This window comes from Pinus tabuliformis, chromosome X, assembly GCF_031772625.1.
Source record: "Pinus tabuliformis cultivar Carrire ecotype Pingquan chromosome X, CPIR1, whole genome shotgun sequence".
NCBI classification, from domain to species: Eukaryota; Viridiplantae; Streptophyta; class Pinopsida; order Pinales; family Pinaceae; genus Pinus; species Pinus tabuliformis.
Window position 1 is genome coordinate 210,617,018 of NC_142308.1, and position 72,089 is coordinate 210,689,106.

Genomic DNA, 72,089 nt, shown 5'->3' on the forward strand with positions numbered 1-72,089 from the left:
AAGTCTGTAGGCCTTTGAATTCTCACTATAGCCTACAAAAATACATCTTTCACTCCTATCGTCAAGCTTCTTTCTTAGCTGCTCAGGAACATGTGAAAATGCTACTGATCAAAAACTTCTAAAGTGAGATACATTTACCCTTTTACCATCCCATGCTTCTTGAGGTACTATATCTTGGAGACTGGTTGTTGGAGAACCGTTGAGAACATACACTGCTGTCGAAACTGCTCCAACCCAGTAATTATTTTACAACTTCCTCTCATGAAGCATACATGTGGCCATGTTCATGATTGATTGATTTTTCTTTTCTGCTACTCATTATTCTATGGAGTATATCTTGTTGAATTATACTTTATGATTCCTTGCTATTGACAAAAAGCTTTGAAGTCATTAGAGTTGTAGTCTCCTCCTCTGTCGGATCTTAGTACTTTCAAATACTTTCCACTTTTGTTTTCTGATTTTGCTTTAAATTCTTTGAACCTTGAGAATGTATTTGATTTATTTTTAAGAAAATACACCCATGTCTTCCTGCTATAATCATGAATAAATGTCAGAAAATAAAGACTACCGCCAATGGACTGTGTCTGTATTGGAGCACATAAATCTGTATGAACAAGCTCTAAAGGCTCTTTTGCTCTATAGGAGTATGTGGGAAAGATATCTATTTCATGCTTGGAGATAACAAAAATTTCACAATTACAGTCGTTTTCATTCATAGTAGGGAGACCAATGACGATTGATTGTTTCTAAAGTTGACTTAGAGCCTTGAATGGGATATGTCCATATCTAGAAAGCCATAGCTAAGATTCATATATTCTTGACACATTGTAGACTAAAGACTATGAGAGATCAAAGGAAACATCCTATTCTTGGTGTTTTGAACCTTTTCTATCAATATTCTATTTGGAGGTTTGTCATAGATATAATATCTCTTCCCTTGAAATATTATATCATAACCATGTTCCATCAGTTCTCATACACTAATGAGGTTATGCTTCATATTTGGAACATAATAAACATGAGGAATGTACTTCTGCTGATTTTGTTTAGTAAGAATATGGATTGTACCTTTTCCTTCAACTTTAATGCAAGAACGATCTCCAAGAGTAAATTTTTATGTTATGGAAGTGTCAACTTAAGAAAGAATATTTTTGTTACGCGTCATATGATTGCTGCAGCCACTGTCCAACAACCAAAGATCCTTGCTGTTAGCGTCTTCAGAAATATGGCAGGAAATAAACATCATTCCAGAGGATTCTCCTTCATTGTTGGAGAGATGGAAATTTACTCCTTCTGATCCGACTGTTTCTTTGTACATTCATGTTCATAATGCCCAAATTTCTTGCAGTAATAACATTGGACATTAGATTTTCTTCATAGTCAGCTTCTCCGAGTTTGGTTTGTGGACGTCTCCAGTGCTCTGTTGCATGATGATGTTCTGATCTCCCTCTACTTTGACCTCTGTCTCACTTGTTTCCGCCTTTATATCATCTGCCTCTACCTCTGCCAAAAGAGAGTTGTGCTTTAAAAGCTTGTTTCATGGAATCTTATGCCAAGTTGAGTCTTGTTTCGTGTGCCAGAAGTGATCCAGTCAACTATTGTACTGAGAAAGTTTTGGATTCCAGAATGGCTGTTACAATCATTTCATATTTATTGGGCAAAATTCGAAGGACTTTTTGAACAATTTTCTAATCTGAAATGGTTTCACTGATGAGCTTGATTTGATTGACTATTCCCATGACTCTAGTCATGTACTGATCCACTTTTTATGTGTCAGTCATCTTTATAGTTTTGAACTGCAATCTCAATGTCTGTAATGTCACTGCCTTCATTGTATCATTACCTTGATACACAACTTTCAATAGTTCCCAAGCTTCATGTGATGTGTATGCGCCAGTTACCTTGTCGAAAATACAGTCATCGACTGAGTTTTGTATCCAACATTTGGCTCTGTGTTCTTTCTTTCTGAGTTCAGTAGCTGCATTCCTCTAATTATTGGACATGACTGCCAATGCTTCTTAGGTTGGCTCTACATGAGCTTGCTGGAGTGTCTTCATTCTCAAATACCAAAACTTTGTATTGTTGTGAACATTTTTTTGGAGATTCCGAAAACAACAAATATCTTTGAGATTGGAAGAAAAACAACAAATAATTCCGTGGCTTCGTGAATTTAAAAAAATTGAACCTTTGAACGGATTTTTTTGTTAGGTTAATTCATGAGAAAAAAAAAGTGGATTTCTTATTATTCAAAATGCTTAAATAAATTACATTATAAATATCAACAATAAATAATTGAAGTAGAAATTTATAAATAATTTATATTTATAAAGTAGAACTAAAATAAAATTGAACGGTTTATAACACTTAGCAAACAACAAAATCAACTGAAATAATACCTAACCTATAGTGAAATTATCTCAATAAAAGTGAAATTATCTCAATAAAACCACATAAGGATAAAACCATCAATATGAACCTGAGCTACGCAAAAACAGCCCTACATAGTACAAAGGTCTGCATACACAGTAGTACTTAAAGAAGTCAAAACAATTAAAAGAATCGGTGCTCCAGGAATGGTTCTCTACGTGTGATAGTTCGACGAGGAGGATTCCAAAACTGTAAAATATTTTTCGAGGAGGAGGAATCCTGAATTTGCACTCTTTGAAGGGACATACCTCAAATTTCCAGTACAACAACAAAATATAAAATCATTGTTTCAACCTCCTGCTGTCTTCCAAACTACATAATCAGGAAACACTGAATTACTGATTATCCTTATTGTACATAAACGAATAAAGGATAATTACCACTGTAGAATTATTACGATAAACGAGTAAAAGGATAATTACCACTGTAGAATTAAGTATTAAAAGAAAAACTAGAAATTACCTCAAAAGTGCAAAGAAACGTTTATAAGATTGTTAAATTGAAAAAGTTATATTTTTTTATAATATTTGATATATTAAATTTAAATTTTGTTCACCTTATTATATATTGTAATATAGAAATATATTTAAATTTTCTCTACCTTATTATATATTGTAATATAAAAATATATTTAAATTTTCCATACCTTATTATATATTGTAATATAAAAATGACAGGTACTAAGTAGTGTGCATTGTACGTTGCAAGCTGAGAATATTCATATCTGAAAGCTGCTCAAATTTGTGTGAAGAATGCCTTATAAATTGTTGATTTATGGTTAGTTTTAATTCTTCAAAGATTTATGGTTAGTTTTAATGCTTCAAAGATGGCCGCCCTTCCAATCATTTCATAATCTTTATGCCGGCTTATCTAGCACATTTCAAGTATGATCTCATTTAAATCATGGCCATCACTTTAATTTATGGTATTGTTTCCCTGCTATCTTTGAATGACAGGTTCGTTTATGACATAATTATTTCTTATTATAGTTATGTATGTTGGAATCTTCATGTTTTAAGGGGTCTGTGGGAGAAGGACACTTTGATGATAGGAAATGTCTACTTGTGTCTCAAAGGCTTTCCTTGCCTTTAAGAAATTGTCTGGTCGAAGAAGAGCAAACTTCTATCAATTTTCCTTGCGTAGAAGCGAAAGGAACTTTGTATTTTGAAAAGGAACACTATAAGTTCCTCCAAGTTTTGTAGATGTGATTTCTAAAAGAAAAGTAGGTGTATTCCTGTCTCTACGCTCATAAATATGGAGTTCAATGTATATTTTCATCTTAAAGGAACCAGTAACATTTTACCACTCGGAATCAGTAATTATGTATACTAGTAGATTATGATTTAGTTGGATTATCCTAATTGCTAATTTTACAATACCAAGTTTTGGGTGACTCGTAATGGCTATGGAAAGTTCTGATAGAAAAATATGTTGATGTGAACTCCTTTTGATTGTTATTTTAATAATCTGTTATCCTCGAACCAAATGTACTGATAATGACGGATGTAGTTTATATGGTTGGAATGTCGTAGATACTAATAAAAGAACATGTTACATAAGTTACATGAGGGACAAATAATTGATTACCGAGAGAAATGAAATAACATGTGTTGTGTTTTTAGAAGGTCGACAAAAAAATTATGATTGACTTCATAATTTTTGTATACTTTTCCTATGCGATTTCGTTGCTTGGTTCCTAGAGAAAAAGACAAAAAAAATGCTAGGAAAGATCGAAATCGTTGGATATATTTCCTAGTTTTAACGAGTATTTGTTTTTCTTCCTAGTTTTAACGAGTATTTGTCTATATGGTTGGCATGTCATAGATATCATTCTTAAACTAAGTTGACATACACAATAGCAATAAAAAAACATGTTACATAAGTTACAGAAGGGACCAATAATTTATTACAGAGAAAAATGAAATTACATTTGTTGTGTTTTTAAAAAGATATACAAAAAAATTATGATTGACTTAATAAATTTTGTGTACTTTTCCTTAGAAATAAGACAAGAAAAAACGCTAGGAAAGATCGAAATCATTGGATATATTTCGTTTTAACGAGTATAAGTGATCATTGTTTAGTTGGCCAGATGTGGTTTGCTATCTTTCCCACATTTAGGGCCAGAACAAAACCACCCCCATTAACTGAAAATGTAAATCAATAGGAACAAATAATTTGATTACAACTCAACCATATGATAGAACTATAATTTGGAATAAATTAATGGAGGTGAAATGCATCTTATATTGCTTCCTAGAACAAACAATTCCATTTTTAAACAAAGTTACGCCAGTTGAATAGTAATATAAGGAATTCCTAAAAAAAAAAAGCCCAAAAAAGATAACATTTGAGAATGTGCCCATAATTAAAAAAAAAACGCTTTCCTTATAGTAACCATAAAAAAATAATGATTTTCCAAGTTTCCTTCGAGGTATCTTGAAAGATAATATTTTATTCTACTCTACAATACTATATTGTATTGTTATTATTGTCCACAACAAACTATGTTGTTTCCCATAATTAGTAGGAAATTATTAAAGTCTATTGTGGCGTGGCCGCAAGGATTTCTTCAGTAAGCTTACTACTGTTGCCAATTTTATAACCTGTAATTTTCTTAAAATTGCTTTGAAACAGACTTGCAAACTTTCGCAGGGTTTCCTAATAAGTTGTCTTGTCGAACCACTACAAAAGAGAGCGTGCCTATATTTAGCCCATTTTAAATCTTGAATATTTGGGACTCAAGAAAAGAAAATTATAGATTTTGTGACCATAGTAATATCTAAATATTGATAAAGGTAAAAAATAATGGAGAGTGTAGAGATGTACTTCAAATGCCATCATCGTGACATATCATGTCCTCATGCTGCAATACTTTTGAGGGAATACCCTCGATAGCATCTAGAATATGCAGGCTAAATATGGGAATTTATGTATAGTTTACATTATGCAAACTGCCATTTTTTATAACATCTATGATTTTGTGGGTATAAGCAAGATTGAATCTCTATCCCACACCATAGTAGCATCATAATTTATAAAAGTAGCCGTGATTGATTGTATATTAGAGTAAAAGATAATGTAAACCAAAGAAGTTAGTTACATATAATTATGTTCATATAAGTTTGGTTAGAATGTATCATAATAACTCCCACTAGATCACCCAATGTTAACCAACCAAGTCGTTGTACCATGCTTTTTCATCTTCTTTTCTCACATTTCTACATATTTGGATGGATACAGCATAAGAAACGTTGCTCCAAAACAAGCAGAAAATGTTGCACGTGGCTCCTTGATTCGTAAATTGTTGTGGATATTCCACTCGATAGTTTGTCACAACAAATCTGATAATATTGCCCTAAAAATTTGAGATTCTACATTATTACAGTTTTATTTAATTTCTAGATCGGTAAAATTACATGGAATTAGTGCATGCATGTAAGAGTAAATCAATTAGAAAAGTAGAGACCAACAAAATAAGCTCTCGCACACATAATACACAAGATATGCTCTCTGGGAAACCCTTTTTAGAGAAAACCCAGCTGGAAGGTGAGGCCGCTTCGCTGTCTTTCTCTATCTGGAAATATGGCTACAGATACAAAGAAGTAATGTTTGTGGCCCGTGGGTTGCTACAGTGCACATATCCTCTCTGTGTGCTTTATCTCCCATCTTTCCTAGTTATCTTTGCTCAACTACGGAAGAAAATTCTCTCAAAAGAATGGAATGCCTGTACCTCCTAGTGGTCGGGTTATAACACAACTCGGCAGCCTACTAGTGGTTAAGTTTGACTACATCAGTGCTTAACTAGAGTTACAAAATAGAATCTTCTAGAGTCTTCTACATCAAAAACATGTGGCTATCCCCTTTTCCATGAATAATGGGAGCTAACGCGACATCCTCCTGAACTATAGGTGGGAAAATAGGAAGGTCATCTTTTGAGTGACATAACATTTGCACATGGACTCCAATTGGTGCAATTCTTACACCGTTGGAAAAGTTTCTGTGTAGAATAGCATGAAAGGGTGCTATGAAAATGTGGAAAAATTTTACCCCTAAAAAACATCGTTTGATGCCTCAAAACGCTCTTGAAAGCTTTCAGACCCTGTTTCGCCAAACTGGGTCCTGCCGGTAAAAACAGTCCCACGATCTGATTCCTCCACCTTTTCCACTCCAAATACATTGAGATGGATAAAAAACAATATAATGATCCAATTCGGATCACTACTTAACTCCTTCTTCAGTGCCCACTACCTGAAATCATGAAAACATTCAAGAACACAGGCAATCTAAAAGAGACTGAAAAATATATCATATGTATAAAATCAGTCAATATTACCAAGGCAGTGTAATCATTGATGAAGTGGTACATTGTTTGGGCTAATACCAACTTGCTAACTGGTTGAAGAACATCAAAAGCATCATATGCTAGTAGAATGACATTCTTAGGGTGAGGCCCCACACATGGAATCTTTGCATTTGGAATGAACTCTATGGGGTATGATGCTTTGGTATAATCTGAAAGTTAAAGAAATCTCACGGAGAGATTACTATACAAAACATACGAAAACATAAGTATTAGCTTTAGTAGTTCGAGAACGATAACAATTTGGAAATTATGAATTTCGCACCAAAAACTGTTTAGAATTTATATTAGATTATAGAGCCAATTGAAGAGATCCCAAGCCTGATTTTCATGTGTATTGATAATCAAGTCAAAATGGTTCATGATTGATTGTCATGTTTTAGTTGCATTTATGACCACATTAATCAAGAAGTTCAAGTTGATAAAATGATACTAGTGATGGATTTGGTGAGTAATCCAACTCTCTTGTATACATATAAAACAAAATTCTCCAATAATACCAAAAAACAACAAAAAACTTATTTTGTAGATGAATATTCATCTAATAAGCTATGTATGTACAATGAAATCAACTACGCTTCTCTTGAAATGCAACCAATATCACTGGGCTTAAATTAGCAAATAGATAATAGCAAACCCACTGGTTCCAAAATTTTTTGAATTCCATTTCTCAGGTTCTTTCTCCTTTGAAAGGTCAATAAATTTTTCATAACACCCTCCTTCAATATTTGATATACCATTGTCACTCCAGCCATGCTCGTCATCTCCAATCAAATACCAGTTTGGGTTTGCTGATAGTGTAGTATTTCCATTTCCTTCATGCATACAACCTTTTTTATTCCTGAGTTCTACAAAACGTCAAATATAAAACAAGAATCCATAAAAGAAACATCAAATTGTCATTAGAATTTGAAATCAACAATTCCTGATAGTCCAAAGAGTAGATTCACATATCCTTCCTTTCCCATATTGTAGCCAGAGTGAAGACATAAAATAACTTTCTTGTGAATTATGTGATGCATCACAATAAATAAGCCCTTCTTCATTTCCCTAGCATATTGGGTTCCAAGAATTACAATTTCCATTTGGGTAAGGTTTAAATCAACGGTCATGCTGTAATTCATATAATGAGTGAATCAAATGCATAGAAATTTCCCAACATTATAAATGGTGAAGTATAGAGTACCAAAGTTCCCTAGCTCTTGAGAAATAGGACGTATGCACCTATTCAAAACCAAAGAAAAATGTTACTACAAAAGAACATTTTTGAGGTATGCCTTGCTTGAAGGTAATGGGGCCACATGTAATATATATGAACTTGAAAGTTGAAGCACTTTTTCAACAACTAAAAAAAATGATGCCACCTATCTTAAGCACCCAAGTGGAAAACAAGGGACCGAGAAAAGGAAAATCAACACACATACTAAAGAATAAGTAGACACTATTGAAAAATGGAGTTGACTTACATGTTATGCATGAATACAAAATGATATGCTCATGCTAAAATGATGCACACTTTTAGGTGATGGTCTGAATCATAGTTCAAACATCGATCATTCACAAAAACCTGCATACGAGGAAAATATTAATATGATCACAATTTATTGTACAAAGTTGCTGAAATTATATTGGTTTCTTGAAAGCTATATAAAACAAGGGAAGCTGCGAGGCAGCAAGTCCCTGCATCAAGTTGAACTTTAGGTCTTTTCCAAAACTTAAAGGCAACTACATAGGATAGGGAACCCTCAAGCACTTGGGTGAATGAAGCTAGCTTTTTTGAACATCCGAACACTTTTGCACAGAACACGTGAAAACTGTTTGCAAACTAGTTAACGGCGGATAGCTATGATGCCGATGGGCGTGGTGCTCCTACCTTCGCTTTTCTCTTCTGTATGAGAAGAACTGGTTGAGAAACGACAGAGTAATTCCCTGAATGTAAACACTGGAAGAGAACGATCATCGGTTGTGGGTACTGTGAGGGCAACTTGCTCAATTGGTGAATTAGCTTCTTCACCATTTTCAGCTTCCTCGTGATCCTCTTGACCATTAGAATAATATGGTCCTTGATCTTGTTTACAAGTAGATAGATACTCCGAATGCTTTCGGCAACTGAACAATGTACTCTGTTCAGATTCCAGAACTGCACCACAGCCAATAGAAGTTGCATCACATGCCTTAACAAGCAGCAATAGATTAAGTTGTTGATGACGCATAAGTGGATTCTGTTGAAATGTACTCTGTTCAGATTCCAGAACTGCACCACAGCCAATAGAAGTTGCATCACATGCCTTAACAAGCAGCAATAGATTAAGTTGTTGATGACGCATAAGTGGATTCTATTGATTGAGTAGTTGATTATTCTTATGATTATGTAGTATAAAAAGGCCTTATTTATTTGAAGCCTTCATCCCTGCCTGACGTGAGGGCCTTTCAATTCATGCCTGATTGCCCATTGATGCTTTTTATGTGTGTCCGCTGGTGATGGACGTACGTCTGCTAGAGTTGGTGTTGTTGGCACTATGACTATGTCTGATGAGGGTGGGTGGGAGCTATGGTTTCTTCAGATGAGGTTGCTTTTCTTCGAGATAATATGTCTAAACTAGATGGCTCAACTAGAAATAATGGTCTGAATCCTAACCAGACTAAGTATGTCAGAATGTGTGGGCATACTTCCAAAGCTAATGTAATCTTCAAGCTCAAGGTTCAGGTTCTCATGAAGTCTGGTAAGCAGGGACTAATCCTAAGATGGTTCTATGGTTTGATGATTTGATGAGACTAACTAAGCCAAGGTGTGTTGGCATACTTCCAAGGCTTCTGTCTCCTCAAGCTCAAGCTCTTCGTGAGTTTGTTTGTTTGATGGGCAGACTGAACAATGTACTCTGTTCAGATTCCAGAACTGCACCACAGCCAATAGAAGTTGCATCACATGCCTTAACAAGCGTGTCTAATACAGTCATAAGTTGCAACTGAGGCCAAGTTTTGTTCTCATTACCGTCTCTAAATTCACTAGGCTGTTCCAGGACCGTATTTGAGTTCATTCTCGGATGCATGATGAAATGTTTGTGTTGCCTCTCATTCTCAGAGTTCAGTCCCATTCTGTTTCTTGGTTGCCATACATATATACAGTAAAGTATAAACCATAGACTAAAAGGATAAACTGACTGAAGCAAAAGACAACAGACTGCACAAGAATGAATTTGAAATCCACAGTCAATGCACACTTAAGCAGGAATAGAAGAATGGAAGCCAACCAGCTGTCGAGCTTGAAGCAAATTTAGCCTAATCTTAACACCGTAAGAGTGTGATGCTTGGTAGTTAATGACATTTGAAAACCTCATTTTTGACATTTGTTTAATATTGCATGAAAGCCAAAATGGAGTAATAGCTACCTTGTAACTTCTCCAAATGCCCATTATTGCATGATCAAACTAATGAAAAGAATGCACGAGACCATGGAAAATTTAAGAAGTACCCCTGTAGTCCATGCTTCAGGTAGGTAGGCATAAATGGTACACCACACAACTGATGACTATATTGGGGCAAAGAATTTGTGTTTACATAAAGCGTAATCGATGCTTAATGCTAGCATATCATCAATTCAAGACACCAGTAACATGAAAACTGCCTTGAAGCTTACATTTGACCTTGAAAATAAGCATTTCTTATGACAGACTGTAACATGTGAAGAATACAAGACAAGCACGAATGCTAACAATTAAGACATTAGACCTATCAAGCAGGCTGATACTCTTTTCAGAAAGTTTTCATATATATACAAAACTGTCTCAAACAATTGATAACTGCAACTGCTGCCAAACAAAACTGGAAACTTGTATACGGTAGTTCCCCTGAAAGGAATACTGGCATCAATGATACATTTATCAGTCCTCAGTTTAGATTCTTTAGATTCAACGATCTTAAAATCATCTTTAACTGTGTGATCCTATGTGACATTTTTACTCTCAAGCTTTGTCTACAGTGCCTCTCCTTTGTCAGCTTGATATTCTAGTTTTGTAATCATCGGCATCCCAGCAGAGACGACAGAAGCATAAAAAATGAGAGTTGCACCACCATGGCAGATCCAAATGCATATTTGAAGCATCCGTCGTAGACCTGTAACAGAGAAGGAAGCGGGGAATTAAGACAACGCGTAAAATAATGCAAAAATAGGCCTGAGATTCAGAATTTTGACTATCTGTTGTAGATTCATATGCTCTTCGTTCGAGATGTTATTGTTTTCTTGGTTTCTTTTTTCTTTGTGTTTCGACTTTTACGATGTCAATAATCATAAGAGCCATGAGAACAAGTGCTAAGAGAAACAATGCCACAAGTTGAGTAAGTTGGCTTATGCTAATGGATTCCATGTTATGTGAAGCGGGGAGATGTATGTCAATATCTAGGTGCAGAAGGTGGTTTTGTTTTGTAAGCGAGAAATTAGGCATTGCTTTTGCCAATTTATAAAAGAGTTCAACGTGTTTGCAAGATGGTTTTAAGTGTGAATGGAACTGGGTTTTTGAGAATATTTTACTGTACAACCAAATAAGGAAAGGCGTGCTAGATCACGAGAGTTGAATGCGGGGTAGATTCCTGACACGTGCAGAAGTAAGTACATATACGGATTGATTTGGAATGGAGCTGAAATACTTGAAGATCAGATTGGAGGGGATATAATCCAATATGAGGAGCATTTATTGGAGCAGGCCAGTATTTAATGATCGGCATAAAACGAAAAGCTTACGTTAAGTGAGCAATCAGTGCAATTAAGTGATCTATCTGACATGGGAGGCAGATGGCATATGAAATGATGTATGTGACGGCAGAAGTAAATGCGAAATTAGGTGATGTATCTGACATCAGGGGCAGATCTCAAATGAAATCTTGGTGGTAGATTGGGTCCAAGCTATTCTAATAAACAATTGGCTAGACAGGACAAGTAATGAGTGTATGAAAGACATGTTAAGACAACAGGTGTAACTAAAGCCCTTTCTTATAAAGCACACTACGTAATACTAGATATATTCTATTTTATTGTGCCTCCATGTATAAGACTCTAATGCAGATGACTGAACTACTTACTTATGCAGGTAGCATGGTTTCTAATATACAGAAGGTCACCTTTGCAGCTACAATCATAGCTGCCCCATGTATTTTTGCAACTGCTCTCTGAGCAGTGGCAAGCTAAGAGACAGATTGATATGTGCTTCACATAAGCGTCAGTAAGAGCACTAACATGTGCTATCACATTGGCTTGTATACAGAAGGTCACCTTTGCAGCTACAATCATAGCTGCCCCATGTATTTTTGCAACTGCTCTCTGAGCAGTGGCAAGCTAAGAGACAGATTGATATGTGGTTCACATAAGCGTCAGTAAGAGCACTAACATGTGCTATCACATTGGCTTGTGCTTCACAATCTAATTTTGGCCCTTGTGCCCACAAGAACAGCATTTTAACCAGCCAAATTTGTTGAAGATAGGATATCTACCTGAGGGTGAACACTACAGAAAGGTTGGGGCTAAATTAGTCACTGGATTCAGTGATTTCAAGCTTGAAATTTGAAATTTGCAGACCTTGATGTAGCTAGAAATCTCTGAAAACAAATGATGTCCCCATCTTCAAGCTGCATGAGGGTGAGCAGCAGTCAGTGCACCCCTCAAGCCTATTTACTTCCCAAATGGACTCAGTTATCGAATAAACTTGTTCACGACTTACCAAAGTTTCACCATCTGCTATTTTACCTACTGCCCACGGGTAGATATTAAACCTGTTCCCATAACAACCTGCTTTTATCGAAGAAGCTATGGGCTGCTCACAGGTATCTTTTAGACTCAGAAACATAAGCCTAAACGCAATGTTGGGTCATGATTTTCTTTTTTAATTGCTGACACAAAGTGGAAAGGTTAGAGAATGAAGTGCAAGCAAACAATCTGCCAGAAGATGGTACAACTAGTGTGAGTAATTATTTTAGCAATATAAAAATCGATTTATATCTATTGTGACTAACTCTTTTAGCAATATAAAAATTGATTTATATCTATATATAAAAGCATGAGTACCTGAATGTTGTGGCCATTACAAATTGAGAACCGTGACTGCACAAGTAAATAATGTCAATGTCGAGGAAGAATATACGAGGCTTGCAAAGTCGAATTTCTAAAACAGAGTTGTGCTGCATTTATATTTAAGGCAATGGGTATTCCAAGATTAGTGAGATGATCAAGCAACATTCTGCAAGAACAACAATCTGCCAGAAGATACCCACGAAGTGCAAGAACAACAATCTGCCACGAAATGTAGAAGTCATTACCAGTTGTTTGTTTCTGTGAGACATTGTGAGACATTAGAAACACATGAATTACATTTTGCAAAAATTTAAACAGCAGTTGTAGAGGCCTTCACTCCCCACTTACCCACAAAGTGCAAGAACAACAATCTGGCATAAGATACCCACAAAGTGCAAGAACAACAACCTGCCAGAAGATGGTAGAAGTCATTACGGTCGTTCATTTCGTTTCTGTGAGACATTAGAAAAATATGAATTACATTGCAGAAATTCAAACAGCAGTTGTAGAGGGCTTCAATCCCCACTTACCCACAAAGTGCAAAAACAACAATATAGCAGAAGATACCCACAAAGTTCATCTATTGAGATCTCGACAAGATAATTCCTATAAATCGTCTATATTAGTTCTTTTCTAGGGAACTGATATCACACGAATAATTAGTTCTTTTCTAGGGAACTGATATCACACGAATAGGGTAAAAGATCGTTCAAAGGGCCTATAGTGATTTATGATAGGGATGAGCCGACTTGAAATTTTGGCACTTTTTGAAATTTTGGCACTATAGAGTCTTCTAGAATCCAATTTTTACCACTACTTTATTAATGATCAGATTTAATGATGCATATATCAGACTTCTAATTTAACGTAAAAGTCCTTCAAAAACTGTAAGGAAAGCCAAGCAATGCAAGCCCAATAATGCAACTCTATAATCCAATTTTTACCACTGCTTTATTAATGATCAGATTTAATGATGCATATATCAGACTTCTAATTTAACATAAAAGTCCTTCAAAAACTGTAAGGAAAGCCAAGCAATGCAAGCCCAATAATGCAAATGATAAATCTAGGCTATCCTCAAGGCAAAGGGAAGAGATTTATCCGAATAATGATTTTAAGAACACCACTGTAGGGTGAAATCAAACCTCTGCAAACTTATATCATATCCTAGAAGCAGTATATCAGACCTCCCAGAATCACAAGCACGTTAGAAAATCAAGGCACAAAAGGCATCACCAGGATGCTAGGAATACTGCCAATAACAAAATCCAAGCTTATGTGCTAGAAACAATGTAAAGATGCCACTGCACAATCACTGCAAGGAAAGATCAAAATACCATGGTTCCTCGGCAACAACATCTGGATGGCTGAATATATTTGCAGCATTTGCTCGCTTGTTAGTAGGGATAGGTTCTCCAGCTGGGGTGTATGCATCACAAATCACCTGAAACCCAACAAGTTGACCTATGAATACATGTCAAACAATCATCAAGGCTAAATCCAAACATCCATGACTAACAGTTTAAATATTTTATTGCGATAGCCACTTTAAATATTTTATTGGGTTAGCCACTCACCAAGATGTTTTTTCCCCTGCGGAATGGATCCCTGAATATAGCCTGAGGGCTGATATCAAAGAAAACGAATAATACTTAGGTTATACCGTTATTATCCAAGCTAACAATGAAGCATATCTATTTGGGTAAAAGGAACTTACTGAATGATAACCTCACTGTCCTTTCCAGTGGCATGTCCAGTACTGGATCCATCATAATTCCACTTGGGCAGATCTTTGGGATCCATAACTTCGTGAGATAAGGTCTGAAAATAAAAGTTAGATCAACCATGAGACCCAATAGTAAATGGAAGATTTTTTTTATTCATGTTTTTTTTCAATCCTTCTATGTTCTGTCAGTTGCCTGCATACACCTTGCTCCAAACTAAATATAACAATCTTCCAAACTATGTTCCTATAGCATGTTTTGCTGCAATCTTCACGCAACAACCTTCCCTTAGATTTGCTTCAAGCAAGGTATAACAACTTTCTTCATGGATGTTCTGCCACAGGCATCACAAAGCAATCTTTCACGATGGTCCCCATCAGAGATGTCACCAGCCCTATTGCATGCCTTGATCAAACTAAGACAACTTGTTATTATGCTGCTTTGTCTGCTAGCTTCCTAAAGATACTACAGCATTGTGTATATCAACATGACTCACCTTCTCATACCCACACAAAGACACGCTGACTCCTAGTGCTACAGCACCCTCCTGTAGCTGCTCAAGGACTAGAAGCTCCATGAAAATGGATCACACCAAAAAAAATACACAAATATATAGATTGCAACAATCAGAAGCACATCTATGTATTTCATAAGACTTACCCTGCCCTTACTGCGGATATCCATGACAGAGCCTCCAATCCTGCACAAACATCTCCCCAGTCACCAAATCAAAACAAAACCCACAAAAAGGGGAATGCAATCAATGAACCAAAATCCATCACCTCCATGACTAGAAAAACCCCCAGTTACCAAATCAAAACAAAACCCACAAACAGGGGAAATGCAATCAATGAACCAAAATCCCATAAAGCAATACCTACCATATATACTCAGCAATGATCTTCTCAGTGACATCAGAGAGATCCAAGTTGATCAAATCTGTCAACAGAGACATCTTAGAGATACAGCAGAATCACAGACACCAACACAAGTATAACCCTTAAAGTAGGGGAAGCCTCTGATCTGCAGCAATCTTCAAATAAAAGTCACTCAAACAAGAATCTGTGGAAGCTGATGAGCAGGGAAACCCTGACCAGAAATAGAATTTATAGAAAGTGATCACACTTGAATATTCAAATCAAAAATGGTAAGGAGATTGAGTTTGGCAAAGGCCAAGGTGGTGTTTAAGGGTTTAAAAAGGGAAACAGCAGTAGATTGTATTCAGATTGCCATAGTTATCCTTATAGACCACCAGAGATTTGTATTGCTACACAGATCAGGATTTATAACATCCAAGAGGATTTTTTGATTGGCTGAGGCTTATTCATGAAACTTGAATGGATATTTCTCTTCGCTGTTTGCTTTTGTCCCGTCTCCTTAGGTGTGGATCCAAGCACTATCGATCAGTATTAAAGTCAGCTTCGAATCCTGAGAACGAGGATATGATTGGCAGCTAACTAAAACAACCATATATTTATCCTAAAGGCATGCATAACCTTCCAGGTAAACTAATATAACTGAAAGACGTGCTGAAAGGGTCGTACTCCTAACTTGTATCAGAGTTCTGCAATGATAATGTTAGTCTTTTAATAGACTCAATCAGTCATCAAAATTACGTAAGGTGACAACCAAACATTTGTGACAAGTAGAGACATGACCTTCAGAATTGAAGTCTCTTTAAAGTGAGATTAACTGAGTGTTTCCTTGTTAATAAAGTTGCTTCTTGATTAGCTTTTGTACAAATGCAATATGCCTAAGAAAATTCAGAAACATAAGTCATGATTTTCTTGTTTAATTGCTGACTTGCATTAAGTTCAGCCTGAGAATGCACCTGCACCTGTATTGACATTGAATACAAGAGGAAATTCGCACTAATTATGTAACACAAGTTGAAACTTGGAGTAAAGTGTTGAAACTGAAGTGGAACCCAATAAACTGGAATATGCCTACTACATATCTATAACATTTGTATCACTCTTAATCTTGTAATCACATTGCTTTAACTTGCAAGCTTTTATGTGAACACTGATAGGTCATCATGTATCGTATAAGCTCTTATGTATGATATGGCACTCATTGAACTGTGCATGGATTTCATAGTAACTTGCTATCTATTATCTCAGTGCTTATAACAGGTGATAGTTATGTGTCACTAATAGCTTGAATACCATTGCTTATCCTATGATGTAAAGGTTTAAGCTATCTATACTCTAAGCTCTAAGCTTCATGGGTACTACTATTCACAGAATGTAATAGTGATAGCTCATTTATAGTGTTCAAGCTTAGCTCTATTAGGGTAATCATAGTGAAACATGGATACTAATGGTAATCAAGTAAGTAACACTCTGCTTTATTCTATCACAGCTTAGCTCACCAAGTTAGATCATAGTAATTCGTATGGGATTAGTTTACAAGTGATCATAACACCTACTAGTCTTAAGCATGCACATTGTATATATTGAACATAGTCTACCAAGTAGATCATAAGCATATTTGTAATCAAAGCACATCACAGTAAGTAAGCTAAGTACAAGCAAAGGAGAAGCTGAGTACCCACTACTTATGGAATTAAGCATGGTTAGTAACAAGTAACAAACACAGAAAGGTGATCATAGTATTCTAAATAATCAATACATATGTATGTACATTTTATTTGAATGTCTTTTGTAAATATTATTGTTGTAGGAGCAGGGATACTATTTCCTGTGATTATCTCTGTATAGTACCGCTGGTGACAGAAGTAAAATACAACTATATATTTACATTGTAAATTATAGAATTCAGTAAACTAGTAATACGAGAAAAATAGACAAGGATCTTTGTCTGTTGCTTTTCAGATAAAATAATCAAGGTAACCACATACTCATAAAATGGAGATTACATATAAATTTTGTGACAGTAGAGTTAACTATTTGCTTTCTTGAATGGAAAATCAAAGTATATAAAACAAATAAAGATGATATCTTGTAAATCTTCCTAATAGCTCAAACAACTATGACCCAGATTTATTCTCATAGCCAGTCATGGATGATAGCTGAGAACGGTTATGGGCTAGTGTTGATGGAGAACATAATGTGAATGGAAAATATCATTTTAACACAATCTTCTGATACATAAAAGAACTAGAATAAATTAGGAGACAAATTTCTTGGCGGAAATACTTGCACTGCTAAAAGGAAATAAATATTTACACTTTTAGGACTATTATAATATGTTCAGAAACACCATTCGACAGCTTGAGAAGACTTTCTTTTGTTATCTTAAGTAAACAAGTAGCAAACTGGGAAATCTGAGCATTATAATATAAACTAAAAACGTTTTAGAAGCTGAAAAGAAGAACCCAAAATGGGTGTTCAGGAAACGAATGTTTCCAAGAGGGTCATGGCCCAAGTCCAGTTCAGACTCTTACAATAAGTGGAAACTATTAACTAAAAACAAAACCCCAATTGTTACAGAACTTGATGAGGTTGTCGTCATGAAAAAACAGATTACAACAATCATTTAAGTCTAAACCTCGCCACAAAGCTCAAGAAATGTTCAGCACCTGGAGTTTGGGGTGCCATGGCATCCGGACAATAGGAAAAACCAACGGCGGAACTAGAAGCTGAGTAAGCAGGAAGCGCGAATCATTACCTCGATGTAAGCCTTGCTCAAAACAAGAACCCGATCAGAGATAAGATTTTATAGAATCAGTATGGAACATATGACATTAGAAACCAATACCTCAGAGGAGGCACTTAGCATCATATTGGGCATCACCAAGAACGACATGAGAGCCGCAACAACCCTGTTTGCAACCAAGACAGGCAAAGTTGCTAGTTAATGAAATTGGAAAACGTAAGGTCTCAGCAAAAACTAAATAAAATGTCGACCTGCATTACCTTCTCCAGCTGGGGTGTATGCATCACAAATCACCTGAAACCCAACAAGTTGACCTATGAATACATGTCAAACAACAATCAAGGCTAAATCCAAACATCCATGACTAACAGTTTAAATATTTTATTGCGATAGCCACTTTAAATATTTTATTGGGTTAGCCACTCACCAAGATGTTTTTTCCCCTGCGGAATGGATCCCTGAATATAGCCTGAGGGCTGATAACAAAGAAAACGAATAATACTTAGGTTATACCGTTATTATCCAAGCTAACAATGAAGCATATCTATTTGGGTAAAAGGAACTTACTGAATGATAACCTCACTGTCCTTTCCAGTGGCCTGTCTAGTACTGGATCCATCATAATTCCACTTGGGCAGATCTTTGGGATCCGTAACTTCGTGAGATAAGGTCTGAAAATAAAAGTTAGATCAAGCATGAGACCCAATAGTAAATGGAAGATTTTTTTTATTCATGTTTTTTTTCAATCCTTCTATGTTCTGTCAGTTGTCTGCATACACCTTGCTCCAAACTAAATATAACAATCTTCCAAACTATGTTCCTATAGCATGTTTTGCTGCAATATTCATGCAACAACCTTCCCTTAGATTTTCTTCAAGCAAGGTATAACAACTTTCTTCATGGATGTTCTGCCACAGGCATCACAAAGCAATCTTTCACGATGGTCCCCATTAGAGATGTGACCAGCCCTATTGCATGCCTTGATCAAACTAAGACAACTTGTTATTATGCTGCTTTGTCTGCTAGCTTCCTAAAGATACTACAACATTGTGTATATCAACATGACTCACCTTCTCATACCCACACAAGGACACGCTGACTCCTAGTGCTACAACACCCTCCTGTAGCTGCTCAAGGACTAGAAGCTCCATGAAAATGGATCACACCAAAAAAAATACACAAATATATAGATTGCAACAATCAGAAGCACATCTCTGTATTTCATAAGACTTACCCTGCCCTTACTGCGGATATCCATGCCAGAGCCTCCAATCCTGCACAAACATCTCCCCAGTCACCAAATCAAAACAAAACCCACAAAAAGGGGAATGCAATCAATGAACCAAAATCCATCACCTCCATGACTAGAAAAACCCCCAGTTACCAAATCAAAACAAAACCCACAAACAGGGGGAATGCAATCAATGAACCAAAATCCCATCAGCTCCATAACTAGAAAAACCCAAAAGAAAAGCAAGACCTACCATATATACTCAGCAATGATCTTCTCAGTGACATCAGAGAGATCCAAGTTGATCAAATCTGTCAACAGAGACATCTTAGAGATACAGCAGAATCACAGACACCAACACAAGTATAACCCTTAAAGCAGGGGAAGCCTCTGATCTACAACAATCTTCAAATAAAAGTCACTCAAACAAGAATCTGTGGATGCTGATGAGAAGGGCAACCCTGACCAGAAATAGAATTTATAGAAAGTGATCACACTTGAATATTCAAATCAAAAATGGTACGGAGATTGAGTTTGGCAGAGGCCAAGGTGGTGTTTAAGGGTTTAAAAAGGGAAACAGCAGTAGATTGTATTTAGATTGCCATAGTTATCCTTATAGACCACCAGAGATTTTTATTGCTACACAGATCAGGATTTATAACATCCATGTTGTGGGGAAAAGTGTCTATTCAGAATGACCCTATCCCACTAAGGTGTGATAGTGCCTTAGCAAAAAACAGAGAAAACTACTTTTGTATTCTTCTTTATGAACTATAAACGAAGAGGAATAGGATGAACCAACCTGTGTCTTGCGCTAGTTCTTTGATCCGATCTCTCTCCTCTTTGATAGCTTCCAGCTACCTGCTTCCTTACTTGCCCAGCTTCACCAAGTTCCTGTAAGATCACAGAAGAAGAAGACTACACAAAGACATGGATTTATATTCATAAATAGCTTAGGATCAGATTTAAGCTAAACATACAAATGTAACAAACATCAATGATACACAAGCATGTAGGAGAAACTCAAATAGTTTTATTGATATAACAAGAAGATCCAGGAGGAGATACAACCAATGATTCCCGATCCAGCATCAACCTCCCAGCAAAGGAATCCCCTCTTCACCTCCAACAAAGCATAAATCACCCAATACTCTGAAATCAATTTCAAGAACCAACAACAATTCTCTGCAATGTACAAAATTCCAGCCTCTGGATCTCTGGGATGAGGGATCCATATATAGATGTATACAAAGAGGATGAGTCAGCTTATGATTTGACTTGTGGCCTCTCTCTATCAGTTCTTGCTTCCACTTGGAGACTGAGAGCCTCTTACTCATCCTTGGTCGAACTCAGTGAGGCAAGTGTCATTGGGGAAGATTCTGGAAGCTTCCATTGTCTATCCACCTCGCGGAATGACACTGCCATTTGTCATTTCCCGCTCAACGCACCTTGGTAGTGCATTTAGGTGCATTGTAACGCACCTAGCTAGTGTACTTGGGTGCTATGCAACGCAGGTAGCTAGTGGAGCAGCTGAAATGATCCTGATTTGACTGGTTCTGAGCAGTTTCTGGTGGAGAACTTCTGGGAGAAGCTGTAATTTGTTGACCTTGTTCCTCTAGGGGTAGGAACAACACATTTAGGGACTTCGGATATCTTGGATTATGGACATTTCATGCTTAGAGCTGTAAGGCACAAAAATGTCTATAACAGTTGCCCCCTAAAGTGTGAGGCTGTTTATTGGGTGAAATGCTTTATTAGGAGGATCCGAAGTTCTTTCAATGCTGGGAGGACACCTGTAATAAGATACAATACAATACATTATCTTCATACTGTTTTCATGATCTAGCTGAGGCGGGCATTCCCATGCTCAGCTCTATAAACTCATTTTTATGTACACAGGACAGACAATCGTCTGATGGTAGACTGATGATTCTGATGGAGTCATCATCCTTTTGGTAGGATGACTATCTGTGCTGCAATGCTATACATGCCAATGTCTTTATTTTTCCTGAATATATATCGCAACCTGGATGGATGAAACTAGGTCCAGGGTCTTCAATCTCGTCTGATCTTCACTTGAAGTACAAGTCGATCCATGCGAGAAATGTTTTGAAGTCGAACATGGAAAGACATCGCTTGATTACCAGTCAATGATGTAAACTGTTAACAAGCGCGAGAGGAATCACCGATAATGATAATGACCTTCAAGGTACTGCAGTACAATTCACATGGTGTGAATAAAGGACTTGGCATTGAACACCACGCAAAATCTTTCAGTCGAAGGTCATTGATGTATACCTGTCGCCGGAAGTGAGAAACTTGCCACTGAGGCATGCAAGCTTCAAAGTACTGAATGGGGTGTTCCTAGATCAACTTCTTGGATAATGAGCTGATGTCGACAAGAAGCGATTCGTCAAAGGAGGGCCTTAATGAATCCCACATCAATGACATGGAACGGAGCAAATGATTTTGATGGAGGTGAAAACGATCTGGCGATATATGGTTCAGGGTGGTGGTCATGAAAGAATGAAGTATAATGTATGGCAGTGGATGGGACACGGGTGACTTCTCTGGATGACTTCTCTTGACCATGTCGGTGACACTTATGTGATGGATTGGTAGCATTTACCCCAAATGTGGATGGTATGGCGTGACCATGGTGATGTGACTGGTGAATGAAACAACCCAACCCGACTGGAAGTGTCATGTTCAAGAGCGACTTGCTACCAATAAAGATTCTTTGAGTTTCTTCCCAATTTTTCCCCAGTCATTGTTGACCAGTACCTCTTTATTTTTGTCAAGCTTGAGGAGGATAACATATGCTTGTTCTATAATTTGCCCTTCGGGCAAACCCATCGCTATGTTTTAACGAGCCTAGCGATAGTGAAACTCGTTCTCGTCTAAAGACAAGTTTGTCGCTATTAATCTTTTTAACGAGTTTAACGACAAAGATAACTCGGTCCTTTTCATTTTTAGAGAGTCTGAAAAGGTACGTAAAGGTAACTCCGAAATTCCTTTTTTGTCATCTAATCCCTTAAGTCTAAAAAAGTATAAAACAATACAGAAGGGATGAATTTTCGATAGTTTTAACGAGCCGAACAAAACAAGCGCTCGATCTTTTTGTGCAATAATCCCTCAGGTCCAAAAAGATTAAAATCTAGAGGAGGGATAGCACTTCCGGTCGCTTTAATGAGCTGGAAGGCCAAAACTCGGAAATCTTTTCATATTTTACGAGTCAGATGAAAAGAGCTTAAAGAAGAATCGTCTTTTGAGGAACGAGTGATAAAATGGGTAGCAGCTGATTCCAGGTAAGGTTTGGAATTTTCCAATCACGGAAGTGTCACAAGGATGGCTAATGAAATCACTCTTCGCAGCTGTTCCTCAAAATGGGTAAACAATCAAATGGAGGTGAATGATCGGCCAATGGAAAAGTGGAGGTGACGGTGCAAACACGACCAAGGCTTTAATGGCTGAAATGCTTCATTCACGGTGGTTATTTACCGGGGAATAGTTCATTTTTTAACGAGCTTAAACGCGAATTGAAACACTTGCTCGGTCTTATGTTTATTTTTTAACGAGCTTGAACTATGCGCTAAAACTGCTCGATTAATCCAGTCATATGATAAGAATGTCTCATATAAAACGGCAATATTTAGATTTTTGCCCCACATCCTTTCTTTATGCAAGTTAGGGAACGACTAATCCAAAAAACAGATAAATAACTGCTCTTTGCTTGCACTCCAAAAGGTTTTCATGCCCCCAGGTATAAAATATGATTTCAAGGTTACCCCTCAATTTGCAGACAAAACATTTGTTCTATCAGGAGAGGCCTACCTCTTACAGGTTACCAAAGATTGTCTCATTCGCGTTACAAATGAAACACTTCCTCGACGATGTCTACCGAGATAAACAAAGGTGAGTGACAATGAGCGCCACACACATAACTTTGACAAGAGAATCTTATTCTAGACTAACCCCTCTTCCAATCACGGACGGGGTACAGACTAGTCATATTCTCCCGCGGAAACCTACCCTATACCCGACGTTTTCCTGCCGAAGCAGACCAGGATGCATGCCCCCTGGCTTTCAGTCATATCCCTCCGAATTACTCGCGCTCATCGGGAGGACGGACTGGGGGTTGAGACATTTCTTGCATGAAGAGACCATTTAAGGAGGGTATATGACTATTTGCTATGCGTGATCTGGGAAATGAAAGCTGGTCCACGAGCTTGACCACTCTTCCTTCGTGCGGAAAACACATTACTCTAAAGAGTGATGAGACGATGGCTCCCATGCAATAAATATAGTCTCGTCCAAGGAGTAGGTTATAATCCAAGGGTCCTTGAACTACCATTACGTTCATTTGAACTGTCTTCCCTCTCAATGTTATGGGCACATTGGGAAGTATCCCTAAAGGTCGACTGGTTCCTTTATCAAAGCCTGTCAGATTTCTCATCTCAGGCAAAAGCGATAGCGAACCAAGCGCTTTCCAAGAAATAGAGGAAAGGATACTCACAGAAGCCCCCTCATCTATGATGGTACCAGCCATGACCATTCTATATATTTGGACGATAATTCTGAATGGTATGCTTGCTGGTAAACGGGGTCTGCCTAGTTGATTCTAGTCGAAGGAGACAACTAGGTTGCTTGGAGGTGGGACCGAGTAGACGGCCGGGTACGGCTCTGACGAACTTCCTTCCTGCGGTAAAGGAATGGGTAGATTGCCCCCATGTTCGTCGGAGTCTGTGCTGATGAAGAGAATTTGGACGGTGTCATCCTTGTTCTCTTCAGTGACTGTATCATTCGAAGATAACACCTCTGAAGGCAAGACCGGGTCAACTGCCGCCTCGACCTTTTGACTTTCATCTGGTATGGATTCAGATGGTTTATCTTCGATGATAGGCGCTTCAGCCGACCACTTGAGCAGGCCAGCTGGATTCTCAACTAGCGACGGACTCGGCAAGAGTTTTTTATATCTAGGAGGAAGTCGCAACGGTGAAACCGGACGATCTTCCAAAACTCTTTTAGCCTCATCTAAGAAGGGACAACGGTGGACGGCATGATCACCTTCACACAGTTTACAGGGAAATCTAGCTTTCCCTTTTTGTCCTGTGGCTTCACTTTCGCTAGTTGATGGTGTGCTTTCAACATGATCATCAGAGGTTGATGACACCGGATTGTGCAAACGGGGAGACCAGTCCCCTAATATTCGAGGGATGCAAGGACAATCTTTGTGACAGTGGTCTCCCTTGCAAATGACACATGGCGATTTAGGCCTGGTCGGTGCAGTGTGTGGATTTTCGTTAGACGACACTCGTTTGCCCCCATTCACTTTTGGCTCCTTCTTCTTCTTCTCTTTCTTCTTCTTTTCCTTCTTCTATTGACTTTTGGCTTTGCCAGCCCCATCAAGCGAAGAGGAAGGAGGAGAGGAAGAATTAGAGGAAGTAGAAGGTTGGTGGGTAACTCTGGACTGGTCTAACTGCTGATTCGATTGTTCAGGAATAGTGGTGTTCTGAATGACATTGGTTAAGAAGAGCCAGACCGGCAAGCCAATTGTCAGTCCTGGAAGCGACAATGTGGCCATATGGGGTGCACCAACATCTCCCCAAGAGGAGAAGGGACTAGGATTTCCACCAAGGGGAATTCCTTGGTTGGTAGACTCCATTTTTTCAACCTAAGATCAACGTAGGAAAAGGGTATGAATATTCCATTTAAAATAAATTTTAAGACGCTTGGACACAACTTGTTTTCTCAATTTACAAGAGTCGAGAAAAAACAAAAGATGACTCTAGTCTCCTTCGATTTTTAATGAGCCTGAAGTGACAAGTGATCAGATGGACCTTTTCCGTTAAGGAGTCTGAAAAGGAACGAAAGGGACTGCTCTGGAGATCTAGGTAGAGGGAGTACCAAACCAATCGCAAAACTGCAGAATACGTTTTACGGTACGGCAGTCAATCTTACCGAATGCTGTGTTCGGTGCATTGCGATCAGTAGGGCGGTCGACACGGCTTCCTATGGATAAAAGGTTTTAAGCCTATAGGGGTCTCCCAATATATACTCGACGGTACGTGGGAGCACAAGTCCGTACTGGCACTTATCGTCTCACAGTGGAGGAATCACCCAACCATCAGTGAGGACAACAGTTACCAGGCTTTACGACGCCGGAATACGTCTCTAGCCTAGACCTCTATGTTGTGCGTTAAGTTCCAAAGCGTTGTTAGATTCATTCAATTTATTTTAAGTTGATCTTTCTTAGAAATTTGCCTTTTGGGATCACCACGAGATGTAGATGTAATTCCTAAAATGCAATCTAAAGATGATAAGCAAGCTTTTATCTCTTTTCAGCAATGAAAATCCTAGCTACACGGGGAAAAGAAAGACACAATCTTTTCTCAAAGAGCAAAGAGCACACTGTAAATGCACTTTTCCTAAATCAAGCCAAACAGACTATCAATATGCAAATGCACATATGCATGTATTTGTTTTCACTTTCTTAATATTGATGCCTAAAAAGAAAGTTGATGTACAAATCTGAACTTGCTTTCAAGTGAAAAACACAAACAAGCTTCTTTTCGAAATCAAAAGGTAGAGAAGATTACGACACTTTATGATTTTGAAATAAACACTCGTTTCGACACTAGAACGTCACAAATTCAAACCAAAGGCAAAGGTAAAAGTATAATCAACTGTCAACAGCAAACAAACTTTCTCCTAAGATCAAAATTGACACTTACGACAGATCTAAATCCAAGGACGACAATATGGCTATTCTACTCTTTCAATGGAAAACTGTAAATGATGTAACAAACACACAAAGAACATCTACAATCTTTTTGTACAAAGGAGGCGGAATTAAGGCAAAGAAAAGGGGTTTTTAAACAGACACACACTGATCACAAGCTGCAAAATCAGAGACAAAACTGAAAAAATGAAGCAAAGAACCTCAGCTGCACAGGGCTAGGCTAATCAGCGCACCTGTTACACAGAGAAACTGAATTGCAGCGCAGGTAGCCCTCTCGGGAACTACGTTGAAATGCAGGGTCTCTTCACAGTGCCTGCGCTGGGGCAGAAACGAGACTTCTATCCGGGTTCTGGGTCACGGTTTGCAGTTTAATCTATGGATTTTGGCCGAGTAAAAGAAATCAGTAAGGTACAATCAGAGGGATGATTTAAAGGAGGACTAAGAGCTATCACAAAGGGCAATCAGATCATTTGTGAATCAGTTGTTCAAATCATAAACAAATCCAGTGAATGGATTGAAGTAGCAGATGTCTACTTTGCATTTCATAATGGCAAATGCAATTCGATTGCTACTTCTGTGTTTATGAAGTAAACAACAAGAGAAACACAAACAAACTAACTAGACACGATCCCCAACGGAGTCGCCATTTTGTTGTGGGGAAAAGTGTCTATTCAGAACGACCCTATCCCACTAAGGTGTGACAGTGCCTTAGCAACAAACAGAGAAAACTACTTTTGTATTCTTCTTTATGAACTATAAACGAAGAGGAATAGGATGAACCAACCTGTGTCTTGCGCTAGTCCTTTGATCCGATCTCTCTCCTCTTTGACAGCTTCCATCTACCTGCTTCCTTACTTGCCCAACTTCACCAAGTTCCTATAAGATCACAGAAGAAGAAGACTACACAAAGACATGGATTTATATTCATAAATAGCTTAGGATCAGATTTAAGCTAAACATACAAATGTAACAAACATCAATGATACACAAGCATGTAGGAGAAACTCAAATAGTTTTATTGATATAACAAGAAGATCCAGGAGGAGATACAACCAATGATTCCCGATCCAGCATCAACCTCCCAGCAAAGGAATCCCCTCTTCACCTCCAACAAAGCATAAATCACCCAATACTCTGAAATCAATTTCAAAACCAACAACAATTCTCTGCAATGTACAAAATTCCAGCCTCTGGATCTCTGGGATGAGGGATCCATATATAGATGTATGCAAAGAGGATGAGTCAGCTTATGATTTGACTTGTGGCCTCTCTCTGTCAGTTCTTGCTTCCACTTGGAGACTGAGAGCCTCTTACTCATCCTTGGTCGAACTCAGTGAGGCAAGTGTCATTGGGGAAGATTCTGGAAGCTTCCATTGTCTTTCCACCTCGCGGAATGACACTGCCATTTGTCATTTCCCGCTCAGCGCACCTTGGTAGTGCATTTAGGTGCGTTGCAATGCACCTAGCTAGTGTACTTGGGTGCTATGCAACGCAGGTAGCTAGTGGAGCAGCTGAAATGATCCTGATTTGACTGGTTCTGAGCAGTTTCTGGTGGAGAACTTCTGGGAGAAGCTGTAATTTGTTGACCTTGTTCCTCTAGGGGTAGGAACAACACATTTAGGGACTTAGGATCCCTTGGATTATGGACATTTCATGCTTAGAGCTGTAAGGCACAAAAATGCCTATAACAATCCAAGAGGATTTTTTGATTGGCTGAGGCTTATTCATGAAACTTGAATGGATATTTCTCTTCGTTGTTTGCTTTTGTCCCGTCTCCTTAGGTGTGGATCCAAGCACTATCGATAAGTATTAAAGTCAGCTTCGAATCCTGAGAACGAGGATATGATTGGCAGCTAACTAAAAAAACCATATATTTATCCTAAAGGCATGCATAACCTTCCAGGTAAACTAATATAACTGAAAGACGTGCTGAAAGGGTCGTACTCCTAAATTGTATCAGAGTTCTGCAATGATAATGTTAGTCTTTTAATAGACTCAATCAGTCATCAAAATTATGTAAGGTGACAACCAAACATTTGTGACAAATAGAGACATGACCTTCAGAATTGAAGTCTCTTTAAAGTGAGATTAACTGAGTGTTTCCTTGTTAATAAAGTTGCTTCTTGATCAGCTTTTGTACAAATGCAATATGCCTAAGAAAATTCAGAAACATAAATCATGATTTTCTTGTTTAATTGCTGACCTGCATTAAGTTCAGCCTGAGAATGCACCTGCACCTGTATTGACATTGAATACAAGAGGAAATTCGCACTAATTATGTAACACAAGTTGAAACTTGGAGTAAAGCGTTGAAACTGAAGTGGAACGCAATAAACTGGAATATGCCTACTACATATCCATAACATTTGTATCACTTTGAATCTTGTAATCACATTGCTTTAACTTGCAAGCTTTTATGTGAACACTGATAGGTCATCATGTATTGTATAAGCTCTTATGTATGATATGGCACTGATTGAACTGTGCATGGATTTCATAGTAACTTGCTATCTATTATCTCAGTGCTTATAACAGGTGATAGTTATGTGTCACTAATAGCTTGAATACCATTGCTTATCCTATGATGTAAAGGTTTAAGCTATCTATACTCTAAGCTCTAAGCTTCATGGGTACTACTATTCACACAATGTAATAGTGATAGCTCATTTATAGTGTTCAAGCTTAGCTCTATTAGGGTAATCATAGTGAAACATGGATACTAATGGTAATCAAGTAAGTAACACTCTGCTTTATTCTATCACAGCTTAGCTCACCAAGTTAGATCATAGTAATTCGTATGGGATTAGTTTACAAGTGATCATAACACCTACTAGTCTTAAGCATGCACATTGTATATATTGAACATAGTCTACCAAGTAGATCATAAGCATATTTGTAATCAAAGCACATCACAGTAAGTAAGCTAAGTACAAGCAATGGAGAAGCTGAGTACCCACTACTTATGGAATAAAGCATGGTTAGTAACAAGTAACAAACACAGAAAGGTGATCATAGTATTCTAAATAATCAATACATATGTATGTACATTTTATTTGAATGTATTTTGTAAATATTATTGTTGTAGAAGCAGGGATACTATTTCCTGTGATTATCTCTGTATAGTACCACTGGCGACGGATGTAAAATACAACTATATATTTACATTGTAAATTATAGAATTCAGTAAACTAGTAATACGAGAAAACTAGACAAGGATCTTTGTCTGTTGCTTTCAGATAAAATAATCAAGGTAACCACATACTCATAAAATGGAGATTACATATAAATGTTGTGACAGTAGAGTTAACTATTTGCTTTCTTGAATGGAAAATCAAAGTATATAAAACAAATAAAGATGATATCTTGTAAATCTTCCTAATAGCTCAAACAACTATGACCCAGATTTATTCTCATAGCCAGTCATGGATGATAGCTGAGAACGGTTATGGGCTAGTGTTGATGGAGAACATAATGTGAATGGAAAATGTCATTTTAACACAATCTTCTAATACATAAAAGAACTAGAATAAATTAGGAGACAAATTTCTTGGCGAAAATACTTGCACTGCTAAAAGGAAATAAATCTTTACACTTTTAGGACTATTATAATATGTTCAGAAACACCATTCGACAGCTTGAGAAGACTTTCTTTTGTTATCTTAAGTAAACAAGTAGAAAACTAGGAAATCTGAGCATTATAATATAAACTAAAAATGTTTTAGAAACTGAAAAGAGAACCCAAAATGGGTGTTCAGGAAACGAATGTTTCCAAGAGGGTCATGGCCCAAGTCCGGTTCAGACTCTTACAATAAGTGGAAACTATTAACTAAAAACAAAACCCCAATTGTTACAGAACGTGATGAGGTTGTCGTCATGAAAAAACAGATTACAACAATCATTTAAGTCTAAACCTCGCCAAAAAGCTCAAGAAATGTTCAGCACCTAGAGTTTGGGGTGCCATGGCATCCGGACAATAGGAAAAACCAACGACGGAACTAGAAGCTGAGTAAGCAGGAAGCGCGAATCATTACGTTGATGTAAGCCTTGCTCAAAACAAGAACCCGATCAGAGATAAGATTTTATAGAATCAGTATGGAACATATGACATTAGAAACCAATACCTCAGAGGAGGCACTTAGCATCATATTGGGCATCACCAAGAACGACATGAGAGCCGCAACAACCCTGTTTGCAACCATGATAGGCAAAGTTGCTAGTTAATGAAATTGGAAAACGTAAGGTCTCAGCAAAAACTAAATAAAATGTCGACCTGCATTACCTTGCATAGTGCCTGAAGGAGCCTCGTGAAAACAATTTGGCATAAATTTAATATAGGACAAATCTTCCTCTGGCCCTTCCCTGATATTAACCGTATATAACACTATAAAAAGCCAACCCTCGAAAAAATTAAGAGAACTTCATGGATTTTGTGGAGAAAATTGATGAAACCACACTCGAAAAGCCAAACCTCGAAAAAATTAAGAGAACCTCAAGGATTTTGTGCAGAAAATTGATGAAACCACACCCGATTTAGTAAAGGAGGAAGAGGCCTTTTAGAAGGGAAGAAATCGCGGATAACCCTGTCATGAGAAAGGATGCAAGGAGTAGCATTATAACGCTCGCACAATGAAAATATATGAAAAAGGGGAAAACAAAATTTTATAAACAATTTAATATATAATATAAAAGTAAGTTTCAATTATTTATAATAACAACTTCACTTACATGCATTTTGACAGATGTTGTCTTGCTTGCTCTTGACACTCAGCTTGTACTCCAGGGAACGGCCTCCCACTTCCTGAACTTCGAAAATGAGAAGGAAGACGTGTGGCCTTGAAGCCTCAGTACCCGCAACGAAGGTGTCGTCTGCTGCACCAGCCACGCCCATGGAGGCTCAGTACGCGCCCCGAAGGTGTCATCAGCTGCAGCAATGTCAAAATAAAACCAGATGGGAGCGGCGTCTAAGTTTAACCCAGACGTTCGTTTTTTAACAGATACTAAGATCGATTGGGATGCTTACATGTCACAGGCACTCCGACAAGAAGTGGAGGAGATTTAGCAAAGGTAAAGCTGTAATCAATTCTCTCTGTTTCATCCTGCTCATCCAATACATTTTCTTGCGCTTCTTTTCGCCTCCTGTAGTTAGGAAGTGCATCAACTCTAGTTTGAAGAGTTAAATCTGGTGTTGTTGTACCAGTATTACCAATATCTTGGACTTGATGCGTCATGTAACCATCTGATTTCTGCGCATCGTAATCTGGATTGCGAGCAGTAATACCATAAACAGCTTCTTTCGACTGCAAAATCGGAGCGATACCTGCCGATGACTGACCTGCGACCATTAAATCAAGAAATTACAGTTTTGCAATGCGTTCAATGATGGGAATGTTAAGCTCTATTACTGCTTACTGAGTGAAGAATAGTGGAATATTGCCTTGAAGTGAGGACAAGTGGAGCAGTGCATGCAAAGTGTGCAATATACCTGCCGATGATTGACCTGCGACCATTAAATCAAGAAATTACTGTTTTGCAATGCGTTCAATGATGGGAATGTTAAGCTCTATTACTGCTTACTGAGTGAAGAATAGTGGAATATTGCCTTGAAGTGAGGACAAGTGGAGCAGTGCATGCAAAGTGTGCAATATTGCCCGTGAACCAACGTAGCTCTGAAAGGAAGAGGTTTCAGGTGAAAGTACTGATAATTCATGGTGGAAGGAGCAAGGACCATGTTCTTCAAGCCATCAATCTAGCCAGCCTGCACAACCTGCACAAGGGTGAGTTTTTTGTTTCATAATGGAAATTGATTTTGCAACAAGAACAGCAGGTACTTTGTCATCCCAGTCTGACCTGTCAACCACAACCGGGACAGGATATGTCCTTGTAGGATATGCATATGGATCTTTATCTGCACCTGGATATGTTGTAAGTGATGGTGGTGAATCTGGACCCGTACAAAGGGAAGTAGCGGGCTATGGGACCAGGGCAACCAGATCTGTTACTTGAACAAGGCATCAGCTTAGCTCGCATCAACAGATAGTCGCATTTCAAGATGCACCAGGAGCAAGCCCAACACTAGCGTGATGAGGAGCCAGCCCAACCCTGCTTGACGATTTGGAAACAATTTCTCATAGGCACGCATCTGCCTGTCTTCGTGGTGGTTATAGCACGGCCACAGCTGCAGCCCCTGCATGCAGAACACGTGCCTGCAATTACGCCTGCCTGCAAATACGCTCAAATCAATAAAAATTGTAAAGACACAATTAAAATTCCAAACAGTCCAAACCAATGCTAAGAAAGGCTAACATTAATACTGGAATATCGGAATTCCTCTGACGGTCAGCAATAATATACACGCCTATTTCCCTTAGCCTAAGCTCTGGCCTCTCCCGCCTCGGGAAGAGGCCAAATAAGATGGCAGTCCAGAGCACCTTGGTCATCCTGGCGGGGAGGGCACACAGCGTTCTAAAACCTTGATCTAAACCTTGATATAACCAATGCATTCGGCGAAACAGTACTCCGAATTAATGCTAACTCAAACAAAACTGATTCCTATAGTCCCTGGCCATTGCCAGATGGCAGGGACTAATTAACCTAGATTGCCTCCTTATATAAATTCATGAAACTAGGAATATACAATGAACCATGGTAGTTCATGTATAAATGATCTTGTCACCCTGATGAACCAGGCATGGTCAAGTGATCATCAGGTCGTACTATTCACCACATGCTTATGAATTCAAGATTTCTGAAACCATCATGGTAATGCAGAGGATAGGCCTTTGTGTTAGAAGTAAACTCTCCAAATTATTAGGAGATCTAACTCAGATTTTGTTAAATTAACACTGACTGTGAGCATACCTTATCTAGTGATGTCAAAAAATCCCGTGCCCTTTCTCGATTGATGAGGAATGTATGTTCGTCCATTTCAATGTTTGGTGAGATCATATTTAAAATAGAAATGTAGAAGGTCAATTACTGGAAAAAAGAAATGAAAACCTCAATTCTAGGAAAAAAATTATTTTTGTTCATTTTTGTATTAAATGTACTCATCAAGTCAAAATATTGTTGATCCGATAAACATGAGATGTCGACCCTTTTACTCTATTCGTTAGCCTTCAATGTGATTTCTTTGTTATGTAACATTTTTTGATCTACCATATCACTATTCGGGAAACTATTTCTTTCCAAGAAGAATTTATTCCTCTTTTGTATGCTCTTATTAAACTATCAAAGTTTTTGAGATCTCATAAAATATCAGAAATTTCAAATTGCCTTCAATGTAAATGCCTTGATGTTAAAAGAGTGCATAATGTTAAGAAAGGAAGGTAATAAAACTATTCTCATTATTTTCTAGTGAATATGAGCTCATCACTTAGCTAGATGGAAATATTGTTCCTTACCCGAGATGGAAGGAAAAGAACTGCTTACATGCCCAAGCAGAGCTAACTCAAGTGAGACCTTTGAGAAAAATCTCTATGAAGGATTGACCAGTCAACACCAAATAAGTAAGTAAGGTTGGCCTGGGATGACCCAAACAGCAACAACCCATGCAACAAAAAATTTCATTAAAACTATTAAAGCTAGAGCTAAAGTATGCATGCTTGTTCTCTTTGCCTTTGTTTCAAGTGGGACAATGCCCATTCCTCTAATTTTGATGGCAATGTAAGATTGTATAAAGTCTTTTTGTTTTTTTCATTGATGAATATAAGATAGATTTGTTTCAAAAAGAAAGAAACAAGGAAATAATAACTCACCAAAGGAATTTCCGATTTTTGTCCCAGCCCTAAAACCCACCACAATAGCAAGGCATAGAATTATGAGGGCATAGTTAACCTCTTGAGAGTAAATCTGACCCTCATTTTCTCGTGAGGTATGAAAAATCTTGACTTGAGGGAAAAAATCAAGATCCATTGATCTTGATATAACTAAGAAGGTTGTAGAAATCAATGCTTGGCTGACAACTATTGTTTCTAAAGTGGCAGTGACAAAAATTGGCCAAGACATAACATTTGGTATTGACTTGTACAATGTATCACTTACATGTTCTAGATTCTTTATCAACTAAGTTGCATGGCTAGAAAATGTGAGAATTAGAGCTAGATAAGCAATCATATAAAAGGAAATCTACAATTTGTATGAAGAAGCATAAATTTCTTATGATTCTAGTCCAAGAAACATGTATAGAACTTACAAACATAGAGTTATTATAATTCTAGTCTAATAAACACATATAGGACTTAGATTAAACAATGTTTTGATTGCGGAAATAATTTGAACATGAATAAATCTCCTATCAAAGTGGCCCAAGTTAGCAAACATGGCCTCCACACCTGTTTTAAATAGATAGATGGTTACATAAGGCATTGTCTCTTTTTCTAACAAGTGATTAGAGGATATATACTCTGAGAGATGAAATTAGTGTTTAACAATCTAACAAAATATATTGCTTTGACTTGAAAAAGGAAAGAAAATTCAAATTTATATGGCATACATTATAAAATATCTTGAATTAAGCACAAACTTGTTACACATAAGAAAGAACTCCAACCATCAGCAATCCTTGCTTATAAGTTAACATTTTTTAGTTTTCAACCATCTCCAATGACCATGATGTAGATTGTGAAATATCAACTTCAGGTGTTGTTTATGTCATGAAAATGGTCATTTCCAGAAAGTTTGTCTTATCAATCAAAAAGATCACCTTAACCTTAAGGTATACTCTCGTCAGAATAATATCACAAATCTTGAGGGAAGGTTCTCGCCTATTGAATATGGCTACTCATCCAAATTCAGATTCAAAGGCTACCTCCAAAACCCAAAAAGATTGTAAAAAGTATAGAAATCCATTGGTAATGAAATTGTTCAGCAAAATAAATTTGCAGACATATGATAGAGCTATGAATTGATCAACTACATTGTTACAAAATTAGATCCAATGCTATTGAAAGAAGGATTATCAAGCAAGGAAATAATTTTTATAGTCAAAATGATGGGAAAACCTCAAATCTTGTACTTGTGGAGCATCCAGTAGAAAATCATAAGTGCAACATCTAATAGAAAATCACAAGCTAGTTGATGATGTGCTCCTTCTAGCAAGTTCAAATATAGCGGTGATGTTGTCCAATGTTTTCTAAAAATAAATCCCCATGTCACTCTTTTGAATAAGAAAGGGAAGGCAATGAAATATGAAGTCATTAATCTCCTACAAAGGGACCGAGGTTCGGAAAGGGAAGATAGAAATGTGAGCACACTAAACTTATAATAAGGAATCTAGGTTCAAATCCCAGCAAGAATAGAACTTGCAAATTGAGTACTTGGTGGAGTTTTACCATTCTTCAAATTCTAAATTCATTCAGAAAAAAATGTTAGGCGACACGGAGTGATAAAAATACAATGTACCTACAAAGCCCCTGAGGAGAAGGGGGAGAATTTCAAAATGCGTTCATAAGTATGAAAAGCTTCCTTCATGTCTCCAAGATAACAATGTGCCTACACCTTCATAAATTTCCATTATATCTCATATGGTTCCACTAACCTCATTTTGTCAAGGCTTTCCACAATGACATGTACATCGTGCTTCATCATCATGGTATACAACAAAATCTTGAGAGAGTTCATGTCGTTGGGTCATGTTTTCAGATATTCAATGACCAAAGATTCCCCTCCATATCCATCCCCTTCTCCTTCTCCTTCCTTGAATTGTGTGGTGGGACTAGGAATGGTAAAATAATTTAGCTGGCTATCAGTAGTAGTAGTGGCTGGCAGAGAAGGACAATAGCAGGGTGCTCCTCCACATGCCAATGCAATCCTACAAATCATCGAGCCGAAGGCATTGAAAATAGCCATAAAACATGCCAGCAAGAACATGGTAGAAGCTCTTCGATCATTTCCTTTGCTTCCAATGAGGCTCAGTCTAGTCAGCCCCTAAAAATGGTGGCCACTAACCTGGATAATTTATTACTATTAAATCCCAAAAACTTATTTGGGTTTTGTTTGGAATGTAATTATTTTTTAGGCCTTATACAACCTCTCCATCTTGGAAAAATATTTTTAGAGCTCGACCTTAATGCATCCTTGACACTACTTGCACACCACCACACCTGCTTCAAAGTCAATGCAGTATGTATTTTTTCTGGTCAAATTTTCAAGTTGACAAGTTGGTTGCCATTAACCCTTCCTCCACTTTTTAGCGAGAAACCAAAATGTCTATGTCTAATGGGCCATCCATTTGGAGTTGGGCACCCACACAACTACAAGATCCCTATCCCCCTCCCCTCCATGTATTTATTAGTAGCTAGATTGCAAACCCAATCTAAGTCAGTTATATTTTGAGGAGGGCCAACTATGTGACCATATATAAGAATAATAAAACCTTATGTGAGGGCAAGCCTTATAGTTTATATAAATTAATTTAAGAATAGTAGAACCTTGTCTTATAGCCTAACTTTCCCATTTTCAAACATAAGTAGGTAAAAATATGTTTCAATGGGCATTAAAGAGAAAATAAATACATACAAAATTTAAAAGAGGCCACAACCTCCCCACCGAACTTTTTAAGCATTCACAGGGGGATTCTATTCTTCCCACAACAGTTTGATAAAATTCCTCATATAGAACGGAATTTCTTATTTCTATAGAAAAAAAGGGAAAATATGAGAAGGAGAAAATAAGACGGAGTTTGAATCTCTACAAAGTTCTCTCGTTGATGCAAATAAGATGTCCAAACTCTGTGTCAAACATTAGCTAAAGAAAATTAAATAGAAATTAAGAATTATCTTGACTGGCAAAAGCACCTACATCAGGCACTGATGGTGCTCGCATACTAGATATGTTTTTGATATCACGGTCCACCATGGTTACCTAAACAAAACTAGTTCTCTTGCAAACCCTCATTAGGTGAAATGAAGAAATGCCAGAGGCGACCTTCAAATTCCACTAAATTATTTCCCTCCCTCTTATAGATCTAACTGATATAGCATCCAATTATATATAGTAACTAATGCTATCATTATTTTTATTGTTTTCATTTTCACTATAGGTGCAACAGTATCCTTATAATCTATACCTTATTTTTGTGAGTAACTATTTGAAACCAATCTTGCCTTATCTTTGTTTTTTATACCATCAATATTAAATTTAAACATGCACAACCACATTGAACTTATGGGGATTTTATTCTTTGGAAGATTTCTTAATTCCCATCTTCAATTTTTTATATTAGAATTATACCCTTCTTTCATAAATTTCATCCATTCTTTATGATCTTTAGCTTCTTGAAAATTTTAAGGTTACTCTACATTCAAGAATTGAGTCATTAATGTATAGTCTTTTATACCTTGTAGATGTTTGAATTTGTCATGTTGATCTCCTTGGTGTTAAATTTCTCTATGGTGGTCCTTCATCTCTTCTTCTCTGTGGACATTCTCCATCTCTTCATAACATAGTTTGACTACTTGAGGTGTCCATGCAACTTGAGGCTTCATCTTGAACCTATTCAAAAACTTCTTCTTCTTTAACATTTTCATCATTTCCTTTAGGAAAATTCCATACATCATCATGACCATCCTCTTTTCATTTTTCATCTACATGTTTATGGAATAAGACATCTACGCTTGCAAAGAATTTATGAACAATGGGATCAAACAATTTATATAATTTTTTATTTGTATAATAACCATGAAAAATACATTTGATTTCCATGATATGAAGCTTTATTCTATCTTCTTAGGGAATATGTGAAAATTTCATGTTCCTAAAAATTCTCAAATGTCTAACTTCTTTTTAAAAGCCAAAATATGTTTCAAAAGGTGTTTTATGCTCTAAAGTTTTGGTAAGACTACAAAATTAAGGGCTTCAACCCAAAAACCATTAGAAAAACCTTTACCTTTTACTATTCTCTAAGCACATTCAACCAATGTTCTATCCTTCCTTTCAATCACTCACTTTTGTTGAGTGGTATGTGATATTCATAGTTTTATAGAATCTTATTGTTTTTGCAACATTTAATGAAGGCTTATGATGTGTGCTCTCCCCCCTTAGATTTGATCGAAGGATTTGGATGTACAGGCATATTTGTTTTTCAAGCATATTCTCGAATTCCTTAAAATACCCAAATACATCACTTTTCTTCCATATAGAATAGGCCCAAATATATCTTGTTCTATCATTAATAAAAATTAAGAAAATAATATACTCCACCAATATTTTTTTTTACATAAGACCAGATATATCAATATGCATTAATTCAATAATATTTTGTTTCCTTTCATCCACATGTGTATGAAACTCTTCTCTATGTTGTTTATATAATGCACATCCCTCAAATTCGAGATACTCATTCTTAAGAATTGGAACGCCATCCATCATTCTTTTTTTCTAAAGTAACATAAAAATTTTATGATTCTGATGAACATACATTCGATGCCAAGATTTTCCCGTTAGCATTATAATTGATGCCATTAGACAACATGACATATATATTTCCATAACATGTAATTCCATGATATATATTATCTCTCACATACATATGAGCACTAAAAGTTCTTTCATGAAATATATCAAACCAATCTATATTTCATGACATATGAAGTCAGACACTAAAATCAGTGAACAAAGCATTGACATCAACATTTTCATTTGATAAAGAAACATAAAAGCTAACACCTTGAGGTTTTTGGAATCATTAATTACAAAGGCACTGTCATAAAAAAAAAGTTTCATGTATTCCTTCTACGTTTGAATTAAGCATATTTTCTTTTCAACCAATCCTTAGCAAAATGACCAATATTACCATAACAGTAGCACGCATCGTTTTTCTTGATATTTTTTCTTGATGGTGGTGGTGTGCCATGACATTACTTTGCATGTGACTTTCGCCCTTTATTTCTTTCGTGCAATTTTTCTTTAAATGGTTATTTCCCTTTCGCCATCAATACGAAATCTGAACTTTGTGATATCAGATTAAGGTTCTTTCTTCCTTGTTCCTCCTCCATAGAAATACCTACTGATTCACGAAATGCAGACGTCTTCTCCCTAGCTGCAATACCCATAATGAACATTTCATATTCATCCAACATGCCATTCAATATGCCATTCAATGTAATAGTAATTAAATTAGTACTTAAATGTTTTCACATTAGTTATTTTATTCTAAAAATAAAATTATTGATCATTTCATTCCCCTTCATCTTAATTGAAAGAAGATTGCTCTTTAAAAAAAAAACTCAATAAATGTTTTTCATCTTATACAAATACTTCCTTCTTGTCCATGTTTCTCATTAGATCTTTTGCAATCTCTAAGAGGATGAATGATATTGTCATTTATTATCATTCTCCAGAGCACATTTGCGTTTTCCTTGATTTGCGGTCACTCCGAATCCGGAATTAGGAGTGTTGTAGTTTCTGGGACTTTTGTCTTAACTTCGTCATGAGATGTAATTGGCCAGACACTATAGCATTCCCCTCCACTGGTGTGTACATCTTAAATTTCCAATTACCCCTTCCACTAGTGTGTACATCTTAAATTTCCAATCCGCATTGTTTTTCCATCGAGCTTAATTGATTTATTTAAATATGATTCAACCAATAGGTTTTCCATTTTGACACACTTAAAGAAATACTGCAATTTTAAATTAATGAAATAAGTATGTGCAAATTGCATCTTCTTACTGGTTACTCATTCATGCAGGCTCCACGCTTCAAGATTGTGTTCATACTTCATGCCTTTGTCAAGTTCTCTCCATAGGCTTCATGCAGTGCACACCTCTATTGCATTACGTTAACTTCATGCAGGTCTACACCGCTCGACTCAGTTCACGTAACTGTCTTACATGGCTTACACAGCTCCTTCACAACGTCCATGTAGCTCATCGCTGTGCACCTAAGCTCTCCGCAGCTCAGCTCCTACACAACTCTTCATAGACAAGAACTACAGAAGTCTTCACTGGATCTCTTCCTTCAGGTGGGCTCCTCCATGCCAACTACGCGCCATTGTTTTCTTTCTTCGCTTCTACAGATGCATACAAACACGTTTAGAGACACAACTCACTCGTTCCTGCCTTATATACACGATCTTCATGCTCATGGCTCTATGTCTATGCGGGATCCTTGCAACCCTAACGGAGGATCTTTCCAAAGCAGCTCCTCCTCTCAACAACAACGAAGATGTGTTCCTTTTCTTCCACACGACTCTGCTCTCTGCTACGCACAAGCGGCTACCTTTCAGGTTCGATCTTTCATGGGAGGCTCCTTCTCAATATGTGCTGTACCGGCTCCTGCTTTATATTGAGTGTGGCTCACTTTTTTCAACATAGCTTATACAAATGTGGGACAGTGACTTGAATTCATAAATTATTTTTCCCATCAGCTCCTCTATCAGAGAAAATCAGTGAAACACAACACTTAACAAGACCAAAATCTCTCACAATACAAACCAACTCTGATTCATTATGTGAAATTGAGTTATAATTTACAGGGAAATGAATAACAAATTACAACAAAAAAAACTAAATAGAAAAAAACAATAACTTGTACTAAAATTCAACAAACTCTAAAACAACATTTCTAACAGAATTTTAATTTATTCAATTCTCAATTATTCTTGACCATATATATTAAATAGGAGATACATTTAATTTACGTAATATTTACAATGATTTTTATAAGTTTTATTATTCTGCAATGGCGTATGGAATGGGTGCGGACAAGTGTCCCTTTCAAATTCAACAAGACTTCGTTGGAAGATGAGGACTTCAATAAATTGGTTTCGGAAGTTTGGAATTCCTCTCGGATGCCGCATGGGTGTTTGGCGATAGACAATATTTCTGAGAAACTTACTCTCCCAAAGAGTCCGGTTTGGTATGGGAGAGGGTTTGTATATAGGAGAGGGAGAAGAAGGCTCGACTATACATGGAACTGAAAGCTCTGGTTGATGAAATTCAAAACATCGGTATGAGTTTCTTGGCGGGGCCACCCTACCAACACACTTTTGATAGATTGAAGCTCTTGGAAGAAGGGGGAAGCACATCTTGTTGATACAGGGGCACACATGGAAACTAAAAATCTGAGCCATATGGATTGGTGAGGGTGACTGCAATACAATTTTTTTTCACCAATTCGCCAACCATCAGAGGAATATCAACTCTATTTGGAGCATTAAGGGAGTGGACGGGACCTATAGATATTATTATGAGGAGATCCAAAGAGAGGCGGTCAATTTTTTCCGGAGCCTATACACAACCAACACTAAGACCCTCGTTGAAAATTAACTATGGGGTGTAGAGGAATACAGAATGATGCTTGATTACTAAGCAAATGAGACCCTCTATAAGTCTGTATCCTCGGAGAAAATTATATCCATCTTGAAGACTTTTGCTAAGGACAAATGCCCGAGACCTAATGGATGGACCGTGGAACCCTTTCTACATTTTTTTGAGCTTATGGGACGGGAATGATTGGATATGATTGAGGAATCACAGATCAAGAGGTTTATTTCAGGTTCTATTAGATCTACCTTCATCATCGCCCTCGTCCCAAAGGTCAACTCTCCTCTGAGACTTTAGACCGATCTCATTATGCAATATTATATAAGCTAATTTCAAAGGTGATTGCTGAACAGATAAAAGGCTCACTCTCTGTACATATTTCCATGTACGAATTTGGGTTTCTAAATAATAGATCTATACATGACACCATCGCCATCGCTCAGGAGTGCATCCACTCCATCCAGACAAAAAAAATGGAAGCGGTGGTGATGAAGATAGATTTGTAGAGAGCATACGATTGTGTGGACTGGAATTTTCTCAGAATCATTTTGCTGAAGATTGGGCTTGAGATATGGAATGTGGAATGGATCATGGCATGCATCACAAATGTTTGGCTAGCTATCCTAGTAAATGGTTTTCCCGCTAATTTTTTTCGGGCAAGCAGAGGTCTCCGGATGTCCATTATCGCCACTTCTTTTGGTATTGGTCTTAGACAATTATAGAAGGAAGATAAACTCGACAAAGGTCTTGGGAACATTGGAGGGACTTCAAATGGTGCCAAAGGTGATTATATCACATTTTTTTTTTTATTCACGATATCCTTCCCTTTGGGATGATCGTTACGGCACAGTGGGAGGTTGTAGATAAAATGTGAACAGAATTGTAAAGAAAGAGATGTAGCTCTCAGGTGTGGCCTGCACCTGGGGACTACACTCACAAAACTTGAGAGATCACTCTCGTCCACTCTATTCCGCTAATCAATCAAAGATTACATCATTAAATACAATACTAGGAAATAGGAAGTTGCACCCAAACCCCATAACTATAGGAACTAATCCTAAACTAGGGAGAAAGTTACAACAACGTAACTATTTTCTCCATTAATATCAAAAGAATATTAATTATTCTCAACTCCCCCCCTTAATGGAGAAAGGATTCTCCTGGACTCCTAGCATCTTTCTAAACAATTCAAATTTCACTCGTGCAAGGGGCTTTGTAAAAATATCAGCCACATTGTCACAAGTTTTACAATATTCAACAGCAATTTCTTTTGACTGTATTTTCTCTCTAACAAAATGGAACTGAGTGTCTATATGTTTGGTGTTTTTGTGGAACACTGGATTGTATGCTAATTTGATGGTGCTCTGGTTGTCGCTTTTGATAGAAGTGGGTTGCTTCTGTTCTTTTCCTGCATCTTTGAGAAGTCTCCTCAACCAGATCGCTTCACATGTTGCTGCACACAATGCTTGATACTCAGCTTCACATTACGACAAAGCTACAGTACTCTGTTTCTTGCTGCTCCATGCTATGACCCCGGAACCTATGTTGAATGCATAACCTGTGATGGACCTCCGATCATCCAAGTTACCTGCCCAGTCTGAGTCTGAAAAACCTGCTAGAGTAACATCAGATACATCAGTGTATAAAATACCAAAATGAACAGTACCACAAAGATACCTCAACACGCTTTTTGCTGATGTCCAGTGACTTTCACGTGGTTTCGACATGAATTGGCTCAACACACTAACTGAGTATGCCAAGTCAGGTCTGGTTGTTGTAAGATATATCAGGGTGCCAACCAGTTGTCTGTACATTGTGGCATCTACCTCCTTAGTGCCATTGTCACTGCTCAATTTCAGATTTTGCTGCAAAGGTGTCGCTGCTGATCTACACCGATCCATCCCAAACTTTTCCAACAGATTTCTAGCATACTTCCCTTGGGTAAGAAAAGTTTGCCCAGTATCTCTGAATACTTATAATCCCAGACAATAGTTAAGGCTTCCGAGATTTTTCATTTCAAAGACTTGTGCCATGAGCCTTTTGATTCCTCTGATTAAGTCATCTGCATTTCCTGTTGGAATCATATCATCCACATATAGAGAAATCAAAATAATCTGCCCCTGATTATTGTACTTGGTATACAAATTTGGGTCATTTAAGCTTCTATGGAAACGATGCTCTATAAAGAAAGAATCAACCTTTTCATACCAAGACCTGGGAACTTGCTTTAAACCATATAAAGCCTTTTTCAACCTACAAACAAGCTGTTCCTGCCCCTGCTTTACAAATCCTTCTGGCTGTACTAAGTAAATTTCTTCTTTTAAATCACCATTTAAAAATGCAGATTTAACATCTAGTTGGTGTAATTCCCAATTACATTTAGTAGCTAAAGCAATAAGTAATCTGATTGTATTTAGCTTTGCTACAGGTGCAAAAGTATCATCAAAATCAATACCTTCCTGCTGTGAGTATCCTTTTGCAACCAATCTAGCTTTTAACTTATCTATACTTCCATCTCCATTAATTTTGGGTTTAAACAGCCATTTACTTCCTATAGGTGTTTTGTTTTTAGGCAGCTCTACTAATTCCCAAGTATTATTTCTAAGAATTGATTCCATCTCCTCATTCATTGCAGCTCTCCATTCCTCAAATTAACTAGCTTCTTTATAATTAGAGGGCTCTATAATGTTCAAAAACTTTGACATCAACGCATAGTTTCTCAACTTCAATGGTAATTGAGTCTTCCTACCTGACCTCCTTGGTAGGGGACTTACCTCAAATTTGTTTTCTTCTGCCATAACTGGGCCTGCTTTTTCACCTTCTTGCTGTTCTTCTTCATTCTCTTCTTTCTGCTCCTGTTCCTGCTCCCTTTCATCCTCGCTGCTTTCCTCCAACAGCAATGGAATGTGCCAATCATCTCCAACATCAGCTTTCCTTTCTTGTACCTGTTCATGAAAGACTACATCTCTACTTGCAAATGTCTTACGAGACTCAGGATTGAACAGTTTGTATGCTTTAAACTCTGTACCATAACCAACAAGGATACATTTTACTGCCTTAGGGTCTAGTTTCTTTCTATCAGCTTTGGGTACATGTGCAAATGCCTTTGACCCAAAGACTCTTAAGTGGTTTACTGCTGGTTTAAATCCATATAAGGCTTCAAAAGGGGTTTTGAAGCCAAGAAACCTAGTAGGACTTCTATTTTTCAAATATACAGCAGTATTTATCGCTTCTACCCAAAAAATATTAGATAGACCTTTACCTTGTAGCATGCTCCTTGCGCATTCCACCAAGGTTCTGTTTTTACGTTGTGCAACTCCGTTTTGCTGTGGTGTGTGCGGTACTGTATACTGCTGAACAATCCCGTGAGATTTGCAGTATTTTATTAATTCCTTTGATTTGTATTCTCCTCCTTGATCAGATCGGAGAATTTTAATACTTTTTCCAAACTGTTTTTCCACCAGGGTTTTGAAATCTATAAAACATTGGAAAGTCTGACTTTTCTTGTTTAAAAAATAGACCCATGAATACCTAGTGCAGTCATCAGTAAACAACAAAAAATAGTATGCTCCTCCTAGCAACCTTGTCTGCATGGGACCACATACATCAGTGTGCACTAGCTCTAAGATTTCTGTTTGCCTCCTCCTATCATGCACAGGGAACTGTTCTCTGTGCATCTTTCCTAAGGCACAACCATCACAGTTTAACTGAATATTACGAAAGATGGGGAGACCTTCGACCATACCTTTCTTTTGTAACAACATGAGATCCTGCAGATTTAGATGACCAAACCTCTGATGCCAGAGTTGTTCAGCTGTCGACTCTCCTGCAACCATGGCTTGCTTTGATATACTTTTTGCATCCAGTCTGTATAGGCTTCCAACTCGCATGCCTGTTGCAACAATTTCATTTCTGCAATCATTTATCACACAGTGAGTCTTGAAGAATTCGACATGCATATCTTGATCAACCATCATGGATACAGATATCAGGTTTTTCTTTATTCCAAGTACATATAAAACATTTGAAAGGTGACTAATCTTTCCATTTGGTAACTTAACTGAAATCACCCCATGACCTTTAATTTGATATCCATTATCATCCCCTAGATATATTTTTGATCCATTTATAATTTCTTCAAGACTATCAAAAAATTCCTTATTACCTGTCATGTGAGAGGATGCTCCGGAATCGACATACCAGATGTCATCTTCATTCGATGCTGAAAGGGCACAGTCGACTGTGAACAGTCGAAATTCATGACTGAAGTCTTCTTCTTCAACAAAATATCCTCTGTGTTTTGGAATTACCTGTCTCCTCCTTGCCTCATCAGCCTGCTTCTTATAATAACAATCTCTCTGTATATGACCCTTCTTTCCACAATAAAAGCATTTCTTTTCAGAATGATTTGCAAGCATACCTTTATGACAGTGATGTTTATGTGTTATTCCTCCTTTCTGGACTGATTGCTGCTGTGACTGCTTCCCTTTAGATAGTCGTCGTTTTTCCATCAGCGCAAGATCTTCACTTTGGGGGTTCGGATTCAGGTTCTGTCGTCGCTCTTCCTCTTGCTGCAAGATCGCAGTGAGATCATCAAACGTGGGTGTTTTCTCTCTTGCCGGGACTCCAGTGATGAAGGTTTGGAAATCATCACGCATCCCATTCATTGTTATTGCAACAAGATCTTCATCAGCCACCGCCACTCCAATGGCCCCCAATCCGTCTTTAACATCCTTGATTCGCGTGACAAATGTAGTAGCAGACTCCCTTTCGTCCATCCTCATTGAAAATAGCTTGCTTTTCAGAGCCAAAACTCTGTTTGCATTCTGGGTCTCATACAGACTTTTGATTTTCGTCCAAATATCTGTGGACGTTTTGCAGTCTCTGATGTGTGCAATGACATTGTCTTTCACAGACATCTTCAACAGGACTTTGGCTTTGTTTTCTCGTTTTTCCCAGTCTTCCTTCTGTGTGGTTGCAGTCGGCTTCTGCTCATCGCCTGTCACTATAGTCCAAGCGTTTGCACCTTCGAGCAGGGTCTGGATCTTAAACTTCCAATTCGTGAAGTTAGACTTGTTGAGTTTACCAGATTCGTTAAGGTAAGATTCCATCGTACTACTCATTGTGAATCTACTTAACAACAACAAAAACAATACCTATCAGATGGATCTGTCACCTCTGCCACCGATCTACAGTGTCTGGCACTCCCGCTCCAATGAGCAAATTCGGCATTTTCAACACAGCTGAAACAATGATCTGATCACAATTGATCCGATTCACCTCTCCCGGATTGATCTGCCACTTCGCCGATCCTGCTCTCCCTGCAGATCGCCAAACGAAGTCGAGGTTTCCCGCAGATCACCTCTGGCGCTCTCCCGATCTGTCTCTCCCGGACGGATCTGCAACTCCACCAATCTGCACCGTTTGCAAACTGCCAAACGAAATTCACACTATCACAGATCCCCTTGGCGCAACCCCGAGCGAAAAATCCGCGCTAATCGAGTTTTCTAGCACTTTAGCGCGATTTATCCCTTAAAATCCGCGCTAATCGGGTTTTCTAGCGCTTTAGCGCGATTTATCCCTTAAAATCCGCGCTAATCGGGCTTCTGGCGCTACTGTCAGCGCAAAATCCGCGCTAATCCGCCTTTCCACTCAGAAAAAAAAAATAAAAAAATTCTGAGTCCGAGCCAGGTGTTCTGCAGTCCACCTGCTCAATTGAGCACAGAGCTCTCGTGTACACACAGCCACAAAGGCACTTCAAGCCACACAAGCTATTCCAGCCACACAGGCAATTCCAGCCACACAGGCAATTCCACCACACAGGTGACAAAAGATCAGGCTCACTCAAGCTGAGCTCTGATACCAAGATAAAATGTGAACAGAATTGAAAAGAAAGAGATGTAGCTCTCAGGTGTGGCCTGCACCTGGGGACTACACTCACAAAACTTGAGAGATCACTCTCGTCCACTCTATTCACTAATCAATCAAAGATTACATCATTAAATACATTACTAGGAAATAGGAAGTTGCACCCAAACCCCATAACTATATGAACTAATCCTAAACTAGGGAGAAAGTTACAACAACGTAACTATTTTCTCCATTAATATCCAAAGAATATTAATTATTCTCAACTATTGTTCACTATATATTACAACATTTTTGTGAGGCTTCAGGTCTCATTCCAAATGGACATAAATCTAGTCTTATATTCTCATACGGTAATCAATCTAATATCATCTACATTGCGGATTTATTTGAGGTGGGCATGAAACGCCTACAGGATGACTTCACCTACTTGGGTTTTAGACTGAAGCCGACATTCTACCGTTAAAGAGGATTGGACATGATTATTTTCAAAATTTGATAAGGAGATTAAGGTTTGGAAAAAGCGCTGCCTCTCGTTGGGTGGGAGATTTACCCTAATTCAATATGTCCAACAACTTGTGATTTATTGGATGTACCTTTTTGCTATCTCGACCCACATCAGCTCAGAAATCCGTTCCCATTTGGCACATTTCTTGTTGTGTGGTGCAGGTCTTGAATGCAAATATCATCTTATCGTTTGGAGTTCTATCTCTAAACCAAAGCATCTAGATGGCTGGGGATATTGAATTCCCAACTATTTGGTTGGTCCCTCTTAATGAAGTCTCTATGGAGGGAACTTCTCAGTGGAGGATAATTGGGGCAGGTCATCTTAGCAAAATATCAGAAACTAAGGTCTAACATGTACTAGATTAAGATGGAGGATATTGGTATCAAGAGGGGATCAAACATTTGCGTCAGTTTCCAAAAGATCAAGTTTTGGTTTCTGCGTCAAGTGAAATGGACATTTGGGAGAGGTAACATGTTGATTATCGGGTATGACAATATTATTGGCATTCCAGAATCCATTTCCATATGTGATGATACGATTGCAACACTTCAAAAAGGGGGAATTATTTATTTGGATCAGGCAGTCAACTGCTAGAATGGGATCCTCCCGGCATGGAAAGGGGCGTCACAACTTGGATTGAATGGGAATATCGTTGTATATTGGAATAATTATGTTTGAGCCCTCAAAGGTGTTGGTCTCTACAGGAATGTAATGGGTGACTTCCTCTCATGGGACGACGCTCTTCGTAATGGAGTTGTGGTGGTTGCAGAGAATTACAAACACATTATGCACCTTACACATGATAATATTACATCGTCGTGGTTTTCTGCTATATAGAAAATACATGCCCCTTTGAAAATTATTTTGTTTGTCTGGCTGGCGTGGAAGAACAAGATATTGACATGGGATAGTTTGTGTGCAATGGGATTTTGGGGCCCAGGTTGTTGTCCATTATGTGGTGCTGATCTTGAAACTGTTGTCCATCTATTTCTTACATGCAGAGCCACACTTCAGGTTTGGTCGTTGACGTTTTCTATCTTCAAAATATCTCATAGAACATTTTCTTTAATCGATCAATATCTGAGATGGGGTTTGGAAGCATGTGATTTTCAACATTTCATCCCATTATTTATTTTACGGGATATCTAAAAGTCTCGAAATCACTACATCTTTAGGGGTATTCCTCATAATGTCTACATAATTGTTTCCAAAAATACAGGCTTGGCTCAATTATATGGAACCGCTGAAGGAAAATAATAAATCCCTCTCGGGGGATATATGTGTCCTCAGATTAAATTTCCAGCTGAGTTTTTCGATGGAGCGGCACGACGGGGTAAATGTGGTTGCGGAGCATGTTTACATATGAACAGTAATTATCTTTATCTTTATAAAGTACATTGGTTTGGGGGCTCAGGTACAAATACCAGAGTTGAGTTGGTGGCTCTTTGAGGCCTCCTTTGGTTCGTAAATGACCTGCAGATCCAAAAATTCATGTATATGGGGATTCGAAGACCATCATAGAGGGTATTTCAGGTAAAACAACATCATAGAGGGTATTTCAGGTAAAACAACATTTGATCCCGGGGTTGGCAGGTTCACACAGATGGCCTCATTCAAACTTTTCAGAGTTTTGACGTACAACATATATACTGAGAATCGAATGGGATGGTAGATTCTCTGTCTAAATAGGGTTTACTATATGTCGAGGGTTACATGTTTAAGGCATACATTTCTCAAGGGATTGTGAGCGAGGAGGGGGGTATACTAGTTTTTTTCTGAACATAGCTGGTATACTAGTTTTTTTCTCTCAGAATTCAGGTCGATACTCTGTTTTTGTTGTTTCTTTTCCTGAACTTTGTGGATGATAATGCACACCCTATAGCTGATAGATGAAGTCTTCAGTATTTCTTGGGACGATCCTTGAATATGTGCATGTGGTTATTTTGAACTCTCCTTGTTTTTATTTTCACATTGCAAGACGGAATATTTGACAATGACAGAAATATGGAAATGGATTTTTGTCTTTCTTAATAAAATCTAGTTTAGTTTTTTTCCTCTGATTTTTTTTATTATATTTTTGCTTATTTAATAACGCCATAAAAAAAATTTCCTCTGATTTTTTTTATTATATTTTTGCCTATTTAATAATGCCAAACAAAAAAAAATTAAAGAATGCCCAAAAATGCTTAAGTGAAATTAGGTAATATCAAGTCGTGGAGTATAGAAATTTTGGTTCAAAATAGCTGGATTGAAAAATACAAACTAATTCAGAATTTATGAATCTTTCCAGAAATTGATTATACAAGGAATCAAATTTGTGTTCCTAAACCGTCATAAATATGGTTTGCATAATTTTTTTATATGTCAGAACAATGAGGGAATAAAATAAAGTAATATTAGTTTATTTTATTATTATATATTTTTTCAATACAATAATTACTTATAAGCTTATTATTATTACAACATTAAAATCAATTTATTTTGATCGCTGCGGTCTGGTGATCTGGTATGATTATAATTAATGTTTTGATCTCTGCGATCCGATAATCTCTATGGTGAGAAGAATTTTATCTCTGCAGTCAAATATATATTGATACTCGGAGGTGATAATCATTACCGTTGCGGTCCAACACAACTACTTCTCATTACCTCTGTGGTGCTACTTCTCTGAGGCTCTCGACAATTAACATATACCTAGCGGTGGAGGCTCTACAGACGCTCATTCAGATATGTGTTATTATTATATACCCGAGGGTTTCTGAAGTATCTCCATCAGATCTCCAAGTTTCTGAAGTTGAGCAAGAAGGGTTGACAAGATTTAGTTTTTCAGATCAGACATGAGTGACAGAGCGAATATTGAGGCTCCTCTACGGTGCAACCATTGGTTCTGTGACACTCAATACAACTATGACAGGTGGATATGTTCCCACTTACTATCCTCTGGTTAATTGTTTCTTATTTACACTATGGGTACTTTCCCTCACATGTCTAAGACCCCCTTAGCAAAGGGAGACAAAGTAAAATTACCCTAAAGAGTCTTTAAGATTACATTGAATATTTAGAAAGAAGAAGATAAGAAAGAGAAAACCATTTTAAACTAGAATTAACTACAATTCTAGACAAAAACTACAAATCACTGGAAAATAAAATAATCACACTCTAGACTGAAATGAAACGTAGAATTCAAGAAATAGAACATAGTAAACAATCAATGGTTCAAGAAAATAACACCTTGAAAAACAAGTCTAAAAATCTAAAAGAACAACTACATAGTAGCTCAACCCTAAATAACACGGAGAATAAACTAGATATTAAACCCATAAAAGAAGAAATTAATAAACTAATTGTACTCAACCATGAGCACCACAAAAGAAGGTTACACCTTATAATTGTTGGTATAGAAGTGAAAAATAATGAGGACACATTAGAAATAGTAAAAGAACAATTAAAAAAAAAAATCTCAAAATTCAAACAACTTATCTCATAGATGCAATAAGGGTAGGAAAGATACTTGGGCATAAAGATAGGCTAATCCATGTCAAGGTCAGCTATAACAAACATACATTAGATATACTTAGGAAATGCCCAAGCCTAAAAGGAACATGAATCTTTATGAACGAAGATCTTGTTCCAGAAGACCAGTATGAACTTAGAAAAGAAGTCCAAAAAGTGAAGGAGGCAAGAAAAAAAGGAAAATGGAAAATCATTAGGAATAAGAAATCTATTATTAGACATAGAGTCCCAAATTTGAGTGATAAATATGGATTAGTATCACTCTAGATCCTCTTCTGGAATTTCCTTGGATTTCCATGGTGTAAAGGTCCTATGTTAATTTGGATCCCGAGTGATATTGATCTTATTCTTTTAGTTGAAACTTGGGAGCATGACGAATCTAGGGTCCCTCAACCTGATGGATTCACTCTTTCATTAGCCTAGAATAAGAAATCCTCCTGGAGGGGTTTTGGCATTATATCCTTTTATATAGGGAACGTGATTTCCTCTCACATCTGACTTTATAAAATGGACCCCTTCAATCAGTGCATTTGGATCGAGATTTCTGATTCTTCCACCAATAGGATCTTTCTTGCAGTATGCTATTTCACTCCTATCAACTCTACATATTATAAGAAAAACAACTTGGATAAGAATTTCCCTTTCAATTCCTTAAAAAAGACATCTACAACCTAAGGAATGAAGGTAATATCCTTTTTCTTGGGGACCTTAATGCTAGAACTTCTACTAACCAATCTATTATGTTAAGTAACAACCCTAACAAACCCCTTGTGGATTGATGAAGATGGTAAGATTTCTAATAGATTCAAGAGAAAGTCTGAAGACATAATCGAGAACTTTTTCGGCACTGAACTCTTAAAACTTTGTAGTTCTGAGGACCTAATCATTTGTAATGGTATTAACTAGTGGCCTTCCTCTGGTCATATGACCTGTTTCCATGGGTTGGGTAGCATTTTTTTGGATTATGCGATTTTTGACACACATATCCTCAACCATATTAAAAAATTTTAGCTTCTTAATGGGTACGAGCCTGTCTCTGACCACAAACCTTTGTCTTCATTCCTCAATATTGTTATGCATACCACCCACATGCATTAGACCAATGAAAGAAAAAGAAGAATTTGCTTTGATAGAGGTAATGTCATCCTTTTCTTAAGGGATTTAGAAATGGATTTAGGCTCCCTGACTTATAATAACAACATTTATCAAGAAAAGTATTATCTTCATTGCATACATTGCAATAGAGATGGGCATGATGTATCCACATGTAACTTTCCTTCAGAAAAAAATGAGCAAGAAAGAAATGAAGCCAAAGGTAAAACCAATGAGAAAGGGAGAGGTAAAGCACCTGAATCCACTCACTATGTTGTGGCACATTGTAATATTGCAGTAATTGAAGACATGTTTAATGCTTCACTTTCTTCTTGGAAAAATGATTGGTTGCTTGATTCAAGAGCAACTTGCCACAGCTTTTAGATGATGTTTTTTTGAAGAATTTACTTACAATGTTGATGGTGCAGTATAATTTGCAAACAAGTCCAAACTCAAGCCATCGGGCCTTGGCACAATCAAACTCAAACTACCTGGTCTTCCAAGATTTCTTCTGCATGATGTTTTATATCTCTGGAGCTGAAGATAAACTTGTTGTCTTTGGTCCACATCCACCAGCAAGGACACTCGATTCATATGTTTGATGGAAAGGTTGAGGTCATAAAAGAATTAGATCACTAACTTATCATGACAGCAATATAAGAAGAAAGACTTATGAAGCTACAAGGTACCTATGCTCATGCACAAAACTTCTCATACAATTATCACTATGATGAAGGTAAATTTCCATCAAGCCTTTTATGGCATGCTATATTTGAACACTTGAATTATGGCAACCTTCGTATAATGAATAAAATTGGCAGTAATGGTTTGCCTACAATTCCTTAGAAACTTAAGCAATGTGATGCTTGTATCTTAGCAAAGCACAACAAACAGTGTTTTCATGATTCACATTCCAAAGCAAATAGAAAACGTGGACTTATTCATTCATACTTATGTGGCCAAGCGCATGTTCCTTTAGCAAATGGAAATAAATATATGATGACATTTATTTATGACTACATTATAATGTTTTGGGTTTATTTATTGAAGAACAAATATGACGTTTTTCAAACATTCAAGAAATTTCATGCATAGATTGAAAATTATGCACAATTTCATATTGGCTCTATTCACATTGGTAATGGAAAAACATACACTTCAAATGAATTTAAAAACTATCTTCACCAACATGGGATCAAACATCAAACAAATGTTCCTTATAATCCCCAATAGAATGGAGTAGCCAAAAGAATGAACAGGATAATCTTAAATATGGTACATTCCATGATGTTTTTTAAAAATGTTAAATTGATGTTTTGGGTTGATGCGGTTCTATGTGTTGTGTATATAAAGAATAGGTGTCCATCTAATGTTATTAGAAACAATACTCCATATGAAATGTGGTATGGCCACATTCCTTCAGTAAAGCATCTTAGGGTCTTTTGTTCCACCTGTTATGCCTTGATACTTGAGGAACAAAGAAACAAACTTGGTGTAAGGAGTCACAAGTGTATCTTCTTGGGGTATTCAACTACATCCAAAGCATATCATATCTATGATGAAGTTAATAAGAAGTTTGTAGTGTCTATAGATGTGATCTTTATTGAACCTTCCAAAGATGACAATGTTGTTGAGTGGAATATTCATCACTTGAATAGATTCAGACATGGCAAGACTTTTCAAGAATTTGAAAACACTAGATATCCAACACACGCATAGCACCATATGCACACAATAACACATATCCATCATGCGCACAATATGATATGTACACAACACCATATATGCAACATGTACATAGCAACATCTATACCCAACAACCCATATGAAATATGCACATAACACCATAGGTACAATCACTTAATATAAAATATGCACAACATATACACAACAATGACACTACACATCCAAGACCACACTGCCTCTATCTGACAAGCTACTCTTCCCAATTGATTCCTCATGAACAAGGAATCTCTTCATGTCATTCGCCTGCATAAGCAATCATTCCTTGAGAAGAATGATTCCTGATGACCTTGCCAGACAACGGTATGTATACATACATATATATATTTATACATATAAACATCAACATAAACAAATCATGATCCTGTCAGACAATGACATAAATACATACATACATATATACATGCAAATATATAAACATTATCATAAACATGATCACAACATAATTACCAGATATCATAAGGTCAAGGTTAAGAGAACTCTTTTTATCCATGCACAATGTGCACAACATTCCAACATAGCCAAGGCATTTGACGCCTCAAATCCATTTACTTTACCTTTCTTGACTACTTTTCTTGTGATTGTCATGCCACCATCCATTTACACTAATGGACACAACCAACTTAGCCGACTATCATACTCTTACCTTTAGCTACCCTTACACATGCACCAACTTCATCTGAATATTTGATTACCTATTGGGTTCCACTCAGCTCTCCCAAATTTCCATCAACTTTATTCTTTCCCAACCAATTCCAAAGACTTTCAAAAACTGAAAGACAAGAACAAGAAACAAACAAGAAGAAAATCATGAAAACTAATAACAATACAAAACCACAAACAAAGTGGCATGATCATGCAATAGACATAACAAAACTGAAAATCAAGTGCAATCAAATGAAAAGGTACTGAAAGAACAATAATCTCAACAGACACCATGTCTTAATCCCCATGGGTTCCCAATGCTTCCAAGGAAAAGCTCAACCTAAGCCTTCTTCAATATTCCATGGCAATTTCTTTGCCATTCAATTCTCTGTATCATACTACCATAACACATAATTGTCAGTGCACAAATAAATGTAACAATATACCAATTATCTTACCTTGTTGTGCCAATCACGTTACCTTGTAACTGAACACACATGTTATCCACATGTTCCAAAGATCAAGACAACATATCTACGAATTTTAAATCAACATTTACCAAGACCAACAATCATGTCATAATCCATAGTCAACTCGTAGTCATTAGACATAATGCTACAACTATCATGTACTTACACTCAAGTACATATCAACTATCTCAACACATATGTGTGAGTAAAACCATCTTAAAACAAGATCATTCCTTTGATCAATTTTACATACACATAATCATATTATGCATTTTATCAAACATTCAACCAACTTGCAAACATACCATGTGAAACAAATCAACTAGATGACATAATGAACCACTGAAACATCAAATAGATGACATAGTCAAACTCATACCTTAATTTCACAACCTTAACCATCAGCATAGGCCAATCCAATTTAGCATCATACATATAACATCAATATCTTAGTTGCAATAAACCTAATCATTGACTAACATATAACAACAAGAAGTTAACATATAGCATGCTCATCAACAACATATAACATAATCATCAAGTTAACTATCATAAAACAACACTAGCAATGCATACAACCATAGGTTACTATCATTCATGAGTACCTTAGACATGTGCATATGACTACACTAATCAACTAGAATTTATCAGACATGTAACCATGCTCTGATACCACTTTGTGATATTAGATATCACACAAAGAGAACGGAAACCAGACACAACTCAAAGAGAACGAAACCTACTCTGATACCACTCTGTGGTATCAGATATGACCCAAAGAGAGCACAACTTGCTTTTATAACACTATGTAGCACCCTCCTCCCACATCTATGCAAGTAACCAAACAATCGGAGTAAACACTTGATGAGAATTTACTTTGATACGATTCGATTCCCTATGTGTCAGTTAAGGAAGTGGAACTGCCGAAACACATCACACAGACCCTCCACATCAACAACATAACTCCAAGGATCCATCCCAACCACTTAGGTAACCAACCCCTTAGACCAACTGAAGTTTTAGTGCATCAAACCCCTAAACTCTCCATTAATATGGACCAATGTGCATCTAGGAGGCTCTAGAATCTCTCACAAGAAGGGCAAGGGAGCTTCTAGGGACTTTTTTCCCTAGTGTGTTCCTGTGACTCTGGGATTTGTGCCTCTTTTTCTGGCCGAGATGCCATGTCAATGCCCATAACTCAATGATGCCTTTAGAAATGAAATTTCACAATGGAAAAAGGATACATTTGTGAAAATACCAATAATAAGTGGACTAGACCCCTACTAGCCATGATAGAAATTTCATCAAACATGTCACAAACATGAAATCTGCAAGTCTTAACAACAAAACTAAGCATAGGGGTCACATACTCATCTGAGATTCACTATGAGGCATTGTTTCCTTATCACATTAGTTGAATTGTCATGTATTAGGCCATAGATACATTGCTGATTCATTTACAAGTAAAAACATGATGAGATCCATACATAGCCACTATCACAATACATGATCATAACCAGCATAATAACAAAAAAAATACCAAGGAAATAAAATCCATATAATCCACATTTAAACCAGTATAATACTCATTAATTAACGAGGAGAAATAACCCCATATTGATGATGCAAAGGCCAACCAGGTTTGGGACTTCCATGAATCACCTGAGCATAGAATAGCTAAACCAAATCTCTCTCAGCGAGTCACCCCCGTGCCATATTCAAAGCATGAATGTGGGATCTCTTGAAATAATACATAAAAACCAAACTAAGGCTTCCCGCGGAAAAACCACCCCAACCCATCAAACACTAATTCCACCTCACGGTCAGACATCACAAACCATCATCATATTGGTATCTACCCAAGCTTTCTAGGGCTCTAGATCATTTGTTCCAATCAAGGCTTCGAGGACTAGTAACTCAACCCAGAATTATCGTCGGGCTCTAGAGCGTTTGTCCAACCAAGGCTCTGGGAGTAGTAACTCAACCCACCAAGGGCTCCAGAGTGTTTTTCCAACCAAGGCTCTAGGACTAGTAACTCAGCCCATGCTATTACAGGGCTGCAGAGTGTTTCTCCAACCAAGGTTCTAGGAAATATTAACTCAACCCATAGCTAAAGGAACATAAGAACTAACCAAAAAATAAAAGGAAATGAACCCACAACACCATGGTTATCCCGGAAATAAAAAAGCTAGGAAAATCCACTGTCAATCCATGAAATCCTCGATGCCAATGACAGATCATGACCAATAAACCACATGCATATGCCATGCATGCCAAAAATAGTGAGGAAAACATACATGAAACTCGGTACGTGCAAGAAAAATCTATTGTAGTTGTTGGTCCCCATGTCCTTTTTTGATTTCCTACTCTTCCTTTTCCTTCTTCCTCTAAGCATCCAAGTATGTCACACTCTCCAAAAGTTCTCTAAGAAAACTCTAAGTGTCCAAGAGTACGCGAGAGAGAGAATAGAATGAGAGCTCCAAAAATAAACTGACAAAAATCTGAGAAAAATCTTACAATGACCAAGCCTTGAACAAAAGCTTGCCAACTGATCCTCAGAAACCTTTTTATTAATGAGGCCTCTATTTTCTTCATTTTCCATTATTTTCCTTCATTTTCATCTAGACATGCAACCTATGATCTTTCACCTTCCTTTTCTCCTAATTTCCATTATTTCATAAATAAATTTGCCAAAAATGTCAGTTTGCATTTCCAAAGCCTTTTCCATTTCCTTTTCCAATTTCCTTAACCATAATAAACCGAAGTGACACCCCACTAGGTTGTTTTTTCCAACCATTTAGCTTGGAATATGTGTCCCATGACCGTGGTCTTATATTTTTATATGTACATGGATTTTTAACCAGGTATGTTATAGGTCACTTTGACATACTAAAAAAGGTGCGAGGTAACTCCTATAGACTCAGTTTATCCCCATATATGTTCATTTACTCAGTGGTGAATATGTAGAATTTGAAACTGTATGAATCCTCATTGTTAGATCAAGAAGAAGAATAATTCCTAAATCTTGTAGAGGATTTCGCACTAGATGCTGAGGCAATGTTGACATACGATAATTTTTTTCTAAACATGTCTAGAATTATGAGATAGGGGCAACATTCCATTTTGTAGATTGGTTTGAAAGCACAACATTTAGGCAAATCTAAATAGTATACCCAATGGAAGGTGTAGGAAATATTTCCTCACCTCATTTAGTATAATATTTTGGAGACCGAAAGCCTTCCAAAATATGGAGGTGTGATCTATATTGCATCATTATATTGTTTTCCATCCATCTTGATGCTTTTAGAGTGGAAAAGGTGGAGGAATCAACCCACAGTTATATTTTTTTACTAGTGGTCATAGTTTGGAAAATTTCGAGTCAAAAAAATCAAGATCCATTCTAAGGGCTTAAATTAACACCTTCTATTGTAGTGGTGTTACTACAAAACTATATTACATATTCTACATATTGATACCTTTCCAACGGCATAATAATCACCTCAATTAGAGCTTATATGAAAAGGTTATGCCCCCTGAAATTTGACCTATTGAAGTTGAGCACCATAATTCAACAAGATTCCACACCATCCACCATTACTCATAGAAAATGGGCTAACCACATGATCAAAATGAAGAATACTCTAGAGGAGACCATATTGCAACTCTAGTTAAGAGTTGAAGGAGTCAAACCTAACTAGTAGACTATTGGGTTGTGTTATAACCAAGCCACAATGAGGAAAAGGGTATCCATTTCTTAGTGCATTTTGTTCCATAAATGAGCAAAGTAGCCAAGAGGGATGAGAATAGAGAATAGAGAGGATTTGATCATTGTAGTAGCCCACTGACCATAAACCTTAGTTCTTTGTACTCTCATCTATTTTATATTTAGAGAAAGAGAGTAAAGTGGCCTTACCTCAATTGAAAATCAAGTGGTTCGGAAGGTATTTCTGAGTGGTGAAAACCAACCAAAAGGGAGCAGGTTGGGTAGGTTACCTAAGTGGTCTGGGTTTTGACCCAAAGTTGTGGGCTTGAGACCCAAGTTAATTAATTATTTATTCTAATTTGTGTTTGAGTTTTCAAATAATGGTTTCTTGATGGACAAGGAAAACCCCCAAGAGAACTCACACAAAAGTATAAATAGAGAGTCTATGGAGAGGAAAAACACATAAATGGAGAAGAACTTTCACTTGTGGAGAGAGGGAGGCTAAAGGACCTAGCTAGATATCTTCCTTAGCATGAAGTCGTAGTTTCCAAAGAAAGCCAAGTATTGAAGTTAGATCTATGAAAAGAAAGTCAGATCAGAGTGTTGGAAGGTCATATCTTCAAGAAGAAAGGAAAATCTCAGTGCTGAAAGGTCATATATGCAAGAAGAATCTCAGATATTTGATATGAAGAAATAAATCTAGAAAATCAAGAACTTGTAGCATGATTGTAGAGGGATTGGTTATAAAGGACTCCAAAAAATCCAAGGATAATGAGGTGAAGGACTAACTCAGTTATGCATTTGATTTACTCGGTAGATTGAAGATCTAAAGGATCAGATCTCAAACCTTTGATCATTTAAAGGAAAGAATGCGTATTTTAGTATATACAAGGTACACTTGTTTATATCAAGTTTTATATAGGGCCATGCTCCTTGGTTTGAGAGCCCTGATGGTTTCTTATTAATGGACTAATAAATGTTCAAGGTTTGGGCTCATATATTCTTGTGTACTATTATTGATTTCACTGTTGTTATATTTTCACTGTGAAAATTGATTTTAGTTGGGTACCTTCAATGTGTTTATAATCAATTCTAAACATATACCACACTTGGGGTACAAGGGAATCTCAACATGGTAGCAGAGCTACTTTGAAGGTAGTTGGATTAGAGTGTGCACAAAAGGAAGCTTAAGAGGCAATTATGAAATTGTTGGAGAAAGTAGCATTATTGCCTAAACATGGAGCAAGAGGTTTAGTAGAGACTATGCCTTTGCTTGGATGAGGTAGCTTTGTGAAAATGGTAGGTTGATCACGAGATAATATCTTTGTTGGGTTGTCAAGTTAAACATCTATTAGTGGAGTCATGTGCTCATGATGTATATGACCAGGCGGATGATGACTCATGCCAAGTTTGGTTGTGGTGGTCTAGAGTGGATTAGACCCAATGTTTGACTGTAACTTGGGACCGAATTTGGAAGGGCATAAGATCAATTGCAAACAATTCTAGGATGGAAATCAAAGTGAGGTAGTGGAGGTTGTGTAGTCTCAAAGGGAGCCTAGGTTCAAAGGGATATTGCAAAGGAACTTTAGTTGCATAATGGAAGTATGAATCATTGGGTTCAAACAAGAGAGTGGAGTTTTCATCCCATGCAAGATTAGTCATGAAACATGCGAGAACACTCATGGTGGTGCAAGAAAAGTCCTAGCCCATGCAAAGAGAATTATGGATCACACAAGTAAAACTCATGTTGCATGCGAGGATATCCATTCACCATGCAAGATAAAGCTATGCCTAGTACAAAGGAAGAAGCGTCACATGCAAGGATAGATAGGCCACACAAGCAAACTCATGAACATGTGAGGATAGCCATGGGTATGCAAGGAAAGTTATGGAATTGGATATTTGAAGATGTGATGGAAATACCTTCCTCACTAAGAGGAAGTGTTGAAAATGAGGTAGCTCAAAAGGTACTTTTGAGTGGTGAAAACCCACCAAAAGGAAGTCGGTTGGCCAACTTACTCAATTGGCTGGGGTTTTGACCCAAAGTTGTGGGCTTGAGACCTAAGTTAATTATTTTTTTATTCTAATCCGTGTTTGAGTTGTTAATTCAGGGTTTCTTGATGGACAAGGAAAACCCAAGATCACTCATGTAAAAGTATAAATAGAGGGGCTATGGAGAGGAAAAACACACAAGTGGAGAAGGACTTTCACTTGTGGAAAGAAGGCGGATAAAATATCTAACCGTATATCTACCCTACTGTGAAGACACAATTGTCTAATAAGGCCAAGTATTAAAGTAAAATTTGCTAGAATGAAGTTAGATCTAAGTGCTAGAAGATCGGATTTGTAAGACGAAAGTCATATATGTGATCTGAAGAAACAAATCTAGCAGATTGAGAAGTTGTAGCGAGATTGCAAAGGGATTGGTTGTGAAGGACTGCAAGCAATCTAGGGACCATGAGTTGAAGGCTAGTTCAGGTATGCATTCGATCTATTGGGCAATTTGAAGATATAAAGGATGAGATCTCAAGCCTTTGATTAGTCAAAAGATAGATTGTGTATTTTACTGTATACTATGTATATTAGCTTGTATCAAGTTTCATAAAGGACCATGATCCCTGTTACGGGAGCCCTAATGATTCTTCATTAATAGACAAATAAAGGTTTGAAATTTTGGCTCATATATTCTTTTGTACTATTGTTGATTTCACTGTTGTTATATTTGTGTTTTGCAAACTGTTTTTAGTTGGCTACCTTCAATTTGTTTATGTTCAAGTCTAACATAGACCAGATCTGGGGTACAAGGGAATTTCAACAACCTCTAGCTAGGTTTTCTTCCGAAAAGGTTTCCCAAGTTATATTAATGTAAATTGTGGTTTGTGAGTTTTATGTTTTCGTTATATATTTTCTACATAATTATAATTTTCATGCATAATAAACAATAATTTAAAGCTTCAAAAATATAAAGAGAAATTAAACCTCTTAATATAGATTCAATATTTTTAAGCATAATTTTGTCAATGTCTTTTCACCATTTATGTAATGAAATATCCACTAGTATTTGCCAACCAATCAATTCATACTATATATAATTAAAATAATTAAAAAATCTTAATCTTCTTTTCAAAAACTGAAAAGGCAAAGATTTTATTTAAAATTATAGAGTGATATCATTATTCCCTTTTCTGTTACAATATAAAATATTAATTTACCAAAAAAAAAATTTCACTAATGTAGAATTTTTCTCAAAATAATATAAATGTAAATATTATAAATGTTGTGTAATATTTGTTAATTTTTATTCTAATTATTTTTGTTAATTAATAATAGATATTTTAAATTAACTCTTTCTAATTTTTTATATTTACAATTTTTTTTCATATTACATTTATATAATTTTTTAATTTAAATTTCAATATATCTTCATATATATATATGAATGAGAGGCAGAACCATAATAACATTCATGAATGGTAATTTTGTCTTTTAAATGATAATGTTAAACACACATGGACAGCACAAGAGATATGAAAGATCAAACATGTAATACAATTTTTATTAACAAGAGATTTACATTTATAGTACATTATGTGACTCTTGGGTTTCAGATCCCAAGGTCTCTTGGACTGCTTTGGTCTATTCGGCTTCCACACTAACCCATTTAGGATTAGGTGTCCAACATTCCCCCCCTTAATCCGAAGGGTTATGTATGAGTCAAGAAGAGAGCTGTAATACAAAATGTGCAAAAAATGCATGGCAGCACTAGGCTGAATGTGCTCTATGAAATGTTGGTATAAAGGGCAGTGGTTTAAGGATGACCACCAACACTGGAACGCTTAGTGCAGTTCCCGGAACTCTTCCAAAACTGGCGAGAAACTGAAGTTTTCTGCTAGAGGAAGTGATCCTATTGTTTTAAAGAGGGAAACCTTCAACCATAAAAGAGAGGTCTCACCCCGCATAAAAGGTAAAACTTCAACCTGAAAAGGGAAGTCTCAACCTGTGATGGTTTAAGGATAACCAACAACTCTGGAATGCTTAATGCAATTCCTAGAACTCTTCCAAAACTGGCAAGAAGCTGGAGTCTTCTGCTAGAGGAAGTGTTCTTAATCTGTGATGGTTTAAGGATGACCAACAACTCTGTAATTCCTGGAACTCTTCCAAATCTCGCAAGAAGCTGAAGTCTTCTGCTAGAGGAAGTGTCCCAGATTGCCAACTGAAGGCATGTTCACGGGCATCTTTGTCGCTGGCTACAACTCTGAAACTGGTGTGGCAGGTTGTGGCTCAGGCTCGCTTGATGTGACTTTGAAGCTTGTAGATGACCATCATTTCCCCCCCTGTCAGATACAAGGTGAGATGATGGAGAAAACTCAACTGCAAGACTGTTCAATATTCTGGAACAAGTTCTGACATGTGTTTGGAATATCTTCTTGGCTGTTGATGCCCATTGCCAAGAAGCGATCCATCCAAGATGAATCTTTGTTCTTGCAGGACGTTTGTTTCTGAAGCATCTGTGTGAAGAATGGCTGGTTTTATGACAGTGCTCACATGGATGAAGATCAAAACAGTGATCTTTCAGATGGCCAACTCGGTCACAGTGTTGGCATTTCACGATCTGTTGTTGTTGTTGTTGTTGTTGTGGAAGAGGGGCAGAGTCTGGAACAGCTGGAGGTGAACTGTCATGAGGAGCAGGTGAACTGTCATGAATAAATCCAGCACTTTGAAACTGAATGGGCTTGGCATAGTCTGGAATATGAAAGGACAAGTCCTTGTCATATCCAAGACCAGTTCTGTGCTTGTTGTGGACAAGCTGTTCCCAAGGTCTGATGATGGGCTTGGGAAGTGCAGATTGAGTTTCTGCATCTACATGTTCAACTGCTGCTTTATTTGAATAAACTGTAACATTATTGACATGCTGCTGATGGGTGGTTGTCTCAATGTTCTGAACAAAAACAGGTTCAGAATGGTGTCTATTTTGATGTAGCTCTTCTTGCTGTAGCTGTGATTCAAGCTGCAAAAAATCGATCTTTTCCTGTGCATTTTGTAGACATGTCTGAATTTCTGAGAGAGATCCTTTGTTGATTTGTAATGTGTCATCAACAATGGATTGTATAAGAGTTTTCATGAACTCTAATACTTCAGTAATTGTAGCCATTTTTCTCAATAGAAATGCACCACTAGAAACTTGTTTTGGAGTGAAAATGTACCCTAAATAATCACAATGCTTGCAACAAATAGCAGACAATCACCCCAACAATTAAAGCAATCTTCTCATTAGAATCTGTTGAGAAAAACAAATTTGTTTGTTGCACATAAATTTATGCCCAAACTGCACAATAGGAACAAGTAAATTGAACAAGCAGCAACTTTAAATTGAATTGGATCTTTCAAATACTCCTTCACTTTCAAATCAGCATCAGCAACAGGTTCCCAGAATCCAGGTTCTTTAAAACGGACTAGTAACATGCATCTCAGCTTTTTACCCAAATCAAAAACCTCAATCGCTGGCAATTTCACAACTGTACCATTGTCTTTTAATGCTTCCACATGTAGTAATAGTCTCCAAATAAACTTATATTATCCAGTAGCAAATTCAGAGATTAAATGCAACGACCATTAAGTGATAGCTACTACATAATGGACTGTTCTCATTCAAAAACTTAACTTAAACAAAGAACAGATTGGAAGATAGAACTCGACAATTAAATGTCAGCGAATACAAATTAGTAGATATTTAATTATCAGTCCCCAAAATGGCACCTCAACATTTTTTTATGATGTACGCTACCCAGGATATGGAAGAATAGATTCCCTCTTCACCACAGTCCTTGTATCATCATCAAACCATACTCAGTCAACTGCAGCTACATCAATAACAGAAGGTGGAAACACGCAAAGAATACCGGTGACCTTGGTATCATCCACTGGATGCTAGAATCACAACAATCAACCTAGTTAGTGTCCAGAACGAGTGAGCCGCCCTTTATTATAATAATACAAGATCGAATCAGTGGGATAAATTTCCTGCACAATTCAATCAAGCCAACGAGACTGTGCACCGTTGGCAAATAACAAAACCTTGCTGGTATGAAGTTGCTTCACGTAACAAAACCCTCAGTCAAGCAAGAGATAAATGGACACATCTAAAAATATGGTCAAGCAATAGAGAGCTTGCAATAGGGATTCCTCATCGATGAAGTCATAACCTTAAGAATCAAGAGAATTGGGGATCTGTCAGTGAATATTTCTCTTTATGATACCACCGTGGAGTTTAAAATTCACCAAAGTCCATGTGGCCTTTATCCATGTGAAGAAAAATTCAGATACCCATTAACTCCCAATAAGAGATAAATATAGCCCAGAGACAATGAAATAGTCTGCACTTCCAGATTGTAGCAGCTTGTTCAACCAACAATTAATAGAGGGTGCAATCAGCTTAAGGCAACTCAAATAAGGATCATGGCTCTTCCAACATTACCAGCAGCAACTCGAAACTTTATGCAGTCAACAGTAAACCCCAAACCATGATGACAGGCAGCCCCAATGCACAGTTAACTACAGCAACTTGGCCCAGATTTTATTAGTGGCTCATTCAGCTATAAAAGACAGTGACCACGGTTCTGGAAACAAATGCTGGAGGAATTGAAGCAGGGGCAGACACAGCTAGCGGCCGACGCCCTTTTTCTTGAAGGTCGTTATCAGACAGAGGTGTCAACAGTTCTTGAACAATTTGTAAGAAAATTATGTGATTTCTTCAACATTACACTTCCCTCCCACTCTTCTCCTCGTGCAAGTAGTAGTGGCAGCAGTCGAGGGGCAGATGGAGGTAGCTCCAGTCATGGTGGAAGTAACAGAGGAACAGATGGAGATAGCTCTGGTAGCTCTGGCCGCATGCAGCCATGATTCTACTTCATCTCAGATAACTTGTTCTTTCATCCACACAATTAAATCAAGTGAGAACGCAGTGGAAATGCTGGATCTTGCGCCCCAATCTGTCCCGAGCATGGAACAACCTCAACAAGACGTTCTGACGTTCTGGAATGAGAGGCTCAAAGTCCAGCAAATGTTCGACTCCAGTGCGTAATCCAATGGGGTCTTTGCCAATCACTTCCCCAACTCCTCCTCAAGTTGCTAGCCACGCTCAAAATTATTTTCTTTGGCAGAGTAATTTGAAGGAAAGGAAACAAAGGTCGAACCTGTTCGATATGCACTGATTTGCGACCAACACAAATAGGCGCAGTCGACACAATCCGGTTACATTACATGACATTTTGTGCGTTCGGCAAAACTTCTCTCTAACGTTGGCAGACGTTGCTCGACAGAAGGTGAAGGCTAAGAAAGGCGGGCAGTTAACACTTGGAAAAAGATGATGATGCCAACAGATACAGGTAGTATAGAATTCAATGAAGGATGGGATATTATTCAGAATGGCATCCTAAAGTTGATAAATATTCTCAAAACAAATTTAAAAGGCGAGTTTCCTGTAACGGAGTACATTAAGATTTATACAACTGTGTACAAAATGTGCACCCAAAGGCCTCCTTCTCTGTACACACAACAACTCTATGACAAGTACAGGATTTCGTTGGAAGAATACGTTGCTCAAATAAGTTTGAATTCAATGGTAGCTTCACCTGCAAATCTGCGAGGATTAAGATTTCACTTCCACAAATAGATGAGAAGAAAGTCAGAGAGGTTGTAGATGCCATGCCATCGATGCTGCAATAATCCGGACAACAGAGGCTGAGCGTATATGGACAGTGAACGCAGGTCTCATAAATAGAATATGGAAGACAGACATCTCAGAACGGCTTGGACAGATGCGTTATATGGCAGAGGCAGCATGTCAGGAGCGCTGGAAAAGAATATGGCAGAGGGCTTTTAACGTACAGCGCTGGAAAAGAATATGGCAGAGGGCTTTTAACGTACAGCGCTGGAAAAGAATATGGCAGAGGGCCAGGACTGCTCACATCAGAAGAATGGCAGCGCTGATAGAGGTAACAACTTCTATTTTAAGAAATGCTCAGAAAAGTGTAATCAAGAGGAGAGCATTGGTTTACAAAGGCCACAGAAATAGGTGGCTCACACTGAAGCAGGGCAGGAGATCGCCTGGCTCTGATACCATGTTAAACACACATGGACAGCACAAGAGATATGAAAGATCAAACATGTAATACAATTTTTATTAACAAGAGATTTACATTTATAGTACATTATGTGATTCTTGGGTTTCAGATCCCAAGGTCTCTTGGACTGCTTTGGTCTATTCGGCTTCCACACTAACCCATTTAGGATTAGGTGTCCAACAGATAAGTCTAGCAATAATCATAGAGTTTATAATAAATCTTGTGCTTCGTTCCATCAATATTCATCTACAGTCTATAATATTCATACTAATTATAAATAAAAATTAAACAAACCCTATAATTTTAATTGTTTTATGTTACTAGTAGTTATGACATAATGCTTTATAATTCTCCTTTATAGATGCGAAAAACTTAATATAATTCTCTTACCTGCATTAGATTTATACAATAAATTTCCCCTCATAATTTGTCGATAACACTGTCATCACAAGCCATAGAATCTACAAACCATAGATTTTCTTCTACCCGTGTGGTGATTTTATATGACCTTTAAAAACATGCGTTGTACAATAAAAACTTACAAAAGGGTCTTACGCAGATATGTCTTACTTTTTATAGTCAGTTATCCTGGCAAATCAAAAGAATTTCATTATAGGATATTTGATTAGAGGTTACGCATAATGAAAGGCCACATCAGGCTAACACTATCAATATGAACATGACCTACACAAAAAACCGCCCAACAGTAGTATTCAGCAAGTCAAAACAAAGGTCTGCATAAACAATAGTATTCAGCAAGTCAAAACAATTAAAAGCATCGCTGCCAAAGGTATGGAGCGCGAATGAAAACGTTAGAAAAGTCTGTTCAATACAAGGAGTGGATTCAATTGTCAATATAAATAAAATATACCTACTTTTTCTTTGTCAGCATAAATAAAATATATGTGTTTTTAACTGAATCCTACCAAACAAATTTTGTATTTATATGCATATAATCTAATGTTAATATTATAGAGCCAGATGTTGTCGTCCCTTTATCTAGAAGAGATAAAGTTTCTAGGCTGAGGAATATACCTTCAAGTCCATGAAACCATGCACTGTAACATCGACAGCTCATGAGAAGCTTTCTTGCTACCGCAACACAGCATGGAATAATGAATCTCAACCGTACCCTATGTTGCACACACAAGTCCACGGGATTACTAGTGAATCAAAATAAATGGTGAGAAATTTTATCTCCACTTTTTACCTCCTACCTGGAGAGGTAAGGTTCATTATTGTAAAAGTTTTGCATATCGCTATAGTTGCTTTTCAACAAGATGGAACTCAGAACTCTCTTTCTAGAGAACACGATGGAACTCAGAACTCTCTTTCTAGAGAACGAGTAATCTAGAAGAAAGTACACCGACGCTGGCAGTATGACTGAAGTCATGAGGTGCGGGGTTAAAGAAAACACCGGTCCCGCATCTCGCATCTCATGACTTCAATCATATTGCCAGCGTCGTTGTAAAAGGTTTCAAATGACGGAATCGATTTACTCATTTAAGTCCTGTCGGTGTCTTCTTTAACACTGCATCTCATGGAATCATATTGCTTAACGTCGTTGACTACTTTTATATAGAAAACACATTTTCTAGAAAGAGCGTTCTGAATTGACCTGTTTGACGAGTAATCATAATGGTGTGTAAAAAATTTCAGAACAGTGCATTATATATATCCAAATAGGAGGTAAAAAGTGGAAATATTCATTATTAATCCCCCGACTTTTGTGTACATTATCTTCAACTTGGATAGGCGAGGGTTGAGATTCATTCCTCAGCAATGAAGTTCCTCACCTCACCAGTGATGGAATTTGAAGATTTGCCAATTAAATCTCTGCTCTCGATGGAAATGGATATCAGATTTGCACAAATCTTAAAATCTGATGGGTGCTTCATATTTGAAATTTTTACTTTTCAAAAGTGGTTAATGTTTTATTGGTAGTTCACTATTAATACCATATATATTCTTAAGTTTATAGGGTTGATTTCTTAAAAGTGAAATGAGATAAGTATTATTGACTATGTATTAAAATAATTATGTTAATTATATTGAAATTAAGGTAGAAATGTATTTTTGGAGAGTCAGTTTATTAGTTACTTGTGAGAATTAGATTAGGAATTTGTTCTTATTTTCTAGGTGGTTGTTTTAGCTTCCCTATTTGCTTGCTTGTAAATTATATATCTTTTATGGTTAATGCGAAGATTGTAGAGTGTTCTGTCACACGCAGTCTCCATGTGAAGCCCTCACCTCAATGTTGCTTAGTTCTGTCACACGCAGTCTCCATGTGAAGCCCTCACCTCAATGTTGCTTAGTTCTGTCACACGCAGTCTCCATGTGAAGCCCTCACCTCAATGTTGCTTAGTTTGTTGAATATATTCTTTGTCTTCAGTTTCTAACATGGTATCAAAAGTTAGGGTTTAGTGAGGTAAAGATCGAGTGCTTTGGTGATTGGATGAGTGCCTAGGGCAAGATTGTGGCCCTGAGTGGTGCAAATAAGGCCTCGTGATTTGGCTGAGCACAAAGAAAGTAAGTTCAGGGTTTAGTGAGGTAAAGATAGAGTGCTTTGGTGACTGGATGGGTGCCTAGGGCAATATTGTGGCCTTGAGTGGTGCAAAGAAGGCCTCGTGAGTAGGCTGAGCACAAAGAAAGTTTGGAAAAAAAAAAATCTCTGCTTGATCAACACCCATTGTGGCTCAAAAATCGTGTTGGTCAAACCCAATCATAAGAGAAGACATCGTGCCTGTGACCCCAAGAAAAACACGTTGTTCAGTGGTTCCTCTTGTTGGAATTTAACAACTAATTGTAAATATAAGTAAAATAGTATTTACTGCCAAGTTGGTTTTATAACAAAAACTGTTATGTAATGGAAGAGCTTCCTATAAAATGATGAATGTCTGAATTGTTGTAATAACGAGAATCATTATTGGCTTAATAGAAAATCTAATCCCTTGCCCTGTGGATGTTTCCTTGGCACCCTATCAAGGTTTTACCACGTAAAATCTTGTGTTTTTGCAATTCTTTTAGGTTTCCATTCAGGTTTTAGTTTCATTTCTTTATTGTTTAAGTTAACCACTCTAACCAACAAGTGGTATCGGAGCGATCTATTGAGTGAGTAGTGAGTTGATGCTGTGCTACAAATGCGTTGAAGGGAGATGTTGTGGCCATCAAAGAGCAGTGAGAGGAGCAACCGCCAGATGTGCAGGGCCTGCTGATCGGTCAACAAAATCGAAAAACATCTCTACCATTGAGAAAGGAGAGCTGCCAAGATAACTACACACCCTTGATGAATTGCAGAGATCCGAGCTTGTGTTGAGTTGGGGAAGTTCGTTGAAGCTGAAAGAACACTGCGAATTGAACAAACCAGAACAATGAGCATTTTTTTTCTCCTGCAAATCTGTTGAAGTGTTTTTGGTTTATAACAAAAAAAGGCCAAATTTTCTTTTTGGAAGAGTAACAGAAAATCTGAATAAGTATTTTTTAAGGAAAACGGATTTAGAATTTATGTTTATAAACGGGCTCAATTTGTTTTTAAAAAGCTGAGAATTATAGAAAAGAGTTTCTTTATTAAAAAACTCAGACTTTTGAAGAGGAAACCAAAAATTAAAGAAACCTTAAACCCTTGTTTTTTTAAGAAACCTTAGTTGGAAGTGTTAGCCTCCTGTTGCAACAGGTTTCATATTTCATGATTGACAGTGGAAGTGCCAAAAATGTTCATCTTTTCCATGCTGCAAAGGTTCCATTTTTGAAAGGTTTCTCAGTTAAAGGGAAAGCCAAACACCCTAAGCTTGGTTTCCCTAGGTTTAAATTTGTTTGCTTTAGAAATTAGAGAATGTATCTGGCCAAACAGTCTAATCTTGGCAGATCTGTAGATAGGTAGAGAATCATAGGGACCCAACTGTTTAATCTGGGCCCTGGCAAAAATAAGTGTAGATTTAGATAGGAAAAATTCAAAAGAAAAATTGTAAATTTGGGTCTGCAAGTCTAAGTGCACCCAAACCAAAAAGAAGAAAAAATGTTAGGAAGGTAGGCTGGGTAGGTAGCTGTGTGGTTGCAGAATGATAATTTATGATCAATTTTGTGTTACAAAGTGCTTTATCTTTACAGATCATAGTGCAGGCAGTTTTCAGGCAAAGGAGCTCAAAGGTGAACATCACTAACTCCCCCTTCTTCTAAATTCCCCAAGTCACTTACTAATTTCCCAAAGAGGTCAAGATCTGCTTGATTCCTCTCCATCTCATCATCATCCATATCAGTTGCCTTGGTGAAGATCTGCTTCACTCAAGGATTTTTATTTCTTTTCAAGGTCTTTTCCCCAAAATAGCCTAAGGTCCCTGACCTTAGCGCTTGCTGATCACCGTCATATTAACTACTAACAGTATTATATAATTCCCTATCAGTCTTCCCCCTTCCCTTACTAAAACTTTGTATATAAAATTCCCCTATGTGAATATCCCCTCCCTGGCAATATAGCCATATTTTTATAAGTCCGGGAAAAAACGGTCCATCCGGGGCTGTTTTTAGCCCATCCGTGTTTTAAAAGGGATTAATTCGACACCTGGCCAGATTAATAACCTCTCCCCTAGCCCTAAAACCCTCAAAAACCCCCTTTTCTGCCCCTAAACCAAAGTTTTGTGCACAAATACATTGACCCGCGCGCATTAAACCCATATAACCCCCATAACCCACATAAACCTAAGTTTTAAACCGACCACGCACTATATTTAAAAGGGAATATTCTACGCATATTCCCCGCCCTAACCAGCCGTCGCCTCGTCCTTCCCGCCAGCCGTCCGATCGTCCGCCCCGCAGATCGACGGTGGGCGGGCTGTCCCATCTCCAAAACGCCCGAGCTTTAGCGTCTGGGAGATGGGCGGTATTACCGCCGTACCTCCCGCCACGCGTCAACTCCTGGGCTATGGCGGAGCCCCCTCTGACAAAACCGCTCCCCCCCAAAGGTGGTGCGCCACAAAACCACTTACTGCCTCCTGC

General features: G+C 37.4%; 1 pseudogene; it reads right to left on the reverse strand.

Annotated features, from left to right (window-relative positions):
• Positions 1–35,568: 35,568 nt before the first annotated feature.
• Positions 35,569–36,449, reverse strand: LOC149139104 (uncharacterized; annotated as a pseudogene).
• Positions 36,450–72,089: the final 35,640 nt, after the last annotated feature.